The sequence below is a fragment of the Electrophorus electricus genome, chromosome 12 (assembly GCF_013358815.1).
Source record: "Electrophorus electricus isolate fEleEle1 chromosome 12, fEleEle1.pri, whole genome shotgun sequence".
In the NCBI taxonomy this organism is placed as follows: domain Eukaryota; kingdom Metazoa; phylum Chordata; class Actinopteri; order Gymnotiformes; family Gymnotidae; genus Electrophorus; species Electrophorus electricus.
The window spans coordinates 17,858,944-17,931,032 of NC_049546.1; the positions used below are offsets into that span (position 1 = coordinate 17,858,944).

A 72,089-nucleotide genomic window follows, 5' to 3' on the forward strand; every position below is an offset into this window, starting at 1 on the left:
TACCTGAAAAATTTAAAGAACTTTAAATACTATTTGCCATAATGCATTGCAAATATAGCCATTATTTTTTTAACACATGGAAGTTTGAAAGTGTTTGACGTGTTATGAAGTGTAAGTGTCATGTCCAACTGTGCATAATAAAAAAGAAAAATGTTAACGCTATGTTGCCAACAAATCAGACTTCCCTAACTAGATAACTGCAACATTAGGCTGGACTGCACTCATCTGTTCCGAGGAAGTGAACGGTTGCACTGCAAGGTGCAACTTAGCAAGCGAGCCAACCTACTGATCTATGCATCACGGTGAAGTTATTACAATAAACATTTAAGAGACGCACGTATGTGGAGACGCCCAGTGGTGTATATTCTCTAACGCACACATCGCCGAAAACGAATTGCAGCGGCATTTGAACGAGCTCGCGAGGACACTCCATGCACGTGACAGTGCTGGTTATTCTAAGGTAGCTCTGGTTAGCTATCTGTGCTATCTAATTAGCAGGCTTGACATCCAAGATTACTGAATCCTGGGCGAACATCCGAACGAAGTTAAAGATTACGGGACAAGGGGGAAAAACAAAACAAAACAAAACAAAAAAAAAAACAACCCAAAAAAAAAAAAATAAGACGCTGTTCTGAATTCAGTGCAAAGTCAACAAGAGACATCACACTAGCGGTCTGGCCTACAGGTATTTTGAAAAATGTACACTAGCATGGAGCTTCCAACAGCGAGTGTGACAAAGCCGCACACACGGCAGGGTCTGAAGCACGCGGACGCTTACACGGTAATGTGCCCAGCCCCTCGCATCGCCACGGGCTCGGGCCAGTATCTGGCGAGGTGCTGCTCTTCGCTCGCTACGCGCTCGTCTTCCTCCTCCAGCTCGTAGATGGTGTCAAAGTCCGCCATGTTGGGCAGTAGGACGCTCATGACGTTCCTGGGCAGCGCGTGGGTGACGTCGGAGCGCACGCGCCTCGCCCGGGGAGAACGAAAGCGCGCGCCCGCCGCGAAATGACAGCGGGGTGGCTGGGGTGGGGTGGGGTGGGGGGTGTAACCCAAGCTGCGGACCACCCGGGGGGCAAAATGTTCAAAAATGTTGATGCGTCCGTGGATTAGACGCTCAAACAAGAACGAAAAAAAAAAAATAGAATATGGTAGAATTCAAGAGGAAAAAAAATGTTTAGGTCTGAGGAGAAAAGCCGATTTATTTATTTATGTATTTATTTATTTATTATTATTATTATTATTATTATTATTAGTAGTAGTAGTAGTAGTCGTAGTCGTAGTCGTATCACGAATATTCAGTCCCTCAATATTCAATATTCAATCCCTCTACATCTACTGAATTGACAGTAGACAGCTATATTTAGCCTTATTGTAAAGTTGTGATTTCCAAAAGTCAGCCATATGAGAGCAGTGGGAGTAGAAGGTTTGATCTACAATTCTGAAAGGGGGTTTTTGGCTGCTGTAAGAAAATTGCTTTCTGATGGATTCTCAGTGATTTTGTAAAGCTATCAATTAGACTAGAAAAACTAATGAATACTTTTGCAAGCACAGCAAAACTACAGGCTATACCGAACATAAGACCAAAATACATCAACAATACATCAACACTGTTACACATGCATATAAGTGCCAACCACTTTAACATTAAGGGTTATGTTTAATTTTCAATTTACACAGTAAACTGTGGGTAGTATAGCTCATATTCATGAGCTTATGGTGTTATGTCTATTATCATTAGGGATGTCATATATAATGTATTGAGTTATACAATTTTATAGAAACAAAAATGGACCACCTGTTGTCCTTTCCACCACTTTTCAAGTCTTTCAAGGGTATGGAAAATCAAAGGACCAAAATTAGTCTACTATTTGATTTCTTTGAGCTACCTATAAAAGGGAGTTCTTGGAGATGAATGGGATAAGGTATGTTCACTTCTAAAAGTGCATAATGGTACTAAGGAAATCAATAGCCCCCTAATAACATTCCCTCCTTGCAAAATACTAACTCACATTTAGAGATTTAAAGAGAGTGCCTATAATACCGATAATAGTAATAATAATAATAATAATAATAATAATAATAATAATAATAATAAAATAATAATAATACAAAATCTTCGTATACCCGTCTGGAAGGTCTGTGTTCTAAACTAAACAACACAAAGTTCTCTTAGGCCTTTATATAAGCGCCACACTTTTGCTCCTCATTTCTCTCAGTCAGCTCGTCTGGTACTCAAGGCAGTGTGTTACCGTCAGAAATTATTTCAGTTAACACAGACGGGGAAGGGTATATATCCAAATCGAAGACCTTTTAATATCAACACCTAGAATTACTCATTATTTTAAATTACGTTTTGGTCTTACTGGCCTCTATGTTACTCTGGGAGGCTCGTTAGAAATGTTCGTTCCATTTTAAGATTAGTTTCACGTGTGACAGATATGGGTTTGAAGTGTTTAGCACAAACCTAGATACATAGGTTTACATTCATCTTTAATGTAACCTACATGTGAAATATATGTAACCTAATTGAGGGTTACTATTTTATTTCCAACTGTCGTATTTATGAATGTTAAAGCTTTTAAGCGCGCATTTAACATTAGTCGACGTTTTGACAGTCTTTGCAGCAGCAACCGATATCGCCCCTTTCTTCTTCTTATTGCAGATATTACATGATGCTGTAATATTAGATTTTCAAAAACATTTTATTTACACTTGGAACGTTGTGTTCAAACGTTCTACCCGTATTCCGATGTCTGTTGATTCATGCGCGAAACAAAATGTGCTAATGTCTGTGAGAAGAATCTGAAATGTTGCCGAAATAGTCCATGCACAATCTTCTGAACTGAAAATAAACATTTTAAGGGTCATCATGTGGCTGGAGAAACACTGTAGACCTGACTAATTTTATTTACATAAACGCACACACCACATACAACAAAAAAAAAAAAAAAAAAAAAAAAAAAGATATTTATATCTTAATCGATCAAACACAAACAAACTATTTAGAATATTTAGCTTTTGGACCAGACAAACAATACCTTTTTGTTAATTTTAAAAACTAATCTATTAAAACAATATGTGAAGAGGAAGAGTCTCCAGCATTCCATTGTAATTAAAACTTCGTTCTTCTGGGTTGTAATCCACAACACGCGCTTCGGGACATTTTATCTGGAGTTTATAATCCATATGACCGTTTAAGTCGTGCGGGTCTGTCCTTTCAGTGTGTTGGGAGTGCTCAATTTAAGTTGAATGTTCCAAGTTTGCGTTCACTGAGTAACAGTTACTTGCTGTATGTTCCTCATAGATGGTAAGGTGTTCAACCCTGGAGGTGGGTAAAGAGGACCGTGTATATCTGACGGGCTCAGTGAGCCAGGTACCGGGAGCGGACTGACAGAACCCGGGTCGCTGTGCACTGAGCCTCCGCTGCCATCGGACTGACCCATTTTCTTTTTGATTAATTTCCTTTCCTTAGCTCTGCGGTTTTGAAACCAGATTTTTACCTGTTAAAAAAGACGAAAAAAATATGTTTACAGACTGAATGTTTCTTAAATAATTTGAATAGGCCTACAGTCGTGTGACGTTAATTTAAACAGCCTGATTTAGACAACTGTCTTACCTGTCGCTCTGAAAGGCCTAGGTTCAGCGCCAGTTCAGACTTTCTTCTTATGGTGATGTAACGATTGAAGTGAAACTCTTTCTCCAGCTCAAGCCTTTGGTGGTCTGTGTATACCACTCGATATTTCTCCTTTGTTCTCGTTTTACCTAAACAAATGCACATCAAATGATATATTAGCAAATGATATATTATAAATAAATGACAACGAGAAAAAATGAGAATAAACGAACGAATAAATAAACAGCATTTATTTGTTTAAAAAAGTAAATAGCAGTCAAAAAGTCTATGCAGTCTTAAATGAGTATTATAGGTAACCCCACCTGTAAAAATGAAAGTAACTACATTTTTGCCAGTTGTTAACTTGAAATGTAAAATGATCTGGCTATCAAAATTTTCTCGAAGTTTCTGAAAATGTAACCCAGCAGAATATTTGTGTAATGTCTGTATCAGGATATGTATCAGGACCAGTAGCCCAGAGAAAGTTTGTATTATGTCGCTATCAGAATATGTAAATTGAGTCTCTGGTAGCCTTTGATGTCACTTCTGGAACAAACTGCAGAACAAAGAGTCTCAAAGATTTTACTTAAATGCCATTGATGTGTTAAGAGGCAATACAAGAGTTACAAAGAAGTCACAACGAGATTCTATGGAGAATCCTTTCCCTAGCTAAGAGCAGGCAGATCGTGTTCAGCCAAACTAGTTAGGCTATCAAAAAAAGAGGAAAAAAAGGCCTGTGATTTGTTGTTATTTCATATTGGATCTTGTCGGCTAAATTGAAAATACTAAACTAACCGGTTTATTCGTAAGCGTTGCAAAATATATACTGTGATATATTGACGTAATCCGATAAATCACAGGGGTCATGGCATGTAGCTATATTTCATACTCGGATAATCACAGGGGTAATAAATATCAGAGCATGATCAATTATCTCAGGATTTACGAGTATATTTGTCTCAAAGTTTTGTAAGTGATCACAGCTTACATTGTATGCAATAACATACAAAATAAATGTTGTTTTCCATAACCTTCAGAGTGTTGTGTTGTTTTAACATGTGCCGGAGATAGAAAACTTTTATTTGCTGTGAAATTCGTCAGTCCTTCCGGCAATATAACCCTTGAGTAAGGATAGAGGAAGACTCGTTGGTGCATATCAAAGTAAAAAAGGTGTTGAAAGGAGCCGCCGCCTCAATATGACAGATAACCCTCAAAACCCGAGACAATGTAACAGGAAAAAGTAGACCTCACATCTAGTTTACGGGAGTTGAAACATTAGCATTACAAGTGACCCTGGCGCCAGTTCCCAACACCTTAACCTGCTTCTTTGCCACAAGTACATTTGTTTTATTGAGCAAAACTTTAGAGCCGAGACTACTAAAATAGGCTTTTGTGCCAAAATGTTGTTCATTAGATTTCATGGCTTTCATTGTAAATATTTTTGCCAAAATAATTCGGCTAATTGACATTAATTTGATGATCTCCTCGCAAAAATGCACTCTGTGGGCAGTTCTGGCAAATTGTTTTTTTTTTTGTTTTTTGTTTGTTTTTTAAAGGGCACTTTAATAAAAATTGTGAAAATAGTAAGGAGATTAGTTAAATACACAAATGCATCTCTTTAGTCCAAGGCACATATATTTATTATTGATCAAACCGTTTATATTTGAAGTTAATGTTAAAGTTTTTCGGTCGTTGAATTGATAGTTTATCAAAACAAAACTAGGTCTATGTATGAAATTGGAAAAAAAATGATTACATTAATCATTTAAGATATTCAGTGATTCTACACAGAATAAATTTAAATAAAATTTCATTTTAGATCTCAGAATATTCATGACGCATTATAATAATAGCACGCCTGACTAAAGCAATCTGCTTTAATAAACTCACCGGTCGAAGAAGACTGGACGGTTTTGCTCATCCACTGATAAGAGTTGCGCCTTTCTCTATCCGGGGAAAGCTGAGCCATAGAAATGTTTTCAGGTGGCGGTGGCAGCACTGCAGATGCCGGATTATGCATAGAATTGTAATCAGGTGAGCAATAGGAAACTTGTCCCGGGGAAGAGTTGCTCATGGGTGCAGAAATAGTGTTTGGAGGTCCGAGACTGTACGCGCCCCAGTCTTCCCTCGGCGCGCTGTAAGGAGCACCCCATGCCCCCGCGGACTGTGCGTGCGTGTCCATATTGGGCACATGGTGATATCCAGTAAAATCGGAATATTGTGGCGTGGAAACAAAATTCTGTGGTGGAAGATTGATGCCGGATCGACGTACGGGTCCTTGGTGATACATACTTCCCTCTTTATCCAAAAGGTATCCCACATACATGATTCGCAAGAAACCCCCAAATCTGAATTTTAAGACGACATACTAGCCATGTACCATGCTAGATGTTGCCTAAAACCAGACCAGAGGACCAGGCCTTTACGGTTAGGGTGGTAGTCCGAAAAAAGATCCCTAAATTGGTCATGCGATGTAGTCCTTGACGTGCTTCAATCAAACATGACGCGACTGTGTTGACAAGGTGGTGGCGGTGTAGGTATAACAAGGCCTTCCTGACGTCAGCCAAGACTTCAAACCCTTTGGATTTGCATTCAAATGACGGGGCAATAACGCCGCCAACCCACTTCACAGATTCCCCTAGTGCCTGATTTACGCGTCATGGACCATAGGGACACTTCTTCTGCAAGACGCACAGCCTAAAACAGTTAGTGAGCCCTGACGAGGACTTTCACCAAACTACACAAATATGGCGTTTCGACTGGAAACGGGCCACACTTTTAAACGCAGTCTCTTATTAAACAAATGAAGCCTACAACGCCGAAACATGAAACTCCAATAAACAACGCAACAATCACAGCAGTAGTAGTAATAACAACAATCATTTTAAGCTTCAGCGAGCAACAGTGAAAGTAGGAAGTGTGATCTTGCAAGGCCTATAGTCATTAGGTGTACTGGAGAGCTCTGGCCCGTTGAACGAAACCTGTCGACATGGGAAAGCTACAGCTGGGTGCTACCCGTTGCCACTTCTGCCTTTTTGGCGTCTGCGCGTGTTTGTTGAAAAATATCCAAGTAAAAGAGGTGTGAAGCGTGGTGAGGGATCTCATGGGCGAACGTTTGATTTGCGGTACCCTTCACACACTTCGAAAGGTCACACTTCACAGCTAATTCCGGTTTGTGGGAACCCAGGGTGCTCGTGTCGGCATGTATTTGGAATAACGACTTGCTAACTTATTTTACTTCGTGGTTCGGGCTACATGCTGTTTCCACCACTTATGACAGATGCCCATTCTGTGGCAGCTGCCCATAAACTAAGGACTTATACACGAAGCTATTTCTCTCTTGTTGTGAATGGACACAGCTATGTCATGAGTAGACCTAAGTGCACAGCTATGAAAATCATATATAGCAAAGAAAACTTAGTGATCTACTCAAAACAGACAGACAGTTTAAATGCTTTACCTATACGCTTGTGTTCAGTCACTGTCTAAAAAGAAAGTGAAAAGTGGTAGAAATTAATCATTTTATCTGCCGTCTAAAGACAGACAAATTACCGCTAATTACTGGGAATTTATATATTTCGCAGTTCTTATGAGTTTTTACTTTTTAGTCTTTGTGATTTTAAGGTAACAACAGTGCAGGGGATCTATTAATAGTTGACTAGCATATGAGAGATTTTCTTTCTAAACTACTTCTGCGGCATACATTTAAGTAGCTATTAAGTAGTAGGTCTAGTAGTTTGTTGAACTAAGGCATTGTTTATACTTCTTTGGGAGCAGTAAATATGAACTTTTCTTGAACTAACTACTTTTTTTTCTTCTCTCGATGCTAACGCTTATTTCTGGTCGTTAGTCTTCCATAAATATCTTCAATATTCGAGCGATTGCTGGCTGTGGAAACCCTACTTGTTGAGTTCCTGTACTAAAGAGGTTGCAAATCCAAGGGGGACCTCTGGTGGCCATTAAAAAAAAAATTGTAAAAGTAATTTGTAATTTGTAAAAGTTTGACAGTTTCTTTTTTTATAGAGACCTAAGCGTCCCCCCCCCAAACAAACAAACAAACAAAAAAACAAACAAAAAACCGACTAGAAACTATAAGCTAAACTCAGAGTTCATAACTGGTATCAAGCGCAAATTAGACCAACATTATATACATTGTATAAACCGGCAGTAACAGCCACTGGCCTAAGGAGGGCGGGCTCATCCAGACAATGCCTCCACCAACCAAGGACGTTTGATTACATTAAATCTGAAGGGAAAAAACGGTTAACGTTTGTCGTCTCTTGTGCAGTAGCGCTAATAATATATATATTTTTCTGTTAAACACTTTAATTTAAACATTTAATTGTTTAGTGATTCATGCTGAAAAACGTCAGCATGAAAAAAAAAGAAGAAACCATGTGTAATAGCTAATGAAAAATTCGCTGAGATGTATTCAGAGTAAAAACGAAATTATTTCCCACTACTCTTTCAGCAGAAGTACAGAAATAATGTAGAGAATGTATGGAAAGATAAACCACTGTTCTACAGTAGAGGCGACATGATTCAAACCCAGCGTTTCTTTTTGATGCTTTTACGTGTTTTAGAAGTTTATGGATTCCAGTGAGCAAGTGATATGTTCATATGAGTATGAAGTGCTTTTAATTACTTATTTAAGAAGTGTTGTTTTGATTAACTGTATTTATATGGTACTGGATTAGAGTCACTTTTTTATTAATGGTAAAATCTCCCTTAATGCAATCTATATTTACTTAACTTGGAGATTTGTTAATTGGTTAATAATTGATGAATAATTAGTTTATTTTTAGTTTTATGTCCTCAGTCAGAATTTTATGAATTGTATGAATCAGGCACCATCTGCTCAGGAATGCTTCTAGTGACTGTCAGCCAGCACACACCCCCACACACACCCCCCCGCCACACACACACACACACACACACACACATATCGTACACTGTTATTCAAGGTTTATGGGTTTTTTGGTTTTTTTTTTTTTGCCACCAAAACATATTTATACACTCTGTAAGTACATTTAAAACATATGCTTCTGAAAATAAAGTCACTATCCTAGAAATCTTTAATGTGTGTATTACAAGTGCAGTACAACATGTGGAACAAAAGTGATCCTTTGTTGTGAGATTACCGTCCTAAATTTCCATACATATCCTTTTGCTAGTGCCTTGTTCTGGGAACAGGGAACAATGCAGAGACCATGGGAACAGAGCCACAGTACATTTGAAACTGTTAGTGTTGCTTATGAGCACAAACACATGTCGGTGATGAGCCGTGATGTTAATCCCAACCCATCGCTAGTGTGGTCCCATCCTGGGCTGAGGCTTCTAATAGGTCATGACTCCCTGTCCACCACCCGCCTTGTGTATGTCTGAGACTCTGTGGACAACTGAATCCTGCTGTCTGCGCCTCGCAGATAGCTTCAAATATCATGAAGCCGTTTCCTGTAGTCTACGACCGCAAGCCCCTTCCCCCACCCCATGGCCATCGACTTGTAAACAGAGACAGAGATTGAGCTTTCTCCAGCTGAGCTCTGTCCACCGGGGCTATTCTTCCATTCGTTTCTCATTGCAATCTGTAATTTATGATTGACTGGTAAAGCCCCTTTGAGAGAGGTAGAGTGATTACACGCAATGCCAAGTGCAAAGGGGGACCTAACATATAATATGCCTTAATCTTTGAGATTCATCTCTGATTTTTGTGCAGTTGTTGCTTGTTGCTTCTTCTTTACAATTATATTTACATTTATTGCATGTGGCAGGTGCTCTTGTCCAGAGTAACTTACAAAAGTGCTTTGTCATTTACTCATGGAATGTGTCCTAGCCAGTACAGGAGGTTAGAGTTCAAGATACCATTGAACTAGAATGCTGTTGAAATACAGGGATCAATGCTGATGCTGAGAAGTGCAAAACACACATAAGCTCTATCTTAGACAACAATAAATGCAGTAAACAATACCCTACAAAAAGTACTAGAGTTTCAGTTACTCAAAATAGGTTCAGGATCATTGGTCATTTAAATATTTCACAAATAGATGGGTCTTCAGGTCTGTGTTTGAAGACTGCAAGGGACTCTGCTGTCTAGACAGCCACCATCCGAGAGCCAGGAGAGAGAATAGTCTCGATACTTGTCCTCCATGAAACTTGAAGCATGGTGTTTCAAGCCAAGCCATACTTGAGGTTTGAAGTACTTGAGGTATGGAGCAGGCTTTGACCATTGACATCATGTATGGAAGGGCTGGTTCACTTTTGGCTCTGTAGACGAGGTTTTAAATCTGATACAGACAACTACTGGAAGCCAGTGAAGGGAATGCAGCAGTCGTGTGACGTGTGAACTTTGGAAGATTGAAGACCAGTCGTGCTGTTGCATTCTGGACAAGTTGTAGAGGTCTAATGGCTCTTAGAAAAAAAACTGTTAAGTAGCGAGTTGCTTTGAGATCACAAGAGACTGCACAAGCACCTGGTCAGCTTTCTGCTAGAGAAAGGGCCATTATAAAAGTTGCTTTTCTGTCCTCACTACATATATTCTATTTGATTAATTGTCAGATCAACATTGGCTTTTCAAAGTAAAGAAACACCAGATAGATTTGATATTGTCAGGATTAATAAAATTTCCAGAGAACAGAAACGGTTCAGTTTGGTCTGAGGTTTATCAAAATATGGTTTGATGGTCCTCACGTTTATATTTGGACATGGCTCTCTCTTCCAGCAACTCATCCAGACTTTTCTATGGTTGCTTTCAAATGAATTTGACCTCTGCTCTTGCTGGTTAAAGGTGGGGCAAATATGGCCAAGTCCCTACATCCGCGCCATTGTTCTAGCTCTGGGTGAGAGGTACGGGTGTGTGGCCGAACTCTGCATACCTTCACCAAGTGCACAGTCTGGAGATGGGAACATGAATCTAAGGGAACATAGTTCCATGAACCAGCCATTATAGAGATTGGGATGATGGTCTCTGGGGCTCTAGATTCAAGACATGTTATTTTGTCTCTGATTAAGGATATGGGTTTTGGAACATCTCCACACCCCCCACCCACACCCCACCCCCTGCTTATGTGATTAATAGAGCATCCTGCCCCTGGAGGCTGTTTTCCTTGGGAAGAGGCTGTGGAATTGGCTACATAGGGATTTATATACATTCAATTGTTGCACCAGAGAAACAACAACATATCCCAGTAGGTGAGAGGCTTTAATTAGATGCCCATGGGATGTTTTTCTTGTGGAACCCTTTTAAAGACTCCATTGTGTTATACATTTTTAAGTGAATGTCACCTCAAAGGCATTGTTACAATGTAACAATGTAACTGAGTGTAACAAACAGAAAATCCAATTAGTTGCTCATTAGTGGTTTTGCCTGATTAACTAAAACATTAAGTGACACATCTAGTATGACAAGAGACTGCACTAATTAGACTCTTTTTTGAAAACATAAGCATACATCATTTGAAAAATTCAGTAATACTTTTATGAAAATATAACTCCAATGTCTTGATTTATTTATTATAATATTTATACTAAATATGTCCTAGTTTATTTGCTTTGCACATTGTATTGAACTGGCCAGTAGATAGCTTTTAATGTTGCCACTCTAACTGTCTTTATGTTGCAAAACTGCAAACTTCTAAAAGAAATATACTCAACTATATATGACCACCCTTGGAATATTTCCCTGTTAAAGTCGAAGTCAAAGTTAATTATACAGCACTTTAGACAACATTCATCACTTAGCAGCTGCCCAAATGTTTGGGTTCAGAGCCCTAATGAGCAAGCCAGTTGAAACAGTAGCAAGGCAAAACTCCCTGTGTGGATTCAAGACTCGAGAGGCAAGCCAGCTTATAAACAGTTCATGTTATAGTACATTCTACAGTATATGTCCATGTACCCAGTTCAGCATGTGAATGAAAATATAAATTAAGGGAAGTCCAATTATCATTTAAATCTATTTATCCTTTTGCTCAACCAACACAAACACTTTTGTGATAAATTCGAGGTTTGATCTCTCATTATTAGTTTATTAAATTATTGCTTCTAATTGATTTTATTAAGAGCAACATTTCATGTCTCTAATTGTTCAGTTGCGCTAACAGCACTGCATCTGGATTGACAATATTAATCTTCGGTGAACTGTAATGCACATTAATTGACATGTACTTAGACTGAATGACTATTGCATGAAGTGCATATAAAACAGCCTTCATATATACTGCTGAATGGCATTCCTGTTGTGTGTGGCTTGCAGGAGCAATTCTCTTGGCAAGCACCGTGGCCTGGAAACTGTGTGTTCTTCCTATGTGTAGGGAAAATACTAGGTGCAATGTCCCAACTATGTTTATGGCCGAAATATGACCCATAACCTTGCCAACATCCTTCCCCTTTTTGTTTGCAATTCATTTTCCTGAATTAGTTTACGCTGTAGTCAACATGCGATGGGCTTTTAATACATTATGCCATTGATCTAAGAGGTACTGTGATGCTACATTTACTGTAAATGCACAAAAGCCACCCATGTGAGAAGGGGGGGGGGGGTCACTATGGGCCCAGAGAGAGCGCAGGGTGAGGACAGTCATGATTAAGAAAGCCTTCCTTTCACACTAACACAGGTATTGTCCTGGTGACAGACAGACTGCCGACACTTCGCCCCTCTCAGGAAGCATGTCTCCGTGGCCCAAAGAAAAAGAGGAAGGGCACACGATGACACATGACATGAACATTTCAGAACCTGGAGGAAATTCTCAGAATTTAGGTAATATTCTTCTTTAGCATGCACAGTGATACCACAGTGGAGACTAGGTTTGTGTAAAGTTTTTATCAGTACGTTGTCTGACATTGCTGATAATATAACTGGCCAAGTAAGAGTCAGTGAGTTTGTGGTACTTATCACAAAGCAAAAAACAACAGCAAACACACCAACACATTTGTCACATTTTGTTAAATAACATTTGGAGAACATGAGAGTAGATGCTATACACAAGGAAATGTTTGTTGGTTAAGTGCTTTTGTTGAATGTTCAGAACATATTTGAGACAGCCCTTTGTCACGTTTTAACAAATTACATTTTTGCATGGTAGTATGTGTAGGAGATGGTGTCCTTTGTGAAGGTTTACAAAGCACATTTTTACTCTACAATTAGCAGTTATTTATAAATATATCTCTTTATTTATGCTTGGTTATTATTAACATACATTTGTAATTTAAAAACAATACATGGAATATCTCAGTGCATAGATTTTACTTTTTCAATGGACACAAATCAGTCAACAATAGTACAAATATCTTGCAGTACATACTATATAGAAAGTGGCCTATCAATTGCTAAATACATTACTGGCAAATACAAAAAGTACATAAGAAATAAGCATGTAACGGCTTTCTCCTTCTCATAGCTGTCTGCAGTCTTCGCTTGACAGACATGTTTAGCTACATAAAATTGTCATACCATTAATTACAGTGTAATATACTGAGTAACAATGTTTAACAATGTATTAATATTTTGTACTTAATGGAAAACAGAGCATCAGTGCACAAAGAGTAAGTATTGAATGAGTACAGATAATCAAACTTGTTACATTAATACTCAGTATTACTCGATTATACTGTAATTATTTAGTATAGTTACACCTGTAACAGTTACTATGTGGAATGTGACTTTACCTACAGTTGTACACATATGTCTATTATATTTTATGTGGAACGTTAATATGTAGTAACCAACCTGTTGATATTACATGTACTTAGTATTCCTTCAGCCTGCCCTGCAAGCTTTAGTAATGTTATAGCTCATACATGGATCAACAGTACTCCTATTAAAATAAAATTAGTTAATAAGGTGGAAATGAATAGCTTTTAATACATTTTATGTATACAGTGTGAACAGACCAAAAGCTTGTCTTCAGACTGTGACCATGTATGAAAGAGGCAGGACAGAAGCAAATCTGTTGTTATGATAGCCCAGCATTTAAGAATTAAGTACGTTTGCTTTTCAGTGTACGTGTCCTTCTCAGAACTTTGCACATGTCACCATATGTCTGGAAGGTGTACTGGGAAGGTGTTCCCTATACTGGAAGAAGTGAGGGCATAATGACCTTCCACTCGGCCCCAACCCTTCAAACATCAAAGATTCATACAGGGCAGTGCATAGTGTTAATTCAGTTAATCGGGAAGCACAATAAGAAGAACACTTTGTGAATTTTCATAGTAAAAATGATCATAGAAATGCTAAAAAGAATGTTCATAAAACCTGTGACATACCGAACACATGATTAATTCTTGGTCAACGGGCAGAAAAAAAAGCAAAAGAAATTTCAAAATCGAAACTTTTGTGTATTTAATGGCACTCGAGCTGTTTTGCTTTTTCCTGAAGCCAGGGATCAAACTTTAGTACAAGAAACGAAAACTTTAGTACAAAAAAAGCAACAAAAAGGGAAAAAAAAATTCCAGTTTCAATTTATTAAAATAATCAAGATCAGGAAACTCCTTTCTCACTTTATCCTTACTACACAAAATGATTTAAACACTAGCCACCAACGGGATTAAGAGTTTAAGACTTCACTGAAGAAATCTACAATCATCTGCAACCCTATTAGAAACACCATTTTTTAGAGCAAATTTTAGATGGATAGTCAGTAGTAAATCCATTAGTTGTTAAAGAAGCTGTTAGCTAACCTCTAACCCTTCTTTTATGGTCACTTTCGGACTACAGGCTGTTGGTTGGATATGTTTGGGTGGTGGACAACTCTTAACCGCAGCAGTAACACCGACACATTTAATAAGCCAAGCCACCCTGCTGTACTTCATAAACCTGTACAAGTTCAACCATTTTACAGGGTTCCTGACAAATTGTGCATGCCATCACTGTGTCCCACTATCTGTAATTGCACCCCTATGAAAATGTGCCTCACGTGCAGATATGTGCACCTGACCAATTAGTCAGTGAGTGCAGGTACATGACATATTTGTAATGAAGTGGCTAGTAAATGTATTCTATAGTAATTCTATAGTAATGTTATGCTTCTTGTATTCACAGTAGGTGACAGAAATACCTGAGGTGGTCTGTAGTGTCTTTAGTGATCACAGTGGTGTGGAGTGATTCAGCAGCTTTTGGGAGGTAATTTGTAGCATGGCAGCACTGTGATTTGTATTACTGTACACCATTGGACCTTTCTCAGAACAGTGCCAAGATACATGTCAGCTAACAGAACCATTTTTTTTCCTTCGATGATCATATTGACTAACCTAATCGACATCTTTTTTCCTGGCCTTGTGAAAACATGAATGGAATGAAATAATAAAAAACAAAGTAAGAACAGCTAAACAGAATATAACCAGTTGGGGGAACAGTCTTGAGGACGCTGAGTCCTGGTGGTGTAGAGTTTGGCCTAACTCATACAGGCGGGGTGGAGTAACGGACAACATAGTTGTAGTCTGGTGGGGGACTGTGGCACTCCAGCTCTGGGTTCAGAGAGGAGTCGTCCAGACCGAAGTCTAGTGTAGAAAGCCCAGGGGGATACTTCTCCTTCTCCCCATCTGTGAGAACTGACTCCTTGCTCTTACTCTTCATCCTGGATCAGGAGAGAATAGACACAAACCCCTTTAAAACACCTTCTGTTGAATGTACGAATTTCTTGTTTATAATGGAGGTTATAGACTGCAGTCTGTCACAACTGTAGCTTGCCACATCACTGCAATTAGGAAGGGATTCAAACTGAATTGTCTCCTTGTTGCTATGGGTTTCCAAAAATCTCCCACAAGGCAGGTCAGACTAGGTCAAGCACCCTGGAGTAAATCAATAAGCGTGTACGGTGATTAGCCTGTAGGTTTGGCAAAAGCGGCCGCACAGAATAGACCGGTTTGTTTTGTTGAGGTTCTGTGCATTCTCGAACTTTTTAGTGCACGGCCAGCAGTGATGTGCTGCTGTCATCGCACGTGCGCACCCTGAATGGAGTAGCACCAGGTGGAATTTGCCCGCACGATGCGGAGTGGACGTTACAGCGGAGCTGAGGCAGGCCAGCAAAGCTCGAGAAGGTCAAGGTCTCTTGGCAGCGGCCACTTCCTTCCATATACACATCATTCTCCGCATGCCTGGAATGGCTCTGTGTTACCCCATGAGGGAGAGACCATGACAACGTGGGCAATGCCGCTGGGCTCTGGCCAGCTTTTGTGGCATGGCGGGTGTTGGTGAGGAGGGCATCGTGAATGCCAGGGGTTTGGATGGGGGCAGGAAGATGGTGGCTGTGGAGCGCAGAGTGGCAACAGGGGTTTAATGAAGCCCTGTCCCACTGCACCATTAGTCACACTGAGAAGACAGCAAAGATCATAAGCCCAGATTCAAACTCGGCAGGAGGCATGTCATGTCTGCTGCCTGTGTGAAATGGAAAACCGCAAATGTCTATAATACTGAATTAGCAGAGATGTTCTGCAGTGTTTTGAGTGTACACTATAACGAGCCGATACAAATGTGCATCATGCAGTCTGTTCCTAGAAGTTTCCTGAACATTTCTGCAAATTTAGAAAATAGTGTGTTCTCACAAGTAACGGTGGGACAGTAAAAGCCATTCCACTACCATGCAGCCACCTCCAGCAGAGCAAAGTCAGACACTGACCACGGGCACATGGACGACCACACAGTGAAATGGTTTACTGTTTTAATTCATGGTTGTAGACTTGCAGTCAATAACACGCCTGTCTCCATTTCTCAAGCTGAAAGTAATGGTGCCCCTCTGAACAACGACACCCCGAGAGAGTCTTATTTAGATAACCTAACTAAGAATATAAACAAGCTCTTAGTCCAGCAAAGACAAGGTTAATACAGACCTGTGACCAGCCATGAATTATTTAAACCGAGCCAATTTCTCATCACCTTTACTAACAGGGAATTATTTTAATTACCAAGTATTGTTGTCTTAAATTAAAAACACATGCCATAGTAGTCCGGAGTGGATCTGATAGCATCCATTAGGGGTTTCACTGCGGTGTGATTAACATAGGGACCACTCCAGGGCTTTTCTATGATCTTACATGTGCCGTCTATAGAGTAATGAGGGAAGCTTGCCAGGCTGAACGTTGACAGGAACTTGGCACCGCATTTGAAAGGCTAGCACCCGAGCCTCCTGTGCTGAACCGAACCGTTCTTGCATGCCTGCGTGTTTTTGCTTTACCCAACAAAAAAGCAGTGCCGTCCAGGCGGCGGAGACAAAGGCGTTAGTCAACCCTGTAGCCAGCTTTAATGAGCCACACTTTCAGGCCTGCGTTTGTTGTCCAGCTGCTGGGTTTGTCACCTTGGGCAATATCTCTCCACTGGGCCATTGTTTCTGAGAGTCTCGTGCCCAGCCACCTCTTAGAAGAATGGGAGGCAGTCACTGCAGCAGGGGCCACACGGGAGGGGGACAGAACTGTATGACAATTCTGACATTCCAGCCCAGCGGGAGGGTTGCCGTGGGTTGGGCGCTGGTCCTGCCACTTCCTGTAATTCTCGATACTGTGTGTAATGGGGGGCCAGAGGGATTTTGTGGGTGCGGCACTTACGCCAGGGCTATGAGGCTTAAGGGCCGAGTCAGGGACTGCAAATGCTTCAGCGTCTTGAGATCGTCAGCAGAGAGGCCCACACCACTGTCTGTCTGCCCGCCCTGCAAAAGACCAGAATGAGAACTGAGGTCACCTACAAGTTGACGTGGATGCTGAGGTTGCATGCATGTGCATTACTGAAAAAGAAAATCTGGTCTAGAGAAACACCAGTGCCACTGTAGCACTTCCATGCAGTCCTGCAACACTTTGAATTGTTATTGGAGGCCACTTGTTTATAAGATGGTCATGTGGGCATGTGTTTGTGAGTGCAGTGCGAGGACAAGCACCTCACCTCATGGATCTCATTTGTTCCATTCATCATGGTTATTTCGTCAAATGTTTTCATGCTATCTGGAAGGATCTTGATGTTCCTGAGAGAGTCAAATGATCAACATCAGTTTTTTAACTGACACAATAGTGTTGACATGACAGAATTTCATTATGTGGGCTGAATAACAATCCTAAAGAAAGGATCAAATATTACTTCTTTGCCCCACTGATTCTTTATAGACAGGTTCTCTTGCACAGTGAGCCTTTGTATTGCAGCAATGAATTATTCTTGTATCCAACAAGTACAAAAGAAAACCAATTTTAAACTTGATACACTCTGGATTTACTGTTAATGGACATCCAGATTTGCATAAACTACTAATGATTACTACCTATGAAAATTCTTGGATAATAGCTAGTATAATAATTTCATTGATATTACCAGCATGATAAAGCTACTTTAAAGATTCATGTCATAACAAAAGCGCAAAACATTCAAAGTGAAGAAAAATGAAATTGAAAAATTTTAACTGAATGTAATTAATTTAATAAGTAAAATAATCAAAGCAAAACATTTTGTATTTTGTTCCGTGGGAAACACATTTTTATGGTTTAAGACCATAAGCCCAGTCCATTATGATAGGCTTTTATCTTAACGTCAAAGTCATCAGATAGCTGCTTAATTCAGCTTAAGGGACTGTCACTGCGGCATTTCAACACCACTCTTAATAAATACACTTAGAGGACCTGTGAAAATACGAGAACTGAACAAATATTATCTTAAGTGGACATAAATCCTGTTGCAGCATTTGTAGCTGGGAAGGAAATTCCTTAAGGGGCCCATAGTGTAGTGAGCATTCTCACCATGACTCGAATGGTACCCGTCTTATCAGGAGCCAATCAGGGCTCTCATTGTCCTCAGCTACATCGTACTGAGCCCATGAAACCTGCACTGGCAGTAGATCTGTGGTGTAAGGTGTGGTGCAAATTTACTTTATTATTCTCTGGAGTGAGGAAGAGAGAATGGAGAAAAGGTCTTGTTGACATTATAAAAAATCTCCAAAAAAGGTGTGTTGTGTTAGCTTCACCAGCTGGCCAAATGGGTTAAATGTAGCCTGTTCTATTGCAATATTTTCCAGGCAGTTCCTAGTAGCAGAAGGTATCAAAAAGAAGGACTGAATTCATATGGTTCCACAAAGTACAATATAGGTGAATCTACAATGAACGGCAAGGTTCAGAATGATTCACAATCCCTCAGGATTTACAGAGTCCCAGCAAGTTGATCTCAGAATGCAGGTGCAAGCAGCCATCGAAAAATGAATCATGTGGTATGCGTTTAGATGCCAATTCGTTTCTCATGTGTGGATGTGTTGTAATGGCTTTCTTACCACGAGTTGCCCGAGTCTCGGTGAGAGGAAGGTCCCGTGGAGGTCTGCTCTATGGGGTCCGGGTTTGATGGATCCATTTCGGTCAGCAAGGCAGTGTTGACAGGGATGTAATGCTTTCCCTCCTGACAGAAACACACATTTAAATCACTCACAGAGGCCCCCTCAATAATAATGACATCATCATGCATGGGCTATTTTGTTATGAAGTAATTATGAGTTTGGGGAATCAGACGCTGGGTATGGACCATGGAGCCATTAGATATGCTCAAGGCAGAGGAAACGTAAGGCAAAGGAAAACATAACTTTTCATTAACCCTCTCTACAGTGCTTTAGTATATCTTCAAGTAGTGAGGTGTTAATTCTTATATATACAGTCGAGACTGCCCAAATCCTAAGTGAGTGATCCCACATGGATTATAGTGTGCATAATTACAGTTTGATCTGCCTCTGTACCAGTCTAATAAAAAATAACACAAAAACCTCCATCTTCTTATTAACACCTTATAGGTCATCTTCACTTTGCACTCTTCTCTGATTTTCTTTGAACTGCCCCTGATTAATGGCATGCCAAGACTCAACACCCAAGTCTCTTTCATCAGCATTTAAACTGAAATCTTGTGACAGCAACCTGTGGATTGCCACTTACATTTTTGGGTTTAAGATAATAGAAGTCCACAGCAGGAAGCAGCCATTTTGTCTGGGCTTTGAGACTACATGTCTATGTTATAATTTTTGGTGAAGCTAGGGTAAGAATGCAGGCTTTGTTTAACCAACCTCCAAACCAACTTAGATGGAGTTAAATACTTTTATTCGTTTTGTACTAGAGCCCCCTACTTTACTTTGGTCAGAGGGAAGAAAATGTGCTTGTTGATTGCAACATCTCTTCTCAGTTACTCCAAAAGACTCTTTAAGGCCACAGTTCCTCATCATATCCTCTGTGCACCTAGGTCCAATCAAAGCCACCTTCTTCTGAAAGCATTCTGAGCACAGTGACCCATTCACCAGATCAGTGACTAAAGTAATTGTTAGAAACCTTTTTTTTAACACTCCAGCAAAGACTAGCTTTCCTCCGCTTGATAAACTGTCAGTGTGTTGGCTATGGAACTGACCTTGTAGAGGTCAGGGTGTAGGGCTGGACTCCCTGTGAATGGATGCATAAAATAATGACAGGTCACTGAAGTGAGCACGTTGCTCACCTGCTGCACACTGGCCTGGAGCAGGTCTCCCAGTTTCTCCACCAGCTCTGTGAAAGTGGGTCTGTGCAATGCTTCTCCATGCCAGCAGTCCAGCATGGTCTGATATCTGCGGAGGACACAACCACAAAGCACTGTCAGAGGCGTCATGGGGCATCATGGCATTACGGTTCTGTCAGTTTATGGGTTCAAATGAAATCTAGGATGATCAAATTGTTTAGGAAATGTGCTAAGAAACAAACCAGCGAATTACATCTGTGCAGTTGAAATGGAATTCAACCAGCCCTGTCCCAGCAATATGTCATTTTTTCGACATGTTAGAACAAAGAAGCACACCATAAACATACTCGCATGACACTTTGGGAACTGGCGTGATAAATCTCTCCCCCTCTGCAGCCACCGGCATCTTCTTGAGTTACTACTCCCTAACACTATGGGCTAGTTGACCTGACCTTTCCGTTTCTGTCGGCTTATTCGCCCTCGTCTATTCATAGCCCATCATTACTAATGTTTTAGTGGGTCATGTGAGCAGTTTGGTTGTGTTCATTCTGAGCATTAGTGGTGAGAGGCTTGCTCTTTGCTTTTGACAAACTGTCAGCAATTTTGTCCATGTGGGATTGTTATTGGAGTTTAGATTACTGGGGCTTGTGAGTGTGTGCCAATGAGGGAGTTCTGCCATGGAACACTGAAATTGGGGCCTCAGTTGAAGTAGCAGTCCAGTGTGTCAGCATATGAGAGCAGGTGATGATTGAGACCCTTCTTGTTTTAAGTGCGGTGCCATACTAAGATGTCATTATACAAACACAGCCCCTTCTCCATTAATCTTCGTTTTGCCCACAGATTAACACCAGATTGGACCAATCTAGTCTCTAGGAGAATGAGTTTGAAAGCATGACTCCTTCTTGTAGCCTGGGGCGTGATTATCTGGAGGAAGCAGTCCTAACAGAATGTATTTTTTAATGAAGGATTCTCTTCTCCATGTACAGGGATTCTTGATTAACAGGAAGCCTGCGAAATAGAGTCTGCTATTTACCATCAAATCAACAAGGACATGTAAACATTATAGATCCTCACACTCTGAAGTCTAACTTACTATGTGACTTAGAATAGAGACAATTATTATTATTATTTTTTTGTCTCAGATGGAGCAAGGGATATTGTGGTTTTCTGTTGGTCGTGACTCATTTGTTATATCAAGACTTGTGAAAGCCAATTTCTTACAATTTTTACACTTTTGACCAATGGACTGGCTCTTTTGATATAGTGAATGGGGCTAAACAGATGACTTGGCAAGGTCACATTCCCAATGAGTTTGTGAAGAAACACTGCTGATTTACTGCCTGGTATCCCTTATCCATGTTATCACACATATAATGAGAGTTAGACAAGAGAATAGATCCGGGCCATGGTAGTTTACCAGGACTGAGGCTTTCGGGTGAGAATGATATCTCTGGAGGGTCAGCAGACATATGGAGGTAGGTCAGCCCATTCTCCAAAAGAGGGCACATTTGATGCTTCCTATTATATAAACCTTTGCTGGCAGGTTCTTTGAAGCTGATTGGAAAGACTCTGCCCTTTAGGGTATGCAAGAGCACCTTGGCACCAGTCTGGCGAAGTATACGAGAACAGCATTCACTATGGATAATTCACCTTTAAAATCTGAGGTCTGGACCACATTTTGCAAGTCATCTTTAATCATCATATCTCTCTCCCATGGCTTAATGCCTCCACTTGGCATGAACTGTTGCAAACATAAGACCTCTTAACATTACTAACTTGTAGTACATATTACACTGAATTTAGCCTTTCCAAATGAGTGAGGCAATGGAATTTGATGCAGTTACAGTTACATCATGACTCAAAGGAGAGTGACTTTCAAGAGCTCTAATTTCTGAAAGGGAGATTAGGCACAGTACTCCTGGGATACTGATTAAGAACAGGCTGTAATATTCTCCTGAATAAGCAAGCGCTTCAAGCCCATAAGTGAAGCCATTCACATTGGGGGCACCAGAACCCTCGTTTCCCTCACAAACGCACTGCTCTCTAGTCCACTTCCCTTCTAGACTTAGGACTGAATCCATGACTTTCCCTCCCATATCTTGTTACTTCTGGAACCAACCAGCTACCTTTGCACCCGCACCGGAAGTGTCTTTCCCGTGATCTGCCAACTTTAATGCCCAAAGGTTCTGCCACCTTGTATAGATACTCTCTCCTGCCTTGGTGGCCCCGATTCTCCAAGGCTCCCTTACACGTAATTAGTGTTAGTTCTAAATGGCTCTGGCAAGCATCCATCTGTCCACAGCGCTCTCCCTGGGCTACTTCCCAATTATTATCTCTCTGTATAAGTTCTTGTATTTAGAGGATATTAAGCTCTGAAGCCTCTGCAGAGTTCTCACTTTTCAAACGTATCGATATAGAGGTCCTTTCCTTGCTTAAGCGCACAGCTCATTGCTAATGACCCCGAGGACTTGTTCGGGGGTTGAGAGAGAGGTAGAGGGGGCAACTTCCTTTGTACTCATTCCAAGTTCACTTAAACCTCTCAAAGACTGTTCAGTGGCATTCCAGTGATGGAATCCCCAAAGAACCATTTGTATGTTACAGTGCCTCACATTATTGTACGCTGGCAGGTGAGTCAAGCCAGATGTCAGTTCAAACCAATCTGGAAACAAAATGCAAAGTCCTCTCTTTTTAAAATCCATTTAACAATACTAGTGCAAAACTAAATCATTTAGATTAATTATTTAAAAAGAGATATCCGGGGTGCAAACTTACGGAAGTTATCTTATAAACGAACCAACCAAAGTAAAAGCATTGAAAGTGACTCTTACATTTCAGATGATGCATACTCCGGGGCATGCATCCTGCTCCCTTCCTTCAGTCGGCAGCAGAATTCCTCATCAATCTGCAAGCCAGGGTAAGGGGAGGCACCTGGTGAGAAAAAAGACCACGGTGAGAGTTATCAAGACATCTCCCAGGCACACAGCGCTGGCCACTTCAAAGAAGCCCTACAAGAGGTCCAGTTAAATGTGATGCCAGTCTGGAGCACAGAGAGAGCAGTGGAGCTGGACCAGATGCAGCCCGTGACAATATGGGACTCTAGTGCGATTATGATGAAAATGGGACAAAAGTTGGATTTGATTTCTAAATGTATAATATTGTGGAGCTCTAGTGTAAACACCTTTGGAAAACGTCTATGTGGATTAGCAGCTGGTGAGAGTGAGGATTGAGACACATAACCTCATGGCTGCCCACACAACCTCATAGCTCATGAAACAATATTTTTCTGTCCTTGCTTTAAATACTTCATGCAATATTCAATAACACTCAAATATGTACAGCAAAACACTGAATGCTAAAAAAAAGTTTAATATTGGATTATACTTTGATCTAGTTCATGCCAATGTAGATAAATAGAAATTAAAAACAAACACATTAACAGAATAGTGGTAGTTTCCTGGAATACTGGAAACAAAATACAACATGACTAATGTTGCCCATAAAAATAGGCACAAGAAAACCAAAACCACAACACAAAGGTGGGCTGGTCATTTGCATGAGGATGTAATTTGGGTCTGATGCAAACATTTAGACCTTAAAACATCAGGCTGCACAACTGATTTTTAGATGCTTTCCCTAGTCTAGTTTGTCTAGTTTTGACCAATCAAGGTGAAATTAAACCAGCCACCATTTTTCTCTGGTATGCCCCAATCATGATTTCATCGTTTGAAACATGACATATGTATCTTTTTTTTTTTCTTTGTCTCACACAATTTGATGACATGCCACAGATTGTTAAAACTTAATCCAGGGAAGGACCTTCCTGGCTCACCTGGACAGATGAATGTTCTCATAAACATTGCACTCTTAAAGGCTGCAGTGGTTTTACAGTAAGAGGAAACTTTTACATTAAATGCCACATAGTAACATGGTTTGTATTTCCAGCTTGGAAGAAACTGAAGTGAATCGAAGGTATTCTTTTGTTTTATCACCTGAAGCTAGAAATCTCTGAATCCAGTTCTTTGTAAAGCACTTGTTTTCTCAAGTTGAAAGACAAAAGGAAGCATTTACGAGTGCCAGAGAGTTATTGCCAACAGATCTGGATAAGTGAGTCAGAGTTCGTGGAACGTCTCATTTCTACTGATTGTCTTAGACATCCTAAGATGTGATTCTTTTGATATCGATGGACACAGCGCATTGTGAAATCATTTTCCGTATGATTCTGGTTGGGATAGTAGAACACTGTGCTATCATAATCACTAATTCAAGATGTTCTGTTATAAACTGTGCTGTAAAAAACACCACATAAGAATAAGACTGAGTTAACATTTCCAGCAGTTCTTGAACTGCACAGTACAGTGTGGGCGTAGCATCGTTATATACTGTACTATGAATATACACCGAGCAAGACAAAGTAAAGGTCACTGTGATGTGCACCCACTATCGACAGCACTGGTAATTACCAAGAGAGAAGATCTCCCACATCAGCACACCAAAGGACCACACGTCACTCTGCGTGGTGTAGATCTTGTCGAATATGGCTTCTGGTGCCATCCACTTCAGGGGGAGTCTGGCCTGTGAGAAGAGATTCAGGTGAGTTCCAGCATTCCAGCAGTCTCTTCCTTCACCTGGGTAATATCCACCACCACATCCAATAGACACACAGGTTGTAAAACACTTTAAATTTGTTTGATTATAAACTCAGCATGGCGCCCCTGGATGCACTTCAGCGCAGACCAACACCCTCTGCATAGAACAATATTGTCAACTGATGAAAAATGATGGCATGCATGCCAGCAATCCTTGGAACGCAATAAAATGGACTTTGCTCCAGCCTGAGGCTGTTTTTGCAGTTGTCCATCACCTTGATTGAATTTTAATGATTATGTTTTTAAAGGGAGAACTGTACACAATGCACAAATGGTACCGAACAGTAAATTATCTTTCGCTTCAGAGAGTTATATATTATGCACTCACATCTCCTTTACGGACATAGTCTGGGTCCTTGTACACATCTCTGGCAAGTCCGAAATCGCATATCTTCACAACGTTGTTTTCGGACAAAAGGATATTCCGTGCTGCCAAATCACGATGAATGCACTGCGACAAAGAGAGACTATCCTGAGACTGGATGCTTGATGTAAAACACGTTTCAGATTCGAGCACTCCAGGCTGTTATAGATGCACATATTTCTCGTTTGTATGTGAACCATGTGGCGTGTCGTCATTGGAAACACATGGGGGCAAAGGTGAGAGAATGAGGAGCAGCCGACGCGACCATGTGGAACTGTCACATATGCTCTGAACCCCGCGCCAACACACACTTAAACTCCAACATTACACCTGTGCTAATGAGTCCCATCCATATGTGTGTGTGTGTGAGAGAGAATGCGTTTGTGCACGTTTCTGTGTGTGACAGAGAGAGTAAGAAAAAGAGAAATGTCTTTTATTGCGATTAAAAAATAACAAATGCGAGGAACAAGGAAAAAAAAAACAGAAAAAATGAACACCTACAGAGCTCACGTAGATCCAGCTGGATAGGGCTGAATGATGTAAGTGTTAATTCAATACTGGGGATGTGGTCGTGCAGTAAGAGCGGCATAAGAAAAAAATAAATGTGGCACAAAACACCAACCTAAACACCAACTAAACCGACTCACTTTTCGGGAAGCCAAGAATTCCATGCCTTTGGCCACTTGAAAGCTGTAGCAAATTAAGTCCTCCAGAGTGAGTATTCTCTTGTACAAGTCCTCCGACTCTGGACAAATAAATAAACAAGTAAAACACAATAAACAACAAAGGAAGATCAATCCCTGCAAATAAGACTCAGTCTCTTTTAAATCTTCAGAAGGCAATAGAGAATACTGAATCTTGCAAAAATAAAAATAATAATAATAATAAAATCTATCTATCTATCTATCTATCTATCTATCTATCTATCTATCTATCTATCTATCTATCTATCTATCTATCTATCTATCTATCTATCTATCTATCTATCTATCTATCTATCTATCTATCTATCTAAAATTATTATTATTATTTATTTATTTATTTATTCTTCTTATGGTGTAAATACACCTAAAAAAAAATTCTTTTTAGGTGTTGCCTGAAACGTGCAGATAAGGACTGATGCCCATGGAGAGGGGGCCCTGGGTGGAACCCCTCCAGAGTTCCACCTGAGTAAACAGTTTATCAAATGAGAAATAACAGGCAAAGGACAACACAACCCAGTGCACCAGAAGCACTCCAGCTCCCTGCTTGGACAGGAAATAAAAAAAAAACAAGACCCATGCACCATGGGTGACTTCGGCCTGTGCTAAATATTCATCGCACGTTACGGGCCGTGGAGGAAACGTCCTATCAGATCAAGGAGGAGAAAAACAAGCAGTGCAGCCTTGACAGCAGACAGGGTGGGGTGGAGGTGAGGCGGGGGAAGGGTGGTGTGTGTGTGTGTGTGTGTGTGTGTGTGTGTGTGGGGGGGGGGGGGGGGGGGTCCGGGGGAAGGAAGACGATCAGCCGCTACCTTCTTCCTCTTCCTCCGAGTCGCTGTAACTCTTGTCCTCGACAAAGCCCGAGCTGGCCGAGCTGCCTGTGCTGGCCACGCTCTCCAGCCTGCGCTTCAGGAGTTCGCTGAGGTCACAGCCGGGGCCCAAGAGCAGCGGCTTGCCCTCCTGAGACTGCGGGAGGAGAAGCAAGCACCTTGGTCACAGTCAGAACCCCAACCGATTCACATTACTTAGAACAATGGGATAAATATACCAAATCACAATGACCCAAATTGTGGTATGTATATAATTAGCATCAGCAAAAAATATACAAAGTGCAGGAGTACACAAGACATTTTACAAGATACACATTTTTATGAGTAAAATGAACAATTTCAGTGGTGTGGGCAGCACACGTGCGGTGGAGGTGGTCAACACTCCACGGTCACACCATACCACGTATGCCACCTACGTACTTTGTAAAGCACAAAGTCCCCACGCCTGCTCCTCAGGTAGTTCGAGAGGTTGCCATACTTGCAATACTCCACGATTATCATCAGTGGCCCTGAAATAAGCAACAGTAAGAGGAGAATGGGTCTTAAAGTGGCTCTGGCCAACAGGTGACATTAGGACCCTGGGGGAAAAACCTCCATCAGCCTTACCTCCTTGCTTAGTGCAGGCTCCCAGTAGATTAACAACATTCAGATGATGGCCAATATGAATCAGGATCTTCAGTTCAGACATAAGAGCTCTCCATTCATTATTTGTAGCTCCACCTATTGCACATAGGAATGAGGAGATAAAAGGATGAGTGAAGAAGACAAACCATATTAATTGGCTGGAAAGATGCCGTGGGAAGCTGCATCGTTAGTGCAAAGTCCTGAAAATGGAGGCTGAACATGTATAGTGCAGACACTAAAGGCAACTACGCAGTCATGGTGAACTTCCAAGCATCCCATTATCTGTCTTCTGAGTGGAAAGTGAATTTTCTGTAGACGGAGAGAAGCTGTGTCTTTCAGGTGTGGTAGGCATTAGATTTACATAATGTGGATGGATCGGCAGCATGCATGAAAGAGTTTTATGCCTGAAACTAGACTATAAAATAAACACTCTAATTTAGTTTTGTCTATATACCATCAATTTGTTTTTCCTATAAAACATTAAAGCGTGACCTTTTAGAAACAGTGGAACCAGGGAACCTGAGAACTTCAAACTGATACTGTGAGGTTTGGCTGTTTTATATCTGTCAAGAGGCCTGTTTTAAAAACCTCCAAACAGACAATGCAACACATGTTACACATTATGTAATAAACCTTGAAATCAACATCTGGACACAATAGGAATTTTCTATGAATGCATACAGAATGCATATATAAGATATTTCTTGGATTATAAGAAATTTCTTGTATGAACATTATTGTCAGAATTATACATATCATGAGAGTGGGAGATGAGGGTCAGTCATAGCACCCTGGTGACCCTTAGAGATCACAGAGTCAGGGAGGAAGGCTGTTTTTTTTAACATGTCAGCTTTCCTACAGCTTAACTCCATCAAACTGACACGCAAGACCTATGTCCAACATTCAGTACTAGTAATTCAAACACAAGTGAAGCCACATAACAGGTACTTCTGTTGATAGCATCGCTTGTATTCTCATTAAAACTGTTCATTAAGGCAGCTCTAGAAGTGAAAAGAGACACTTTTCTCTGTGGTTTCATCTTAATGTTTTTTCATTCTCTAACGGTTCTGATGAGGACTTTAATGCGCATCAGAAACTTCTTAACGTGCTGTGGAAACCAAAGCAGCACATACAGCAGATTTTTACACGATGGAATTCAGTCTGTGGATCTCAGACCTGTAGGTCTGAGAGAAGTGCGCTGTTTTTCATTAGGGACTGACCGAGGGCGTGTGAAACCACATCCGGCTAGCTGAGCTCTCTCTCCCGGTGATTAATGCCTAGGGAGGACTGATAATGTGACACGTGTGGAATTATGTATCTTGAGAGCTCCGATTTATCATCATCACATGGCACTACCAGCGGAGCAGTGCTCATCACGCTCATGGGCAGCCTATTGCTCTTTCTCTGACCAAGACACCTCAAGCAGATAAAGTCCCTGTCGAGAAAAAAAAAAAAAAAAAAAAAATTTCTTAAAAAAAAAAAAAATCCATTAGAATATGTGCTTCTAATTTAATCACATGTACATTTCTGGATGTGTACTCTTCCTGAGGCATGTGGGAAAGAAATTCTGAAATCTTTCCAAATGTTGAACTGCCTTAGTCTTTCATTTTAGACTCTTGTAATACAAATACAATATAAACAAATTCAAAGCACAGTTGTAAACCTATTGGACTGAGCTCAGCGTGATTTTAATAGTACATGAATAGCAAGACATTTAGACCATTACTACTTTTGAACCTGGGGTCATCTGCAAATCTTGGAGAGTCAAAGTTTCATATCTATAAACGATCAACCTTAAATGCACACCTAGGTCCTTAGTGCAATGACTATAACATGGTTCCTAATTATTCCTGCATTTATCTTGATTTGCTTTGTGAAAGAGCAGAACTTCCCAATAACATGTCTCCATTTTAAATCTAACATTAAACATTAGCATAGTAGTTTTTATTGCTGTCCAAGAATGATTTGCCCCCCAAAATAAGAATAAAATGAAAATAATTACATGTAAGCAACGTTAACTTACCCTTTAGCATTTTAACAGCAACTGTTTTGCATGTGGAGAACTTATCTATGCCAAAGGCCGAAGCCTCCACAACCTTCCCGAAAGCACCATGACCCAGAGTTTTACCTACAAGATAGAAGCAGGGGGAGTGAACCATGAGTGTAGCTTTAGTTTGCCCTTCCTTAATGCTCATAAATCAAGCTGGTGGCCCTGTCAGGGGAGATATGGGCCTGTAATGAAAACAGCCTGCTGAGTTTGGGACCAGTTGGCTGACTCTCCACAGGCAATTTATAGGGCACTTAAGACTGAACGACAGAGACAGGTTGCTGATAAAAAAAACAAAAAAAAAACATCCAATACTTTCATCTGAAAAGCCAAACAACCTTGACACATGACATATCCCATGTAGACACTGGGTATTTAGATGGTTTTGGTCATTAACATATTGTGATGTTTTTCATCTTACTATTGTAGAATATAGTGTTTTGGTGCTAGATGAATTTGAACGCACCCAATCTCAGCCGGTCTCTAGGGAATTCCCATTTGTTGCTGTCATAAGGCAAGCGGTCACACTGCTCATCGAGGGGAATCTGGTCTGGATCCATGATGATGGACAGGTACCCAGTCTTTAAATCAGCAGAACTTGGCTAGGTTGGGGTAAAAAGAAATTTTTTCGTTTCACATTTCTCATCATAATGTCAAAAGTTTAAAAATATATTGTGTCAGTGTGTGCATTTACTGTCATATGTATGTGCTGTGAATAGTCATGTGAGACACAGAATGGAAGCGATTGGCCAATCATCTGAAACCAGTTTGCTAAGTTCAAAGGAAGGTTGTTTTTACAGCTTGCAACACCATTCAAAGAACAGCCTGAGTTTCCATTCATAGTACGAACTGTTTCTATTTCTGCACCAGAGCAAAAAAAGTTGAGAAAGGTGAGAACAGTATGCAGCAAAAGTCTGTGGAGGTTTCCCAGTGGTTTTCTGAGGCACGAGCCCCATCTTCACCTTCCGGAGTTTGCGTATGAAGAGTATCAGCATGATCCACAGGAAGGTGGCGGCCGCCCCGGTGCACACTAGGATTATCACCTCAATATTTGCCTTTCCCTCCTCGCCTGGAGACAAGACACATACCAGGGGTCAAGCAGCCTCACCTCATAATATATATGTATATATATATGTATATGTATATGTCAGGACACATTTCTCATTAAGAGTGTGCTCAGAACTCAGTGATCCATTACATAAACTCCAGTCAGCACTAGACTAACTCATTAGTCATCTCAGTTTCCAAAGGATAGAAAAAAAAATGGATAAAGCATTCAGAGTCCGCTTTCTGTTATAATTGAATGAGACTCTGGTTGGGCTGAGGGAAGCACATATCTCAGATCGATTCACTTATTCAAGCCAGGCATTTAAAAGGGGCCGGGGCGGGTGTGGAGAGGAAGCTATGTCTTTGTGGTAAGGTCAAAATGAGCACCCGACCTGGACATCCCCCCCCTGAGCATGTTTCAAGTTTCAAGACCTCTGCTCCCTTAAGAAATCATCCCACCAGTTATTAGCGAAGCCGGCAGCACGGAGGTCAGCTCCCATGTGAGGGGACCCCCGTTGCAACCCCCAACACAAAAATTTGGCCTGGAATTTGCATGGCATTCTCAGCAACTTTAGCCTCTATCTCGAGGGATATCTTAACTGTTGAAGTTTGGCTAAAACTATTTGCCCTGTTGTCATGAACACATGGGAGTCTAGAGAAATGCATCCACCCATATGCCCAGTGAGAACATTTCTGGATGACAATAATTTGCGGTTTGCCATTTGCTCGTAAATAACTTTGAATATAGCAACATTGCTATAAATGGCAGGTTCCTACCACCGATGTGCCTTTCTGTGAGTGTACATTTTACTTAGAAAGAGGAAGGAAGGAACAGTCAGCTCCATGAGTCAAAGGATCCATGACTCACCCAATACAGTAATGACCGCAGTGGAGCTTGCCACACCATCTGAGTTAATGGCCTGACACTCATACATGCCCTCGTCTTCTTTCTTCACCCTCTGGATAATCAGAACCCCGTCATCTTTCACTGTAACTCCTAAAGTCATTTTGGAATGGTTACTTGCAGTTCAACATGCATGCCAGTTATTGCAGTATGCAAAAGCGCCACCATTTCATCAACTTGCATAATTCAGTGAGTATTTATACATTCTCTTTGTCATAAAATGAAATTCCGTTCCTCAGTCACCTCAGATATTCAAATAAATATGGACTGCTGCTCTTCACCTGGGCTTTCATAGACAGGGGCCTTGTCTTTGTACCATGTGATTAAGGGCCTTGGCACACCGTGGACGAAACAGGCCAGGGTCAGTGTGCTGCTGCTGTTCACGCTCTGGTCAGTCAGGTTCTGCTTTATCCATGGTGCTCTCCTCTCTGTGCAAATCAACGTGGAGTTACCCAACAAGCAAACCCCTCTGGGAGCTAGACACATGTCAAAGCTAATCGCTTCAAAATGTTCAGATGTTGCATGTGAAACGGAACGGGTCTTGGGCCAGAAAAGGGAACTGCTGTGTGATATGGAAAGTCATGAAGAAAGAGACTCACCGTCAATGATTATGGTGGCAGTGGTGTTGACCTCTTTGCTGGAGAGGAGGTTTAGTGCTCTGCACGTATAGCCCGTCGTGCTGCTTCTGGAGACGTTCTTCAGTCTGAGTGACAGGGACACAGAATACGGCCCGATCTGCCGATCAAAGGTGTCAGTGGCCACCGGTTGACTCTGCGGATCATACCAGCTCAGCCTGTCATAGAGGAATCTTGTCCCATGACATGTCAGCGTGACATCATCTCCTTCAATGGCTGTCAAGGGCTCAACATCAAAAGGCTTGGGGTGATCTGGGGGAAAAGAAAGGTTTACAGCTTTGGATGGGAAATAGATTAGAAATGAAGCCCAGAGAATATGGAGAACAATGTCATCTCCAGCCTTTTATTACCCCAAAATTATTATCCAGAAAACCAAAAAGAGGATGTTAACAGCATATGGCCTACTCTGGCCCAGACTACAGAACACAAGGATTCACATCACCAAGCCAGGAATGTCAAATTTGCAGTTATTTCCTGTTTCGTCACTACTAATTGGAAGCAGGCTGCTAGCGGATGGCGGTGGGGATGGCCGACCTAAAGCAGCTACAATAGGAACCAGGCCGAGGCCAGGCCCCGGGGGAGCTGGAACACGCTTGTTTACTCGCGGGGCTGAGGAGTGCTTCACGTTCCATAAAAGGAGACAGCTGTTATTACGATTCACGCACCTGCATTCCAGCACTCAGAGACATTCCCACCCACTGCATGGGTGTGTTTTCCGACAGTCCCCCAGACAAACCGCCGTTACCGATGCTGAACACTGTGAGATGCCCCTCCTTTTTTGCCTCCACTGCCTCAGGGTGGGGCAGTCAGACACTGGTACCCCACGTATTTCTCCCCATTTTCTCATCTGGGCTAGCGAAGGGCACAGAAACAGCTGACATGCTTCCTACTGAGTCACCCGCTAGCTGGGTTTTATAGTTCAGGAACATTTGAACCTGACCAGGTGTGTATAAAAATTATTCCCATTTGAACTGGAGCCAAGGGAAGGAGGCAGCGTCGTGCACTCGGGCGACGGAAATCCACGCTTTGCACCGCATGGCAGCAGACGTGTTTTGACTTTGCGCTCCTCCAGTCTGCCAAGCTGCCTTGTGACATGGTTTCAATAAATTCCCCCCACACACTCTCCTTACCACACAGTCCGACATGGCTAGTCACCGAATATTACACATGTTTTGGGGAATATAACTCACCTGACAAGGCTTTATATTGCTATAGCATGCCTTACTATAAGAAAGCGCCACTTACCATCTACATAGAAAGACCACTTCAAGGTCCGGTTCCCCTCACTGTTTCTGGCTAAGCAGGTATACACTCCTGACACCTTAACTGTCACCAACAGGGTGCTTATTGTCTGTGCAAATAGACAAGAAACACATGTCTGGAATTTAAATGTTTCAGCGCACCACTTAAATTAATTACAGCAAGCATTTACTGCCAGGAACATTACTATAGGACCTCATGCAGACAGAAGCAGAAGACCTTCAATATGAATTAGATAAATCATTAATCATTAATGTAAAAAATCTTGCAGATCATTAATTAGCCTCTAATACATGAGCGATAGGTCTCATTTGAACCTGGCTTTTTTAATTAGCCTGTAATACATGGGTGATAGGTGGAACCCGCACTTTGAGTGGAACCCATTTTAACAGACATAATAACAAGGCTGATTATTGGCAGAGGATCAGTCGTAGGAGTTGTTTTCTCCTCCAAATAGGATCTGTTTTAGCGCTTTCATGTCAAAGATTGTGCCATTACATCAACGGTAAGGTTCTTTTGAGCCTCACAGGCATAAATGTTAAACTTTCTGATACTCCCTGGTTAGTAGACTACTTTAAGGATTTTGTATATTTTGTCAGTTATTTCATCAAATGCACCGAGCAGTGAGGACTCCTGCAACATAGATTCTCTTCCAAGACAGACTGAAGAGGGTATAAACATTAGGCTACCTAACAGGTCTAAACATGATCATGTCTGGTATTGTACAGTATTATATGACATGATATTGTATTTGAGACTCTATGACTATATTAGCTGTCACTAAATTTACTCAATGTATGGGTGCCTGAGCCATGACCAAGTCAGACTCTGAGCCACACCCCTCATACCTCCCTCCTGTCTGGCCACTGTGATATGCCAAGACCCCCTTTTGTCTCTCTTTGTGCAGTTCCAGGCTACAGTCTGAACAGACACTCACAACTCTGTTGTTCACTGCACAGGAATTTATGGGAGGTGACAGAAAGGAATTCACTCTCAACAAATCCTAACCCTTTCAAAGTAGGCCTTGTTATCACTGACCTCCAGGTCTTAACAATAAAAGGTGCCAGCATTTTAGTTACAAGAGCTAGGAAACATTCAAATATATGTGCAGTACACGTTGTAAATTAAACACTTTCAAAATTAAGGACCATGTCACATTTGCTATATGATTAGGAAAATAATTCTAAATATTTATAATTTATTATGTATAAGCTAGCTAGCTAGCCAGTCAGAAGGGCTTGCGTTTCTTGTAAAACTGCTGATTTGCAATATAGTTCAAGTTTTCTAAAATGACTTGCTGACTGTCTGGGTTTACTGATTGTCGTTAGTGAACTATAGATCAAAGATAGAGGAATGCTGCATACAAAAGCATGTGCCTCATTAAGCTTAAGGTGAACAGCTTTGGTAACAAGATCCCCTGGGATGATGTAGTGGGCCTTGCCAATAACACCAGTGGAGCGAACATAGCACCTCATTACCTGAACTGTATTACACCTGAATGAGCTCTGAGGTGATATGGTCAGGAAAGTTAAAACAATGCTCATGGTTGTCTCATAACTTTGTGCGGCTTGGATGCATGAAAGACCACCTTGTTGCTAGGACTGTAAAGAAAACACAGAGTAATCCAGAACCACAATCCAGGAGTACCTGGAGAGGCAGTGCACAGCAGTCAGCTGGTCTGGTGTGGCTGCCGAGACAAGTGACTGGTGCCACATCTGCTAGTGTTCTAGCTTCTAATTCCCATTAAAGACTGACAGCTTTTATACGGTAAAGATAGATAAGCTGAGGCTATGAGTATCGATGTGTACTGAAACACACACACACACACACACACACACACACACACACACACACACACACACATACACACACACACACACACACACACACACCACACATACACACACATACATACACACACACACACACACACACACACACACACACACACACACACACATACACACACACACACACACACCTGTGCACACACATATTGTGAACTTTCTATGTTACCTAATAAACTCTGGTTTGTTGGGAAATTCAGTCCAAGAACAAAGTAACATCTTACATAATTAGTTCCAGTCTGCAAGGCATTCAAGGCAGACTAAAATTACTTTCTGTTTGCACTGAGTGGATTGCATTCTGTTCTTTAGAAATAGCAGTTAGCAATTTGTGTTTTTTGTCAGATCCAACCTTTTCAATTGATTTTTTTGGACAAAATGCCTTGCTGCTGTATTTTGGCATGTTGGGTTTCCTCATTCTGCGCTGTATGTGATATGCTGTGAGTTACATCTGATTTAGATTTGGCCCCTTTTTTGGGGCTCTGAGTTCAGCTCTTTGCTTTAGGGTGTTTTAGGATCAAGCCGCTATACATTTTGGCTGGTTTAAAAAACAATAACTGTGGAATCAAGTTTCAAAGTACACTGTAATCAACATACAGTATTATACATACCTTGTTTATGCCATTTATCACTTTAGTGGCAGTGGAGATTTTCTCAGTTTCATTAGATGGAAGGGTATGGTTGGAAGAGATTTCGTTTGGATAAGTGGTGTAAAATCTGCACCTATAAGATAAAGACAAAAGGAATGTCATTGTTTAGAAATCTGTCAGAAACAAAGGATGTGATTAAGTCAGACATGTTTTGTGCAGTTCTCGATCACACAGAGTTTTTGAAAGTCGATGTGCATAATCTGTGTGAAATATGCAAGATGTGCATGAAACATTCAATATGCAAGAAATATGTAGATTCTCTGTTTATGATTTGGCTGCAGAAACCTCTGACAAGAAGAGTACAAAGAGGAACCTATAGTCTTTGATCATCTTGGCAGGACATACACAAGGAAATACCAGAGCATATAGCATATTCTGAGGAGCTTTCACAAAATACAGCTTCCGTTGCATAAAACCTGAAGAAAGTTCGGGGAAAATCAGTTCTTTCCACAAGACTGAAGAATATATATATTTTTTCCCCTCTTCTGTCTCAGTGTGTTTGGCTGTAATATTGTGAGCAGGGGCCCACAGGACAACAAAATTGCCCTCCCTCTGCATCCTTCTGAGAAGAGCTCTATATGGATTAATGGGAGTAGAGACCAGAGAGGAAGTGTCAGCATGACAGGAAAGGCTGAGTCACACGTCACACTCAGAGGAAACACCCCCTACTCTCTGGCTGCCTGAGATAAGGCTGATCCCCAGGCCTCCCTGACCAACAAGGAATAGCTGTTAACTTCTCACCCATCTGATTACGAGCCACCCAGGAGAGCCTCCGCACCACTGACACCAGAACCACTGCCCTCACCTCCATTAACGCTCTACACTCCTGACCTTCCATCATCATTGACATCGCAACCCCGTCGGCAAACGGTCATGGCTTATGTATGATAGGCATTGCTCTTTTTTTGCTGACAGAAGTCAATTTTTGTTGTTGTTGTTGTTGCAATGTACAGAGGAACGTTTTGGAATTTTCTCCCAACCCAGGAAACTATTCTGATGGATGTACTTACTCGCCCCACCCGTAGATGCCGATAACAGGTCTCCCCAAACGTTACATTTTTGTGCATTTGTTTCTATTATCTTTTAAATGGCACCACAAGGGTGTGCTGGGCATTGCTCATTTACAATATTATTTTCGTGCCATAGCATTATTTGATCGACAATTACTCGTAATCAAAATTACTACTTGTCAAAGCACACCACCTGATGCGTAAGATCATTTAAGCTTTTACTCTGTGCTTTCTAAAAATGTTCCCATTTGCCAGTGCAGAAACCCAGTTCTATTGTTTGGCTGATCTTACAATCCCACACTCTCCTGATGACTGGCTCGGGCACTATGGGTGGATTCGTTGTGTTTTTTCAAATATTCACTAACAGACTCACATTCACACTGTGGCACAACACAAGCTCTGGCACCTCAGAGCTAACTGCTCCAGAGTGCAGAAGAATCTAGAGATGTAGCCTCTCTTTACCTCAGGTGGGTGTCAGTGTGACTCTTCTGGTTCAGTTCTGACTCAGTAGAGCAGGGGAGGTTAGCTGTTTTGCTCCAGCTTGCGAAACAATAACTCATTAGTCTCACTAGTCTATCTGGAGGAGATTTTAAACTTGATTGTTCTTTAAATGAGTCATATTCATTTTGTCTACTGAGGTCCTACCATGAAGGCATTAATAAGACATGGCAGATCCTCATGAAGAGTCATTGATTTATAAATATTCTTTCTAAGTAAAAAGCAAGGAGAACAGTGCAGCTATGGAGAGACAGAAAAAGCACAATGACCCCAGCAAGTCTTTTATGGTAAAGGCAATGGCTAAATATAGTGGTCTATAGGAGACCTTGGGGCAAGGCTGACTCACTCTGTGAGATTGGTGTCCAGGTCACATGGTTGCCACAGCCATCTGATGCTGGGCATGGGGTAACCAGAAGCAGTGCAGGTGAGCTGCTGACTCTGGCCGTATCTGTAGGTCTGAGGCCCTGTGGCTGCTACCTCCTCCTCAGAGATCTTGGGCTTCACTGTGGGCACATATGAAATCGTGGTTAGTGTTTCAGGGACATCTACTGCACCAAGCACACAGACCAAAAAAAAGGTCATTAGGTCATAGGTCATAGCAATAAGCACATAATACGCATTACCTTAGTAAACAAAAGAGATTGGCAAAAAAAAACAAACAACAAGGGAAGGGAGGGAAAGAGAGTGATAGTGAAAGAGAGAGAGAGAGTGAGAGAGAGTGAGAGAGAGAGAGAGAGAGAGTGAGAGAGCGAGAATGATAGCGAGAGAGCGAGAGAGAGAAAGAGAGAGTGAGAGAGAGTGAGAGAGCGAGAATGATAGCGAGAGTGAGAGAGAGAGAGAGAAAGAGAGAGTGAGGGAGAGAGAGAAAGAGTGAGAGAGAGAGTGAGAGAGAAAAAGAATGAAAGAGAGAGAGAGAAAACGCTTATATAATATAATTAATATAGAACCGACTTCAAGACTTCATGAATGTTGTTTAGCATAATACTCACAATCTTTCAATTCTACTTTCATTGTTGTTAATTTGGTTTTGGGCTATTATGAATAGTTTAAAGCTGGAGAAGTGTACGAAACACACCGCAGAGGAGGAGTTTGTGTGTAGGATACTATTAATACGGTTATTTTATGTTGTTAAAATAAAGGTTACTGACAATGCAATATGATTCGGTGGAAGTCTCTGTAAGGTTTTTGGCCCTGTCTGCAACTATGAATAAAATATTTTTGAGCTTTCAAACTGACGTTTTCCTTCAAGGAAGTTCATTACATCTGCACATGATTATAATCCAGTCTCTGCGTAGAGTCCAGCGTGAGGCTGAGTATGAGATCTGCCTGTAGTGCCAGAGATCCCTCCTCCGCGCTCCTTCGAAAGCCACTAATCAGCTCCTCCTGCGCTCGCTACATCAGCCAAGATGTGCACCGCAACACCTCCACCAGCAGCTGCCGTTGCCCCAGCGCTGGGCCAAGTGTGGCTGAGGCTGGAGGAGACTGGCAGACATGTCCATGACCCCTAATGTGTTTGGCTGCGCTGCTTTGAACCGCGCGTACCATTGACCTCCAGCGTGTAGCTGAGGCTGCTGTTAAGGCCCTTTTCCTGGTTCCGCAGAGAGACGGTGAAGACCCCAGCATCTGTCTGCTTCACCTCCTTGATGATGAGATTAAAGCCCACTTTCTCGTAGTATAAGAAGTCCGTGATGAGGACTCCATCCTTGTACCTATGAAGGTTTGCCACGGGAAAACACAGGGCTTCGTCAGTGTTGTTCACAGATCGAGTTCAGCATGCGCTAATCATCGGGATGTGTGAAACAGTTTTTACTACTCCTAGGACTATGGCCCCCAAAACGACTGCCATGTGATGAACTTACCAGGCTATTTTGTCTGGTGCAGGCACTGCATAGACTTGGGGCTCAAATGCAAACTTTTCACCTTCTCTAGAGTAACTTATCTTCTTGTTTCCTCCCTTGTAGGTCACATTGAGGAATGGATGCTCTGCAGAGAGCCAAAAATAAATAAATACAAAATTAAAGTCCCATTTCGCATTGTCCTGCTAAAACACCACGGTGAAAAAGTAATCCTTTCACATAATAATTATATTTATTACTAATTATTATTAATAATAACATAATAATAATAAAAGTTCTTTCACATGCTCACCATAGACGGTGACCATGACTGTGTCAGCCATTTCAGAATCAATGAGCTTCCCGGTACATTTGTAGGTGCCGTTGTGCTCCATTGTGATGTTAGGTATAATGAGATCTTTTTCCATTACTATTACTGAACCAGCTGCTGACCTTTTCTTATTTTGTTGAAAACTGGGATTTATCTGGTATACAGAACAAACATTTACTTAGTGATCACTGATCTGGACAATGGTACCTTTACAATTGTATACCTTACCAGGTACTCTGTATTGCAACGGTGTGATTTAAGATGTTTTGGTGTGTCAATTGATTCACCCCTGTGGATGTATTTAAATGAGCATTTTAGGTGTATCCTAAGAACTCACTGGGCTGTTTTGGAATTCCCAAACAAACTCGATCTTGCCATTGAATGTGGTTTTTCCAGAACAGCTGAGGACCAGAGTGTCTCCGACCGGGACTCTTCGATGCTTTGGAGTTATGCGCACATTCTCCAGATAGTCAGCTAAACACAATGCAGAAAATGCAACATGAACATACATGACTGAGTATGACAGATTACGCACAACCAGGTGGCTTTGCTAGCCCCTGCACTTGAGCACTGTGTGTTCAAGAAAGTCACTCACTTATGCGTATGGGGATGAAATCCACTGTGACTCGCTGGCCTTTCATGCTGGTGGCACATATAATCTGGCTGTACATGTCATACGGACCTATTGGAATCTGGAAGCCCTGTTTTGGGTCCCATGTAACTCCTTTCTTGATTTCAGGCAACATTGGGGGATTCTGAAACAAAGAAAGATAAAATAGAAGAGGTCTTCTACAACTTTATCTGTCTGTAGTTCTTTCTCTGATTATTACTTATTAGGAGAAAACAAGGATGAAGCATTTACAATCATGTCATTACCACAAATGAGCGTTTCTTTTGTATTAATTAGCATGTAATAACATGAAACAGCAAACAGGATTTCAAAATATTTATAGCCATAACCTAGCATCACTTTGCATCTTTTGTTTGCAGTGCTGTAGCGTGATGTTAGTAAAGTAGGAAGGAAATGGGTAGGACCAGTGCCACTGGTGTTGCAAACGCAGGAAAATCACAGCTATCAGTGCCATCACTGAGAAGTGTTTGTTCTTGGCAAGGCATTGAGTGCCACAGTTAGGGTAGTCCTAAAAATGCTGAACAAATGCAAGGGTATTTGCAAAAAGGCTGTCTGCTATTCCCAAATTCCTCAACTGGAACCCGCATTGACATTTTAAGTTAATCGAGCTCCTGGACCTCTCTCTCTGCCAGCTGCTGTTTCCTACCTGTACTTATCGTGCATAATGCACAAAACAGAGGTGGTATTTATAGTTCCGTTTCTATTCTGGGATGCGGGCTTTGGGAGTCTCCGACCATCTTCCTCTTCTTACAGGAAGCAGACAGGATGACTCTCTGGCCCGCCCCGAGCTTCCCTGCACCTCTGCCCCATGGCTGGGTGCATATGCATGCTTCAGGAGGGGGTGAGGAGTGTGAGGAACCGAGGGGAGCCCTGACTCTCGTGCCCTCGTGGAGCCACAGCGACTGCCTGACTCCGTTTAACGTCAGCAAGTTTACTGAAACTAGGCGAGGACACTTAAGATAGGCAGCTTCCTCGGCGGAGCCTTCTCATATCATGACAGAGAAAGAAATGTGTTTATAAGTCTTATCATATAAAGGGCATGAACAAGCAATCAAAGTAATCTAAAAATAAAACCATTGTTCCATAAAAAAGAAAAATGATAATGTGTGAAACAGCATGGTTGAAAAAAGTAAATAGTCAAGCATCACAATGCATGAAGTTACATGTTGGAAAAGAAAATTCTCACCGTTTCCAAAATGACACTTTGTTTAGGAAATGTTGTTCTGCAAGGGACTTCTAATGTTTTATCATTTCTGTACATATTCAGGACAGCATTTTCGAAGTTTTGTACAAATGGATGATGATGATCTGTGGACAAAATATGAATAATATATATGTAAAACTACTCACCACATCACCAACCACTGTTATTACTATTCAAATGTGTGGCTACATGTATTTTTCAGTTCCAAAGTAAGCTGTGTTGTTCCTTTGATGTTAATGAGCTCAAGGATTAATTTAGCAGACTTTGCACAATATTTTTCTTTGAACCATAAACCCAACAAAAACTCAAGGCAACAACTGGGCTTCCAACCCAGAAAAGTGATAAAATATCCCTGACTAAGTGAGACTGGTTTCTTCTCCAAACAGCACATTACCTCACACAGAGGTGCATAATCGGGCCATTAAATCGCCATTACTCACTTTCTTTCACAGTGCAGTCATACTGTGAGATTGGCACAGTACAACAAGCTCAAGCTTTACGGCGACGGCATCAATGAAAACGAAACCTTTAATAACAGTTTACATACACGTGCGCTCGTCAAGCAACAGTGACTCCCTGACTCACTTTAACGTCAACACGTTAACTGAAACAAGTTGAGGACATACATAGATATCTGAAGGTCCCGAGTCTAATGACGTGTTTGTCGCCATGTTGTCGTGGTTCAAGCCTGAGCTCAACCCGGCACAGGTTTGCCTCACACTAATGGAAAGGCCGAGGACAAACATGATGAAAGGCAGGCGTAATGTTTTATGTAACGTTTGGGGAGGCACGCGTTGTGGGTGGCTGTGAGGCTGGGAAAACCAGAAGCCTGAGCAGGAAATAATAGCCAACGACCAGGGTTTCCGTCAGGATCCGCTTCCGTCTCTCAGGAGAGACGTCTCTTTGTCGCTCTGTCCCCAGACAGCAGGGTTCCGTCTGCCGAACGCGCCGTATTTACATATTCCTTCTCTGAATGTAATCATAGGTGCAGAATTGCAAATTAGCTTCGGCATTGTGTCGCCTGATTTATGGCTTTGATGGAGTCTAGGTGAAGTGTGTGCCGGAGGCATTCATAAAGTTCTGCCTTTTTTTTGTTGTTGTGGGTTTGAGTTTTCAGTTTTGGAGCAGCTCCAGCCCCTGTGTTGCACCGCGGGGCATCAGGTCTCTCGCTGACCATATCTCTGGTCTGACAATTAACAGGAACTGCAATGGGATTTTTGAGCAATAATTTTTGAGTCCATTTAGACTGAAAGTCATCTACTTCTCCCATGAAAAGAGAAACAGTTGCATGCACATCAGAGAAGAACAGCAATCTTATCTGTGCGTGTAAATAACAACAGTCACTGATCAAATTCCAAAGAAACTACTGTCCCATCCACGGTTTGTCACGCAGTACTGTTTTGTCTGAGGGCTGACTATAATTGTGCATGGTAGTAGCATTCAAAGGGAAGGGTCCAAGACCCTCGAAACATTTTCTTCTTACCGAGCTGAAGATAACACTTCTAGATCTTCTAGTTTAAGCTGCATTTCAGTAAGGGTAATTCAAATGAGCCACTCGACCAACTTGCCCACGGTTGGTGACATACCTTTGACGAACACATAAGTGGAGCGCTTCTTTTCGCTGTTATTCCGGTAGCTGCAGGTGTAGTAGCCGGTGTCTAGGTGGCTAAGTTTGTGTATAATCAGCCTGCTGCAAGTTTTGTTGTTCATGTACTGTTCAACTTGAACCCCTTCAGATGTCAGATTCCTATTGGCCAGACTCCACTGCAGCTCGGCATGTCCCCTAACCAACACAATTTGATAGTACAGATTAAAATTCATAAGAATCACACTTGTACTTAAACACTGTATGATCAGTATAATGTCAAAATTACCATAAACAGAAAGGGAGTATTAAATGATGTTAATACTGTGAAATCTGTTTGTTTATTACAGAGCTATAGAGTAACTTATGCAGCTCATGGTACAGTATAATTCACATGGAAATGAAAGTTCATTCATATGTGGCAAAATTGAAATCTAAGAAACCAACACTCAACAGCAGAGATGCCGTGATCTCACACGTCTCCATCTATATTCCCAGGATGTTTGATGGTGTTTATTTTGAAGTGTTTGAAAGCTGCTATGGTAATGTTGTGTCATCTGATAAGTCAAACTTTCACATGGGAACATTGCTTTTTTGGAAAATGTGTTCTATAATGCATACTTCAAATAATATCCTTTAAAAAAAAGATCCCCATAAATATCCCCTAGGCACACCAAACATGTCTGACATACCAGTGGCTTTGTGGACTAAAGGGTCAAACTGCCTCTTTATCAAGGGCTGGACAAATCAGCTGTATCAGAGAGTCTTTTACTAGGCATGTCCTTGTAGGGAAGCGTCACAGTAGACAGGACCACAGAGGCGAGCATTCCCAGCGTGGTTGCAGCCTCCCTCGATATTGCAAAAATGTGTTTGTTTCAGCCTGGTGACCCTCCCCTACCTGACCTCTGTTTTTCCTGAAGAATCTGGGATGAAGGAATAAAATGGGACTACACGTCTTTTTTCCAGATCTACCACTAGTATCCGCTCTATTGCAAGTGCAGCGATAAGATAAAGTTGTGACAGTAAGAAAATCTAGAAAAAGACTGGTTCCAAGTATCCTTCTTCTTCAAAAACAGGATTGGCCATTCATCTGCTCTGAAGCAATGCAAGATATACCAGTGATGTGTTTTTGGAGGCATGGTTAGAAGGACTCATCCAGCATCTGTTATAAGATATGGAAAAAACTCCCACTTTGGAGACTGGAGCCTAAAAATTCTTTAGATTACAGTGCACTAGGCCAGCATTTAAGGTTCTCTGTGTGCGTGTGTGTGTGTGTGAGAGAGAGAGAGAGTATGTGGTGATAGTAGCAGTAGTAGAAGAAAGCACTATTTAATTTCATAAGATGTGTGTGGGGGAGGAGAGTACAGTACCTGCAGTGGAGGATGATAGATTGTCCAACATGCCGCACTTGTGTGTTTTGCATTGCACACCCCTGTGGACTTTGCGACTGAGGTCGCCCTGTCAGGCCTGCGGGAAACACAACACATCAAGGCCATCAGAAACAGGCCATGCTGCCGCCACTCTCTGGGCAGACGCGGTCTCGTTAATGCGCACGTGCGCGAGGGCTCGCTGCAAAGCTAGGGTGTCTACCAGAACACAAAGAGACTTCAAGTTTGTGTTGTTTCAAAGAAGGCAGTGTGCTTCTCCTGAAGCAGAACTGAATTTTGGGATCTGAAGTTCTTGAATGATGCTACTTTTTCAGAAATTGCCTCAAGTAGGGACAGTGTATTATCGTGCTCTTCAGTAATTTGTTTGTTTTGCTTTCTGTGCGTGCCTGTGCGGCTCTGCTCTGGTCCAGCATCTAAATCAGCATCTAATCTACACTCCCGTGTGTAGCACTAATAACTGGCTAAATGGAGTCCAGTGTGTTCCGAACAGCTGGCAGAACTCTGGAACAATGGGCCTCATTATTCAAGCATGCGCATGGTCATGTTATGATTGTAAAGTGAGCATGCTACATTTCCCATTCCAATTTCTGGATTTATCACCGTGATCCAGACCTTATAGCCCTCAGTCAAACATTTTTCATTCTTGTTCTTCTTCATTTCCTGTTGTGCGGGACTATCCCTCAATGCCTCTAAATGATAGCCACTAAACAGATGTTTTCCAGCTTGAATAATTAGCCATGACTGACCATGAGTGACACGACATGCCAAGCATAAGCTACAGCGAGGAGAGAGAGTACAGAGAAGTCCATCTGCAGTCACCAGACATGCACTCATCAAGGGTAAAGAAGAACATGAGAAAAATCATGGCTGACCCTCACACTCCAGCTGTCCTTCATCCGTCTACCCTCACTGAGGAAACTGAGGATAAGAGACCTGAAGTGCTGGACCAGTCAACACTTAATGGCTTCTTTCTTCAAGCTACGGCGTGACACTTCTCACAGCCCCCAAGACAAACGCCCTGTGCGCACCCTTTCAGAATGTTACTGCACATCCTCACTAGATTTGCATTGTTACTGGCAATTTAACTTACTGTAGTGTATGTAATGTACTGTATATATCCAGACCACTGTAAGGTTGAGCATGTGCGTGACACTAAGGAGGTTGGGCGGAAGAACAAGTGCGCAGCTATGTCCCCCTCCCAGAGGTGACCTCTCGCTCAGCCCATGTGTGCTGAAAACCAGAGAGAACCAGGCTGACCCAGATGGGTATGAACAGTATCCACAAGCACATCCCTCAGATCACTGAGTAATAATGGAGCTTCTTGCTGAACATTGACCTCTCTCTCTCTCTCTCTCTCTCTCTCTCTCGCTCTCGCTCTCTTTCTTTCCTGCATGCGATTATTACCTGCAGGTGGAAAAGGAGATGAAACATTATTGGACTGAAGAGTCACGCTTGCGAGGCCGTTCCAAGTTGCTGGAGACGGGGGGGGAGCAGTAGTCAGCAGAGCAAAGCACTGACTCACTCCTTGCTGCTATAAACGGGTGACTTGCACTTACGAGAGGATTCGTTCTTTCGCTTCCCTGCCGGCCCGTGTTTATGGTGCCGGCTTGCTGCTCGTGTTACCAATTACGGGACGCTTCTTTAAATGCGCAGCCTGTTTAGGGATGTTGCATCAAATGTGTTTGTAGAAAAAGGAAGTCAAGGGAATTGCAAAATACCCATCACCCTCTTTTGCAGTTCAAAATTATTCGCAGTGCTTGCACTGCAAAATTCACAGTGCTTTAACACAGCGTTGACACCCAGATGTATTTTTACAAACTCTCACTACTTCTCTATTTCTACCTTACGAACATGCACACACAAATGTTCCAGTCAAATGTTTCTCCTCCTCCTCCATCCTCAGTCCCGCACAAACCCACCTCCAAACGCGCATGCAGATACGCACGAGGAAAAGTAAAATAAATCTCTTCTTTGTATTAGTAAAGTATGGGAACATATGAAAGCACAGCTGTAGTCACAGAATGGACTTACTCCACCAATGCTGCTACTTAATATGCACTTCCTCCCAGTATGCCATAACATCATTGTTATCTTAGGGTCCAAGGTTAGTTAAGGGGAGAGGTTGTTTTTCGAGCTTTTCATGCGACGCCCACCCCTCTTTAAGCATGATACTGCTGCACTGCCCAGTCTGAGCCCTGGACCCCTGTCACATCACAGCCTACCTCAACCCTTCTCAGCTCATCAGAAAGCACTTTGCAACTCCTGGTCCTCGAAAATTGCAGGTGTAGTTTTTTTTTGTTTTCCATGCCAAATTAATAAGCAGAAATGGGTTTTTTTTTTAGGAAAGCAGAGGGAATTCCATGCGTTAATGTATGAAATTCACAAAAGCAATTTGTGAGCTGTGTTGTCTTTCATGATGGGTCAAGAAAACTTAAAATCAAATGAGTGACTCTGTCCATCAGTGTCCATCAAAGTGTCCATCAGTTCTCAGAAATATGAAGCTCATCGTTGCATTGTGAACAAAGAAATAGCTGGGATGGTTATTTATAGTCCCAGCAGTCAGCGTGAGACTACTTGATTTTGACACCTGCAAAGATGTACCAGTGTCATCTGGTAGCTTCAGTCTGCATAATGTCTTCTATGCTGGTGTCAGCCAGTAATCACGCACATGTGTACCCACATGCACGTTTCCTCTCCTTTGATCCCCCCCCTCGCAGATGTGGACCTGCACAAGACATGCTGGACAGGATCACGACACATGAAATTCACAGACTCTCTGTGCTATCTCGTCACACCTGCTCTGTTCAGTAGGAGGTCGTCCGCGGTGCTTAAGAAGAGCTCATCATCCCCGTCTCTGAGCCGACGTGCGCCCCCCCCACCTTACACCCCCACCTGCCCCCTGACTCTTGCGCAATGTTGACCTTGACAAGCAGCTTGCAGCCTACCCCCCCCCCCCACCCTCTGGCAGCTGCATTCCGCCACAGTGCCTGAAAAATGCCCAAAAGGGGACTTGCTGTAGCTTGTGGGTTGGGAAATAGCTTCCTTTAAAGCCGATTTAAACATTATTGGACAAGCATGAAAATATGGGGCATGTGGTGCTAGTGCTACATAGGTTGACATATTAAGTCATTTTTAACAAGCCTCATTTGCTCCCAGTTGTTAAACTGCAACTGATGTTAAGTGGCTTATTACTTGGGTACCTATTCATAATTCATGCATACGTGTGTGTGGAGTCAAGTGAAGAGCATGAATCTGAAGCAAACCATGATAAACTCCCAAGCATGTCTTTCACTGTGTTCCCCTGTTGTTCTTAACAACACCTTTTAATGCTACAGGCTTGGCTGTGATCAAACAGGAACCAATTTGTCAAGAGGAAGCATCGATACATGTGCAACTAAAGACTTCCCCCAATGCTGTGTTAAATAAAAAAAAAGTCCCTAGAAGATCGATGGTTTGTCTAGAATTAGTCTCCACACTGACTTGGGTTGCCAAACACTGGGTTATTCAATTGGATTTACAATAATTGATGCCAGAGTAAGCATGATCGAGAATGAATCAGACCTTATGCATGAGTCAGACTCCATAGAACTGCACATCATCAATGCCCTGAGGCTAAAGTTGCTGTGTTAGTCCTGTACAGTCTGTGTGATGAGGAAATCCCTCTCACAGCCCTGGCAGAGTTGGGAATAATGTGCGGAATTCCCTCCCTTGCAGCTGGCACAAGATTCCCTGTGCTTCTCTTCCGCTCACTGTGTGATGCACCGTGCCTGTAAAGCTGTCTCGGAGGAGAAATTATTTTTCTGGGTACAAACAACAATAGAATATGGAGGCTTGTTTAGCTTTGGTGCTATGGATACTGTGATCGTGACATTGAGAAGAAAAGACATAAAAATGTTAAATGAAAAAAGACATCCAGCAACGTATCCACCCATGGACATATGAGACAAACAGAAGGTAACAGCACCGAGCGACCACCACATTTAGTTTCCTGCCTCATTATTCAGCCATCTTATCATTGTTCTTTCCTTTCAGGGGAATCCTTAAAGGGAAAGAAAATATAAAGACTTTTATTTCCACACATGCACAGTTCTCTTCATTGGAAACATTTGTTTACTAGAAACACCTTGTAGGAGTATAGTCAAGTGACTATTTGTTGCTATGTGCAGGACCACTTTTGCGTGACAGATCACTCTTAACCCAACAGGCAGAGTGTCGCATGTAAACACTACAGCATGTAAACACTGTGTTTAGTGGTGTAGAGGCAGTGGCAGTGGGTTGTGTTTAGTGGTGTAGTGGGAGTGGCAGTGGGTGTGTTGAGTGGTGTAGAGGCAGTGGCAGTGGGTTGTGTTTAGTGGTGTAGTGGGAGTGGCAGTGGGTGTGTTGAGTGGTGTAGAGGCAGTGGCAGTGGGTTGTGTTTAGTGGTGTAGTGGGAGTGGCAGTGGGTGTGTTGAGTGGTGTAGAGGCAGTGGCAGTGGGTTGTGTTTAGTGGTGTAGTGGGAGTGGCAGTGGGTGTGTTGAGTGGTGTAGAGGCAGTGGCAGTGGGTTGTGTTTAGTGGTGTAGTGGGAGTGGCAGTGGGTGTGTTGAGTGGTGTAGAGGCAGTGGCAGTGGGTTGTGTTTAGTGGTGTAGTGGGAGTGGCAGTGGGTGTGTTGAGTGGTGTAGAGGCAGTGGCAGTGGGTTGTGTTTAGTGGTGTAGTGGGAGTGGCAGTGGGTGTGTTGAGTGGTGTAGAGGCAGTGGCAGTGGGTTGTGTTTAGTGGTGTAGTGGGAGTGGCAGTGGGTGTGTTGAGTGGTGTAGAGGCAGTGGCAGTGGGTTGTGTTTAGTGGTGTAGTGGGAGTGGCAGTGGGTGTGTTGAGTGGTGTAGAGGCAGTGGCAGTGGGTTGTGTTTAGTGGTGTAGTGGGAGTGGCAGTGGGTGTGGCAGTGGTGTAGAGGCAGTGGCAGTGGGTTGTGTTTAGTGGTGTAGTGGGAGTGGCAGTGGGTGTGTTGAGTGGTGTAGAGGCAGTGGCAGTGGGTTGTGTTTAGTGGTGTAGTGGGAGTGGCAGTGGGTGTGGCAGTGGTGTAGAGGCAGTGGCAGTGGGTGTGGCAGTGGTGTAGAGGCAGTGGCAGTGGGTTGTGTTTAGTGGTGTAGTGGGAGTGGCAGTGGGTGTGGCAGTGGTGTAGAGGCAGTGGCAGTGGCAGTGGGCATAATGAACATTGTAGATGAAGTGGCAGTGAGTGTGTTGAGCGGCATAGATGGAGTGGCAGTAGGCGTGACGAGCATTGCAGAGGGAGTGGCAGTGGGTGTGGTAGCAGTGTAGAGGGAGTGGCAGTGGGTGTGGTAGCAGTGTAGAGGGAGTGGCAGTGGGTGTGGCAGCAGTGGGAATTATGAATACTGTAAAGGGTGACTGACACTATGGTTGGAAATTACATACCTATAAAATGTAGCTATTAGACAGGTATACCTAACACAGTAGACATTGGATCCATTGTGCATGGGAGGCATTTATTTTAATTTTTGCTTTCACTGACAAGCATAATGTAGTCTGTTAATCTGACTGTTTTTCATTTTTAGGCTTGTATTTAATGTTCCGTGCCTTTGAATTCTTTCTTTCTTTCTTTAGTTATTTATTTACTTTTGCTGTTGCTGTGGCTACCAGTTATACTGAGGTGACATGAACATGCTTATTTCCGTGACCAGCTAGAGGGGATTTGTGGGTGTTCTGTTTTAGTATTTCATGGGGAATTATTCATGGTACCAGGCTTTCAGCCCACAAGTAGTACAAATTTTACGAGTAATACAATTATTTCAAGTACAGTTTTGGAGCTGATGGCAGATTTACAGGCACAAGTTTAATATGTTGAGGAGACTGGTGACCACCTGGCAAAACAGCAGGCTGCTACAGCATTTGTAAATGCGAGGCCTGCATCCCACATACACTGACATTCATATACCAGGTTATGCAAGGTTAAGACTACAGCAAAGGAGAACTGTTTTTATTAGTTTGTAGTTTGGTCTTCAGAGATTGGTGAGCTACTCCTCCCCAATTTGAATATGAATGTGTGTAATAAGGAAACAGAAAAACACATGGCCAAATTGGGTGACCACTTTATGCAGGGTTTTATTAGTTATAGAACAGTCAGCTAAGACTACTGTGTAGACTCTGAAGAGGGACAAACAGCACAGGTATCACCCATAAGTGGAGCAGAATCCCACGGTTCTCACCTGAATTTTTGAGCAGTTTGAACAGTGATGAAAGGGGATTCACTGGGAAATTACAATACAAACATTCATTCACATTCATTCACAGATGCATAGCTGGCTCACAAACTCACCTGTATATCACAGGAGAGGAGCGAAGCTATGATCCTGGCATCATCCCAAATAATGCAAGCAAACATAAATTTGCATCAAATGCAGTTTCTATTTCAGAGAATGTCAGTTTGTCAAGCCCTGATATGCTGGAGAGATAAATCAGCAGCCAACATTAACAGCATTGCTAATATTTCAGCGAGACAGCAGCCTACTGCGGTGTGGCTCGAGGGCGAGACTTGGCCTGTGTACAGACTCGCTGCTCACCTTCGCTCCTCCGCCAAGGGATGAGATCGCCTTGCACTTGGCTGACCCCTGCCTACTGTGTGCCTCCCAGCCTCCTCTAGTGTTGAATCACCACACACACACACACACACACACACACACACACACACAAAAGACTCGAACAAGTATGGAACAGCTTATAAAATCTATATGTTTGTAATGTTCTTCATTACAGTAAGAAATGAAGCCAGTAAGAAATATTTAAAAACTGGTCCTTGGGCAACATTTAGCACCCTCAGTCTACATTGGTGAATTACTGAATACAGCATAGACAATCTCTAGTGTTAATGGTTCACAATTCCACTGGACTGTAGTTTTCTGGTTAACCATTGTGTGCTGAATAAGTTCTTAGGGTGTGGCAAACCATTTAGATCACAAGTAGGCTAGGGTCAGTGCCAAGTCTGAGTCTTTCTGCCTCCATGGATCCCAACAAGGGCCTTTTCAGTTTGATGATTCAACCATGGGGAATTTGGTTCTTCCATGGGCTAATGGAAGGTAAATAGCAGTTTAGTTCCTCATACTGAACAGTGAGCGCGAAGTCAGAGCTAATACTTTTGTGGAAAGAAACCATGATACCAGTGGACTACAAACAATTCCCAGTGTCAGCCACGAACAAGCCTCACCTCCAAATGTAAACGCAAAAAGAGTTGAACAAATAATAAAAATATAAATAATAATAACACATTTTGAAAACCTTCCTCACAATACAAACCTATGAAAATGCAAATGTCACAAGAATATGATACTGAAAATTACTTCAGGATGTCCTGTCTTACATTTACAGATCTTGATGCATTTATAGTTAAAGGTAGCCTACGTGTAAACTGTTATTTTCTCTTCCTAGACAGGTGGAGAAAAAAACCACAAAAAACAGGCATAAGAGCAAAAGAAATATTGCCTGGCTCCTCTGATAAGGTAAAAGTCTGCTCTTCCCAAAGATCTAGTGCAGATGATGTATTCAACAGTGAATTGACAAAAAAATCAATCAATACTTGTACTGAGATCACAGTACAAGCACTGAGGGTCTAGCTGCCTTTCCAAAACACATCACTATCATGAAGATAACTTTGTCTCCACTGACCCTTTCAAACGTCCAAAAGTGTTTTATCTCGGTATCTTCCAGCCCAGCACTCTGCTTGTAGAGCACATCCACAAGACCACATGTGACTAAAGAAACTAAGGAACGAAACATGCTGCTTACATCCATGGCAGTATTTCACAAAGTACGATTTCTCAATAAGCCTGGTTAAGCCTAATCTTCTTCAAAAACTATTGACTATGTATAGTAAATACTTTTTTTAAAAAAAGACTGTTTTAACTTAAAACATTATTATGTTACATATTATGTCATATCATTGTTACATATTATGTTATCTGAACAACATTGCTCAACCTATGCTGACATGAAAAAAGGTAAGTTTTGATAACAAAAAGTAAATAAATAGATAGATAATTACAGTGTCTGGTTGAGAAATCTCAACATTCCCCAGTGGGTCTTTTTGTTTGTTTGTTAGGGAGACTAACACTTTTCACTGACTGGCCGTACAAGGAGCATGGAGAAGGAATCTTTACTCAGGTAGTTTGTCACGTTTCCCTGACCTCTGAAGCCAGAACAATTCCAGGGTGCCTCCTGTCTCTCCGTCCGCTTCCTCCGCGCGTCTTTCCCACGCTCAATATGTGGATAGTGGAGGAAATCTACTTGGAAACCTTGTAGACAAAGACAAAGCTTGACGACCCCCCCCCACCACCAGAAAAAGGCAACCAAAAATTGTGTCGGCAGGAGTATTTCCTCTGTTAGGATTAGAGCCGGAGGCTGCTGTTTATTTGGACACTAAGAGGACTACATGTATCAGCGTCTTTGGCACAAGGCAAAGCAACATCCACCTTTTCTGCTATTTTATTTGCGACGTGAGAACAGACAGATGACCGGCAAAGTATCAACAATGTACTTGCTCCTCTAAACAGACATTCTCTTTTCAAGACGGCGATCAACCTCCCACACTGTAAACTTGACAAATCCTACGAAATAAATGTTTTCACGCTGATAATGAAAACGGCGTTAACATATTCAGACCATATGTTTTATTTCTCTAGATGCAAAACATTTTTTTGCATAGGCCAATGCAGTCTATCATATTTGTTAAGTCACCAATGGCCAATCGTTTAACGATAATTAATTAATTGCACGAGAGCCAAATTACATTAGTCGGCGCGGGGGTGGGGAGCGCGCGATGACGTTCGGAGTCCGCGTGCAGGTACAGTGCACAGTGGGCTCAAGTGCCTCCTGCGCACTGAGAGGGAATTGCAATGACTGACTAGGGCACATTTTATTAGCAGCCAAATCAAAACAAATCCACACTACATTAGAGAACAGTTTGCCTTTTACAGCACAGAAAAAGCACGTATTTCAAATGCTCTCAAACACAGCTCCAGTGCCGACCAAACGTTAATATAGATTATTTGTTTTTTAAGAACTGCGACATCCATCACATTCAGTTTTGCATTATAGATGGGCTATACAAAAGTATCACGTATAATCACCGATTATATAAAACTATATAAAATAATCTTAAACCGAGTCAAAAGGTCCTAATTTTATCAGAATGAGACGTGACAGACAGGACAAATGTGAATGCACTGAAGGGTTACCACTTACCACTTGTTGAACAGTGCAGAAGCACGACTATCAATATCGCGCTTTGTTTAAGAGTCATTCCGGCGGTTCAGTGTCCCGGTAGCCTGCAGTATTCCAAACAACAAGGCGTCTTTAGCCAAAACCAACCGCAAATCAGATAAGGTACTCGGCAAGAGTGGTTTACACCTCCTTGTGCAAGGTTCCCTTAATCAAACCGCCTGTGCTATAAGTTCAAGATATTAGCATCAATGTATCAATGGTGAACAGAAACGCCTCAAACTCAGCTTCTGTCCCTGTCCCGGCCAAGTCAAGCAGCAAGAGGTTTAAAAACCAGCACTCCAGGGCAGGTGCGGTGCTCGCTCTCTCTCTCTCTCTCTCTCTCTCTCTCTCTCTCCCCCCCCCCCCCCCCACTCTCTCTCTCTCTCTCTCTCTCTCTCTCTCTCTCTCTCTCTCTGGATGGTTTTACGTTACATTAAAAATATCAAGCCTAGAAAAAAAAAACCCAAAAAAAACCAAAACAAAACAAAAAAAAACTGAATTCGGTCCGTGGTACTGCAACTCAAACAAAATGACTGAAACCCTTAAAGGTGCACCAGCGAAGAACCGAAGCGATTCCCATGCAGCTACTCTCCCGTTCACTCACTGCAGACTAAGACTTCAGACACCGCAAGGCGCGAGACGGACGCAACGTCATAGTCTGGTGAACTTGGACCGCGTGCTAAGTCTGTGCCCAGGCTGTTGGTCTCTAAAATTACATAATGGCATCTTCGAAGGACCGACTGTGAACGCAAGTTTCTAATCAGTCACATTACTGCGTTCATTTAATTTACTCTTAAGAGTTCCTCTACAGGTAACGGCGTAAAATATCCTGTAGATAATACCAGATTTCTTCCAATGTCCTCAAAATATCTTGCTGAAAAGGGAAATACATTGTCTTCTCTATGCTATCAAACCAAATATTTGCTCGTTTTATTTTTGACTTGGAAAATAGGACATCTACGTTACTCAAAAAAATTATTCTTCAAGTCCCTGTGGCTCTTTCAACGCCTAATGGTGTTTATGTTCCACAAATTGTTCACCTTAATGCTACAAATGGAAAGCTCTCTGTCAAATACCGCAGGGTATCTTCATGCCCACCTGTATGTGGTATTTGTTCCCCTCGAGCATAAAGTGGATCTTTTCTAGATTTCTAGTCCTTGGCATGAGTGAGACCGGCACAGCTTTCTGCACGTTGCTGCAAACAAGTTGATACGGAACAGTGGAAATCTAGAGTCCATTGTGCCACTTCCAATAATAACGTCCATAAGCAAACTTGTATAAAGAAGGAGAGCAAATCCTGGACACACAGCATGCGCCTTTCTTCCATGCGCAATGCCACAAAATGATACACTATTACAACGTAATTGTAGCGTCATGATACTAGTACAGCTCTGGGACGCGAGTCATTAACTGATTCTCCACAAAACAGCAACAGTGCTTATGACATTTGTCTGGGGATGTTTTGATGATTGATGAAATGATATCATGCAATACATGACTCCAGCACTTCATTTCGAGAGCAGCAGTCAGAAATGGGATGTTATATATTGTCCTACAATTATGTTTTAGCACACACATTGCCCCAAGGTTGCATTGACTAAAACTGTCAGTGTAGATAATTAGATATTATTCATGACTTCACAAAATCCTAAGCATACTTAGTGTATAAAAATTTTTCAAACCGAAGCAATCATCTGAGAACTAGAGATCCAAGCCCAACTATATTAGCAAATACAGAAATGCACTTGTGGGAAAGCAAATAAACAAATCAATCGATCAATCAATAAACAGCAGAAAGTTTGAATCCTGTTAAAATATTTTCACATCAGTAGTAAATATAAGGCTACATTTTAGTAGCTCTTACACACTAACTTTATGCCACAGATCATATACAGATGAAGGAGATTGGAGTGTTTCTTTATCCAATCAAGTCTTCAAAATAGTGCACATTCTCCATGGGCCAGGAGGACAGCGAGATAAGACGTGAGCTGGAACAATTGCTGGAAGCCGGGGTCTGACAGGAGCAGGCTTTGAGGACCTTTTTCTTTAATGCAGTGTGCAGATCACAAGGTCCCAGCGAGTTCTATGTATGCATCTGTTTCTACAATAACTGCTCTGTTAAAACTGGGGTCTGCTGTAGCGACAAAATTTACCTAGGAAGGATATGAATTAAAATTACAGACCTCTATTTGTATTATTAACGATGCTAATATATTCTCGTTTGCCAAATCAGGCAGTAAGGACTTTACTGTCACCTTTATTGCGATTTAAGAATTAAATCTAGAGCTTCATAATTCAAGGCACAGGATTAAAAATTGAATTGCCTAGATTATGCACAATAAGATAATAAATAGGGAGGTAGTTCTACAACAAATTTAAATTATTCGGTATTTTATTCCTACGAATAATTGTACGACACATCATATGCAAGACACCACCTTGTGGACATAAAGGGGCACTGCACCTTTTATTGCCCATTGCGTTAACAAGGCCGTTTCAGAGGATACAATCTTTTCTGTCTGAAGGCCTTCCTATGAGTACTACTCCTAATAGATTGTCGGTGTACTGGTCACAAATCTGTGACTTCCCTGATAGTTAATTTACATTAGTTTTCCCCAGCCAACATCTCATTGCACATTGCGTTCACAAGCCCGATTAAGAGGTTAAAGTCTTTTCGGTGTGACAATCTCCCTGCTCTTACTACTCCGTACTGATTGTCTGGCTACTGCTGAAAGTAGATCACAGTTCTGTGTCTTCGCCTGCAGTCAGTGTACATCAGTAATTAAAGCCAAACGTTTACATCAGAAGTGGCGCTTTTAAAGCGTTGACTCCCCCCCACCATTCATGTGTCTTTGCCGACGTTTTGGCAGAGGAAACTGTATGTAATTAATTATGTGCAAAAGTGTTCAACAAAGCTAGGTGCCAAGTTGAAAAGTACCCGTATCAAATACAATAATGACCATTAAGAACTTAAAGGAGAAGCCTCTGGTGCAGGGGGCTTTGTTTGGTAGTTGCTGTAATTTCTTTAGTCAGCAGTCTCCGCCGACCTCTGAATGCGGTTGGAGTTATTCTATCGCAACTGAGTGTTTTTGGTATTTTTAGACCTGGCGTTTCATGCTGTCAGTTTGAATCCGAACGTGATTCGATCAGCAAAAACAACTGTTAATAAACAGGCACTATATTTGCATTTTACCCGGATGTTGTCCACTATGAAATGTAGCTTATGGATAGTGGAGTTGTAAAGCTACCCATGCTTATGATTCGGCTCATAGCGGTTTCCTGGGTTCCAGTCGAGTGTGTTCACTGTCAAATATTTCTTTGGAACGAGCGCCCATGCGTTTACCACATTAGCTGAGAGGGAGTCTGATGCAGTTGACCACTACTTTGAAGCATTACTTGGCTCGCTACGTGATAAAAGATTGATGTAATTTTACGTCTAACGTAATTCCCTTCACATGTAATAAATCTTTCTATTTTAGATTATTTTATTTATTTTTTTTAATTTTTTTTTTGTCAACAGTACAAACATCTGTTGAGGTGCCTACCGGATTCCACCATGTTTTCTTTGCCAAGCAAACGGAGATTTTGGTGGTGTAGTGGGGCGTTAAAGAGACTCCCAGACACGGGAGTCTGGTGCGTGCTCTGGCCAAATCCCACTGCTATACCAAGAATGTTTCGAGTACTTGGGTAACAGGATCATCACATCCCAATTTTCCAAGTAGAATAACAGAGCGGAGGTGTGTTGGTGGATGTTGGATGGGTAGGTGGGATTATCCACGGAACATAATCTAGTGTAATGGTTGCCAACCGTTGCCTTCCTTCCCTAAAATAAGCACGGAACCAACAAAAGCCACTTTACTAACTCTCCATCTACACCAACAAATGTACAAAACCCACTACCACGGAACCAAACCTACACCTGGCGTGTTACTATCTACAACAATCCACAAAGGTGCGGTAGATGACAGGACTATACCCAATACAAACTCAGCAACGGCATAGTCTCACGAGTTATCGCAGGAACCACAAGGCGAAAAGCTAGCGAGCGCTAAACTGACTGAGCTGCACTATCAGGACTGTGAGTCCTGCACCTCCTTTTATTGTAGGTCCTTTTATTGTATAGGGGAAATGACGCGGATGACGGCAGGTGGCACGACCGGACTGGATCACGGATCGGATCCAGGGAAGTACGGCTAAAAGATGGACAGGATCACATAGATTCGGAGCTGCAGGGCCCAGACAAATTTGAAAAGACAAAAGAAACCCTCAGCACCCACAGCATGCACAGCGGATCGTACCGGTTTCTGATTGAAGGTCACAGATATATTGGCTAAAGCACGAAATGTCTCAGGATTTGACTATCTAAATCCAGCTAACCAGCCAAGCCTTTAGCTGTTATACTTTTGCGATAAGCTTTATTAACAATGTATTTATTTAATTGTACATTTATTTAACATGCTTTATCATTTACAATAACAAGTTTTACAAAACATATATTAAAGTTTACTATCTCAAGACATTTTACTCTTGATTGCTTAATGAGCCTCACTAATGCGAATCCTGATTGTCCGCACCTGGGGCCTTGGCTAGCTAGCGTTAACTAATTAGGCTACATTATGGTACATTTTGAGAAAGAAAAAAAATCTTCCTAGGGGGGCCTTGTCCCCTTTAGATACTTAAAAAGAAATTAGTCCCAAAGATGCCCTTTGTCATATATGTAGCGTTTTTAGAAATTTTTTGTCCTTCAGTTCTTAGGACAAACTTATTTAATGCCTGTTCTTTTAACTACTCTATGTGGGCAGCAGTGTAAGCCTGTTCTCTGTAAGGTTTGACGTTATTCGTTGTTCAGATGAGATGTTCGGTGTTCTGTGTGAAGACCGATGTTGCCTACAGCCATTGCTCAGTTTAGTGATTTGATTTGCTTAATGCCTTAATTACTGATTTGGTCATTAGTGTAATATTTGTGTGCGTGCGAATGTGCGTGTGCGTGTGTGTGTGTGTGTGTGTGTGTGTGTGTGTGTGTGTGTGCATAACAAGATAGTGAGGGATCAATGAAGTGAGAAGAGACAGGAAGAGAGGGAGAGAAGGAGTAAGGGAGGGATGAGAGAAGGAGTACGGAGGGATACGTAAGCAGTATCACATCCTCCACATCGAAAAGGGCCAGCATTGTTCAGACTTTATTGTGTTATGTGTGGTTTGATACAAAACCAATACTGAAGAATTAAGTATCAGTTACTGAAGGTTACTAAAATATATACATTGCAATATCAAAACCCAAAGCTAATAGAGCTGATTCAATGAAAACTGTAGCATTTTGTTTTGAGAGAGGTACAAGGAGATATAGACAGAGAAAGAGAGAGAGAGAGAGAGAGAGAGAGAGAGTGTAACAGAGCGAGAAGGATGTGGGCGAAGCTGCAACAGTTGTTCTGGCGGAATGTGTTGGAGATGTGTTGCTATGCAACAGTGATTTCAGGATGGTTGCCGAGACACCATGAGAGTATGTAGACAATGGAGGGGCGGGTAATAAAGGCCTCCCAGCACTGCCGCCCACTGCATGTACCTTCAGCTCAAATCGAAATGTCAAGTTTTCACGGGAGAACATATCACCATTGCATCAATGTTTTGTAGCCATTTTCAATACCTTTGTTGGTTTATGAAGAATAAGACGCACACTAAAGGGGACGGGGACATATTTGCTATCAAAAAGAAAATGAGAATTTCATCAGTCAACTACTTCCACTTGTGATTAGTATGTAGTCCGTTTTCGATCCCCTTAAAAGAAATATTACATTGTTTTCTGCTGCCGCTCTCTGCTTCTCTCTCTCACACACTCATTTAGATCATTCTGCTTCATTTACCACTGCAGATAGTCTCCCACTCTTCAGAACCGCCAGACAGCTTATGTGGTCATTAACCCTAAAAGTGCCTTAAAGAGCCGTGTTGAAGACGGCTCTATTCCTCATGCAGAACATGACCCTAGGTAATTTGGGAAAGCAGTAGCTGTCATAGGCTCCCATCACAGAGCACAGTGGCACTGGGGTGTTTTGCTGTAGTCCACATACAACAGGGACTGGGAGACTGGTGGAGTAGGATTTCTCACTCTGCTTCACAATTTATGCCACGTCAAGGCTACCCAACAGAAGAGGGAAATACTATTCATACTGGATGGTCTTCGTTTTTCGAAATAGCTAACCGGTCAGTTAAAGGGACGAGCCAATTAGCAGTTTCATTGTTATCCTCTAGGTGGCAGTATGTCCCAGTTTATATCTTATCTTGGTCCTGAGTTTGCAAGAACACATGGCAGGAATCTGTCGTTTCTAATGATTTCACCATATACGATTTTTTTCGATTCTTATTTTTCTTTCTTTTTAATAAAAAAAAAAAAATAAATCATTTTTCTGTTTTTAGTCATTTAGCTTTTTTGAAAAAATGCAGTTTTATTTGGAGCTTCAATCACTATTATAGCTCTACATCATAACTACACCAAGACTGGACATAGAATGCAGTAGAGATTGATTTGCACACACACACACACACACACACACACACACACACACACACACACACACACACCAACTAATATCTAAGACATCACAGATTCACATCAGACATTGCTGTGTTAAAGTCCCTGCACTGGTGTGCCCAAAACATAATGTCGAGCCACAGTATTGTTTCTGCTGACTGTTTCAAATAGGGTGGTAAAATGATTTTACAGTGGTTTATCCATCCAGTGCAATTATACATTATTTTGTGAGTGAACATCTGGCATTTTAATCTGACCGATACATCACCCAGTAGATGAGACAACGCTCTGCTGATACATCACAGAACCTGAAGGGAGAGGTGTATCTTTCTGACGAATGGTTTAAAAACATTCCAGGATCCTGCTCAGTTTGAGTACAAATATAATATTAGAGGAGCAGATCAATGCCTCAAAATATCATTCAATCAGGTGTTTTCATAAATTTTAGCTGACTGTCATTCAGCCACACACACTGAGACAGGAGGCAGAGAAGGTTGTGTTCTGAATAGGGTTCATCTCTGAATTGACTGTCCCTACCCAAACTAAGAGATTTCTGCTCTGAATTGACTGTCCCTAACCAAACTAGCAAAACTAAGCAGATGTTTGTTTTAAAGATGGGTGTGGATAGATGACATAGTGTCTTTAAATCCATCACCTTTACTCAGTTGATTTGTTCTTATTGGACCCAGATTAATTATTTGTTTGTATTTGTTCCATTTACTCAACTCTGAGGTCAAGTGATAACATTAAATATTAAATAACTAAATATTAAATCGAATATGTGTCTTATATAGTACATTCAGTAGTGCCTCATTGCGTTTTTTCAATGTACAAATCCAGTCTTTCCACTTCAATATCTCAGACCATATTAGACCTCCATGCACAGAAATTCAACAGAAGAAACAAACAATGGATACCTGGCGGTGTGATCTCCATCTACAGGCTGCCTGCGAGCGAAAACTCAGAGAAGGTGGAAAAACGCGGTTAGCTCTCCTCTCTTTTTCCCGTGACCATTTTCACCCCTAAGAAGTGGACTGATGGGATCTGAGATATCTCCCCAACCCCTGCAGAAGGTGAGCTGCCCCGTGTTGTTCTAGCAGTTTAGACACGCGTCAAAAGAAAAAAAAAAACAATCATTTGTGTCGGGAGACGGGCTAGCATGCAAAACCATTTAAATAAGCAATGTCAGGAGAAGACCATTCATGAGCGGATATACAGCGTGCTGCAGTGTCAATCGCTGCAGGAATCTCGCAGCACTTTAAAACACCACACAGGAAGAATCATCTGGTTCTGTTGTTCCCCCAAATTGACACTATTGCAAGTACTTACTTACTTTGAGTGCAATGTTCACATCAGAGTTGCTTGTGTTTCTAATAGGATGCAAAAGTGCAAATCTAGCGTTATGATGAGAATGCATCATGTCGAACACAAATATAAATTCAGATCTATAAGATGTAATGTAAAACCTGCCCAGAGGGAAAATATTGTGTTTAAAATCCAATAAAAATGATTCACCACAAATATTTTACTGTATTGCCAACAGCTGGTATTTCATTTAAGTACCTGCGTAAGTTAAGGGGGAGTTAAAAGGTAAGACAGACTAACACGCACGTACACACACACACACATACACACACATACGCACACACACGTTTCATCAACACACACACACACGCACACACACACACACTCACTACACACACACACACACACACACAAACGTTAATTTTTCATGGTCTGAGCCATGACTAGTTCCCCCATATTTAATCATTTGATCTGAGATCCATGATCTTTTCAGAGATGCCGTGTTCTACACTGCCTCAGGCTACATATGACTTTCATTATTTATCTCTTGTGGTAAAGGAGCCCCATCAGGGGAGAGGGAGAGAGGGAGAGAGAGAGAGAGAGGGAGGGAGAGAGAGGGAGAGAGAGAGAAAGAGAGAGGGAGAGAGAGAGAGAGAGAGAGAGAGAGAGAAAAGACAAATATGGCCTACCCGTTGCTACTCGACTTTACAAGCCTTTGATCCTCCTTTACAGGTCTTAAGCATTAACAAAGAAAATGAGAACATTCTGGAATCAGGCCTCTCACATAAACCTGTTTCCTCATGCAACAACTGCATGTCTAAATACTCGGCTATAAATCTGCTGCATTTTATGTGCATGTCTGTGTTCATGACAGTGGGGCAAAATAACTCACTTCTGGCATGACCAGGAAGTCTATGATACCTTGTTATAAGATTAAACAAAAAGGTTGAGTAATGGTAGAGTGATTTACTGCAGACGTTTGATTAAATATGTGGACACATTTATATTAGGGCCTGATTTGCAGGTCATTACAATGCATTTGTAAAATGTGTTTTTCTAAGGCATATTTGGTATGAACATGACTTTGCAGAGTATTCTGTGTGCCTTTGCCTACAAGGGCAGTTCCTTAATGAATGCAAAGATTGTTTCTCATTAGCTGATGTTAAGTTTTTTTTTCGTAGGCTGACTGGAACTCTCCCTCTCTTTCAGCTGGTGCTTGCCTACAGTGGACTGGTGAAAGGTCTCCGACTCTCCGTGTTTGGAGAGGCAAACAATAGGGAACACATCCAGAAAACAGATAAACTGAAGGAGAGAGAGGGAGAAGAAAGTGGAAGAGAGCAAAATGGTATAATGATGTAAGTGGCCACTAGTATTACTCCCTATGGAGATGGCCCACTTAACAGTTTGATCATCCAGGTGTGACCTGCATTGCCAAAGTGATCTGGGAGGACCGAAGCCCTTCATCATTGTACTCACTCCTCCTGGTCCCAGCGTGGCCATGTTCCCGCTTTAATCAGCACCCGGCTGTTCTAGAACACAGCGATACGAGACCCTTTTCCATGGCGCTCGCATGCTCCGGCCACTACTGTCGCTGGGATACTACCACACAGGACGGGATGGGTGCCTTTGATCTCCGATCTGTGCACAGCTGCACAATCACTGGAAAGGAGCCAAGGCCTAAAGTAGCCCCTGTTCCAGTAAGGAGGCTTTGAAAAATGAAGTTTAGTTGAAATTCGGCTATTAGCACAAGGTGTGTTCTTCACAGGGAAACATCAGAGGAAGTCCCAAGCACAACTGCTTTGCCCATAATATTCTTCATCATTCCTGGAAATGACAGAGGTGTTATCTGATAGGTTTTTAATGACAGCTGTTGCAGTTCACTGAACGGTCACATGGCCAGAGACAAACTGGCTTCGAGCCTTTAGAGGTACAGTGCGTGGTTCAAGAGTTCATCAGTTCATCATCCTCTACGCGGTAATTAAGCATAACACACAATGAGCCACTTGAATCCACTTGCAACAGCTAACCTCTGCCCTGATGAAGCTCTCCCTTTTTCTGCAGCTCTGTAATTTAGCTGGACTCAAGTGTCAAGGCTCGTCTGGAGCCTCAGCTCTTCTATCAAACAGCTGTATCTCAGGTGGATATAAGAAATGAGTGAGGTGACTTTATGATCATTATTTTGCAGTCTTTGTGATAGAAGGAGAGAGAGAAAGAGATAATGAGCAAGCTGATGCCATCTGCCATATCAGTAAGCCCAATACGTGTGCATTGTGTCTGCATCCATTGTGTCTATGTGCACTGTGTCTGGGTGCATTGTGTTTCTGTGCATTGTGTCTGTGTGCACTGTGTCTGTGCATTGCATCTGTATGCACTGTGCTTGTGAGCATTGTGTATGTGCACAATCCCAACTGAATCGAATGCGCTGTCAGACATTGTCAAGACACACTTTCATACTGCAAGCTAGCAGCAAAAGACACATTCAAACACCAAACACCACACTTTTAACTACCAAAACTGTGGCAGCTCCAACACGTTGCTTTTCTTATCAACCGACTTTTTTATTGATCCGTTCTATTTACAGTTAATGTAAAAACAACATCACGAATCAGAAAGACTCTGAGACCTGAATGTTTCTCTGTCTGCTCTTCAAAGCCTTTGGTGCTGATGCACTTTAATTCTAATTTCCTCTGGTTAGAGCAGTCTTGTGTGTATCGTCACTGAGGATTGTGTATCTTTACTGCCACTGAAACAGCTAGTAGCTGTAAAGCACGGCTGCCACACCGTTAGGCTGGGAAATGCCTTTGGCAGGAGGAAGGAAAATAAAAGCCTTTCATTTTAGGACTCTATTACCCCGACTGCCCAATCAATCTAATCTAAAACCAGGCATATGGACAGGAGGCTCAATCTATAAGGAGGCAGATATGGTGAAACAAAAGATATATTTATCACCTTTCGCAATCCCTTCTGCCTGTTCCCAAATGCTTATTGATAAATCTGTGAAGAAAGTGCATGGAGTGTAATGGGATTATGGTGAAGGGAGATAGATTCTAACATAGTCTGGTTTCTTTGTTCATTTATCTCAGTGATTTGTACCACTGCTTCATACAGTCTGATTGTCCCTAAATCTAAGTGGTCTTGTAGAACAGAAAAATATGCGAGGGCTCATTTAAACTCATTTGCATTTATGCGCATGTTTCTATGTTTATTTACATAGACGTCAATGGCTTTTGATTTCTAGCTACATCATGCCTCATTAATATGCATACAGACTTTGATAGTGACTGAATCATCTCTCCAGAGTGATACAGATTCATAAATTTACAGAATCACTTCAGCTAAAGGGGATATGGGGGAGGGGCCCGTGAGCGCACTGCTGCTTGTGGGCGGGGCCTGTGAGCACACTGCTGGACTTGTGGGCGGGGCCTGTGAGCACACTGCTGGACTTGTGGGCATGGTCTGTGAGTACACGGCTGCTTGTGGGCAGCGTCTGTGAGCACACTGTTGCTTGTGGGCGGGGTCTGTGAGCGCACTGCTGGACTTGTGGGCGGGGTCTGTGAGCACACTGCTGGACTTGTGGGCGGGGTCTGTGAGCACACTGCTGCTTGTGGGCGGGGTCTGTGAGCGCACTGCTGGACTTGTGGGCGGGGTCTGTGAGCACACTGCTGGTTGTGGGCGGGGTCTGTGAGCGCACTGCTGGACAAATCCCCCCCCCCCAATGTTCTTTAGCACCTCCCCAAATAAGCATGCAATAGCTACCTTATTCAACCGTGCCATTGTGTCATTTACAATATACTGAGAAAAAGGCACTCTAGGACCTGGGAGAAGTGCTGCTGCTGTACAAGAGCCATGAAAGCTGAACAACAATTTGTGTCTGAAAGATTTATTGTTTGTGTGATCCGTGGCAACTTTACCGATCGCACTGCAGTGCTTTGCTAAAATCTCAATCAGTTTATGTCATACTGTGTGTAAGACAGCATGTCTCTGTGTCAGATAATGTTCCTGAAGACTGTTTAACTTCAACATAAAAGTAAATAAAAAATGTAATCTGAATGTCAATTTCAAATGTGCGAAATGAAATTGGCAGAGGAACCCTGATGAACAAATGGTAAAGTGACATTACTTAAAAAGCAAACTAAAAACGACTTTTGTATTGAATAATGCAGCATTTTGGGCAGGTGTTAATGAATGGTTCTTTTTCATTTTTGCTACTCCCTGGGGGTCTTAGCCCACCATTCATACATTTCTATTGCTGCCCCTGCATGGTAGGGTCTGGGATGCTCCCTGCTAGGCTTGGGGAAGGGTGTGTTTCAGACTGCTGCTCTAATGAGAACCTGTTGCTGGGGAAGACGTGGTAGAATGGGCTTATGCCTACTGTAAGGGTTATTGTAGCCTGTGTCCTGGAAATGGAGACAGTATTGGGTTAATCAGAACACATCACTGATAACACTGAGACATAATAAAGGATTACTGAAAAAAATTCTGTATTTAATTTTGAAACATTTAAGATTGGACGATAACTGTCTTCCCTTCTTAATACATTAAGCAAATATAATAATAATATTAATAATAATAATAATAATAATAATAATAGCAACTGATTCATTTGCTTGTAAAATATTAAATGATTGGGTTTTTCTTCTTTCATCAGGATATTTCCAAAGGCTTGGCATCATTTCAAGAATTCACCCCCAAGGTAACTATCTGGGGAGGGTTGTCTCAGGTCCACTTAACCTAACGTAAACCTCCTCTCATCTGCAGAGTCCATTAACCTACACCAACACAGCGCAGGGCCACAACAGGGTGGGCTCCAGGCGAAGATCCTCAAAGATCAGCCGTTTTATTGTCCTGCTGAAATGCAGGCCGGCGTGATTTGTGTAGGACACTGGAGAAGCGCTAACTAGAGCTTCACAGCTCTTTTAGCTGCCAGAAAAGAACTGTGTGCTGTGTGCTGTGTTATCTTCTGGTGGGTGTAATTTGGCGGTGTGCTTATTTAGATATGACCTCAACAAGTCCCAGCAGAAGACCACGAGTGCCACTGGGATTCGGTAATTTTTTTTTTTGAACGGCGGGACTGAGGAGAGATTATACAAGAGATTCAGTTTGATACTTGTATTGTGCTTTTTACATGAGGCGTTGTTACAAAGCAGCTTTACGTATATCAGCTCTTTACAGGGACTCTGAATCCAGACTCTTAATGAGCAAGAGAGAAAGAAATCACAGAAAGCAAAAAGACCCCGAGAGCAAGAGAAAAAGGAACCACGAGAGGAGCCGGAGACAAGGCTTAGAAGAGGAACCCATCCCCCTTTGGTGGACAGCGGATGGCAAACTAATGTCAATGAAATTAAAGTTGCTTTTTTTTTTTTTTTTTTTTTACAAGAAAGTTATAAGACTAGTGAATTAAGAAATGACCAATGAAATTGGTATAACAAAGCTAACTGAAGGTAATCATTAGTTAGAAGCATCCAGGTTCATCAGTGAGAACCAGCGAGTAGTTCTAGTCTGAGTCTGCACAGGAAGCACATTTAGTGAAATGCTGATTGGCACTTCCCTAAAAATGACACTTAGACACAAGCTCAGCCCCCATCAGGAGGGTAAATGACACGTGCAGATGAGCCTATCAGGTACAGCTGGCGGCTCCATAGTGGTCACGGCGCTTCAGAGGGCAGACAAACAGGAGCTCTCCTTCAGGGTCGTGCTTGCATCAGCATCAGAACGGAAAGGAGGTGTACGGCTCCGTGAAGAAAAACACAAATATAGGGCTGATATATAAGATGAATAAAGTGCAGCAGAGATGCTGACAGAACTTGCTATAACACAACGAGGTCTCCCTGAAAGAACTGTGTCTTTTCTCTGCCATCAGCAAACCTGTGGGAATGTTTGCAGGTCGAGGGACAACAGAACTGGCATCTCAGTTTACTTCGATTCTTTATGTCCATGAAGCTCACAAGGATTGTTTTTCTAAACAAATTTCCAGAAGCTTGACTAAATAAGTAAGTTTTCAACATAGACTTCACTACTGAGACAGGGCCTCAAACACTGATTGGAAAGTTATTTCATAACCGTGGGAATGAAAGTGCTATTCTCCTGCTGTAACTTTCTAGGTGATAAACGGTAACCAGCACCTTGTGATCTCTGTAGCCATGACCATTCATAATAGGAAATAAGTTTACAGAGCAGTATGGCCACTTGACACTACAGAGAGGATAAAGATATATTATGGCTAGGGGAAGTTGAAATGAGATGAAGTAATGATTTGAGATTGCTGTAGTTTGAAGGAGAATAGCTATGTTGACACCAAAGCTCAAAATTCAGTCAAGAGTATGATTGCTGTCTAGGAAAGATAAGAACACTTTTCTGAGTGGGTCCTGTGCTATATCAAAATTAACTTTAAAATCTCGCAAAACTTTTATTTCAGATTATTAAATTTCATAGGAAGTCATTAAACACATCTCAGAGTAAGGCCCTGGTGGTCTGTAAACATGAGTTGTGAAAATGACTAAGAATATTTCTCACTGTAGATGAATTAGCTTCAAAAAAGTCAAAATAAGATAATTTGTAATCTGTTTTCTGATTAACAGCGAGTGCATTGTTATACATAGTTACTAGGCCATATTTTATGCTGTTTAAATGAAGGCTGTGCACATTACTGTATCCTATGGGTATAGCCTAGGCTCATGGAGAAGCCAAATATTCTTTCAGTCTAATACATGTTCGTGTAAGAGGTTTTGTCAACATTTTGCACTGGTATGGGGCCAGAGCATATTACTGAATACATCATCTGGGCTAATTTACACACCTCTTTAATAATTTACACATTTCTATAATATTGTTCTTCATAACCTCAGATTGTTGCAGGCAAATGTCATTAGCCCCTCAGTAAATAACTATGTTAGAAACTGTATTAGAAAACCGAACTAATAGTTGATATTGTCGAGATCCCTGTTATGTGTGGCTCCAGGGTCGTGGCTACACTATTAACCATTGCTGGTGCCCTAAAGGAGAAACTGTTCTCATATACTGTAAAAAAGACTCCCCCATTATGAGAGCACTTTGAACAGACTGCTCAGTGAGTGCCTCGCTGAGCAGGGCAAACCTGTTGAACACGGGAATTGGATCTGGAGGTGAGTAGCGGTCGCGTGGGAAAAACCTTCACGTTAGCTTCTGCTTTGAGACCACGCTGCTGACATTCACCCCATCGTGAGGGCTCTACCGCTGGAGCCGAGGTCGCTTTCTCTCTAGGGCGTCCGGAGTTTCTAATCACGAGCTGGACCGCTGCTTACCAGCCCCGATCCTCTCTAATGTCCAGATGCGCTGCTCTGACTCTACAGTCTTCTACATCAGACACTAATCTGCATTTCCTGCGGTTAACGTCACCACTGTCACTAGTGACAGAGAAGGAGGACGACGCACGTGGCTCTCAGAGCACAGGAGTAGCTCACAGTGTGTCATCACGAAACACTGACACTGTTATGCGTCATTGGCTGATTTGAGACTGTCCTCAAAACATATCTGATGAATATGGTGTCTGATGTTGGTGGCTATGACTGAAAATAAAACAATAAACAGCTAGAGACCTAGTAAAGATGAGCAAGCCAAAACAGAGCTCGCGCCAAGCAATACTGTAAACAGGAAGTAAATTACCGGGACAGTGGAACAGTGCTACAGATATGAGGACTCCACTACATCCACACTGTGTGTATTAAGAACAACGGCAGTAATCTCACTACGTATTTATGGTCAGCTGAATCAGTTTTCACCACAAATGCAATACTGATGTAAATGTCTTTTCAGTATGAGTTTGTATAAATTTTGAAATTAAAATGTAAAATAATGTACAGCAAGCGCACTCATTATGAGCCATATGTATATGATGATGTCTTGGATCACGTGCCTATAAATGTGGTCTTTTTCAGAATGCAGAAAAGGCTGTGTTTATGTAAATCCCTCAAAACAAATGGACTGAGGAGATGAACAGAAATACATATGCGTGTGTATGTGCATCTTTTTACCCATGAATTTTTTTCTTAGTAGATTGTATAAGTTCATATATAGGGCAACTGATAACTCTCAAATAAAACACAGATAGCATAGGTAGTTGCCATACCTAATACAGGCCAGAGATGAACAGATGTGCTACCATAAATTAGGCATCTCTCTATCTTTCTCTATATGTGTAAGTCTCTCCTTCTCTGTCTCACCCTTTCCTGTGTACCATTTCAACTGAAGTATTACCAAAAGTTCCCATAAAAGCACAAATTTTAGGGTTAGCTTATATGGACAGTGAATTGTAAATGAACCCAGTCACGCAAAACGTTCCTACTATATGCTCATAGCTTTCCATATGAGATGATTTGTGCCAACAGTGACATCAGTCTGTAGCTATGACATCGTACTTAATCAATACACCAGTACACAGTATCCGTGACCACTTTTTGCCCTGCTACTGTACTGGACATTATGGGGACTGACTGCACCTTGGAACACACACAACCCAAGAAGCTGGAGCCAGTGGAAGATATGGCTGAACACTCTCTCACACTGACTACTTTGGGAGGGCATAGTTGGTCAAGAAGCTGGACTCAATTAAATTTCTTACTTGCATGCAGTCTGGTCCCTTGGCGATGCTTTGTTGGGGCATGAGGTAAGCCAATGAGAGTTTGACGAACAACATATTCACAAAGTAAGCAGAAAAGGTCATTATATTATTTAACTACATCTGTACTTAATTTGATTATCAGATGACTTTCAGTAAGGCAATAAACCATTCAATGGAACGCACCATTTCACAGGAAAACCCTAATCTTCTGCGATTATTAGATAATTTCAAGAAAAAAAAAAAAGGTTTGAATAATTGTTGTTGAGACTCACATGATCCTCTAGAATTCAGAAACATATTTAAACACTAAAATGTTTAAAGGTAGAGAAAAAGCTATCGCACATGTGCCTGAAGATGCAGGAATGGCTTTTGCGAGAGATCAGTACTACAGCGATATGATGCTGAAAATATGGAAAGGTGTGGATAATGCAGAAAAGATGCCATCTCCCCAGTGTCACGGTATCTCTGGCCTTGAAGAGAAAGAAACGAGAACCAAGAAAGCCAGACTCACAAACCAGGACTCTAACAACACACCTGAGGCTTGTGTTGCCAAGTTAGGAGGGGAAAGACGCCGTTAAGAGGTTTTAATGACCCGCAGAGGATGATTATGGGTAATCAAAGTTTAGCAGCTTAGCGGCTCCGTGACTGCTTCTCTGACATTCTCTCAGGATGGCAAACAGCACTTAAAAAATGGAAAATAACAACGGTAAAACCCTAGTCAGCGAGTTCAGTCACAGTTTTATACCTCTGGGTTTTATGTCGGTGCGTTTTATGCGTGCATATGAAACTGCTGTGGCATGGAAAAATGACTGACCTGATGCTGCAAGACTACTCACAGCTCTCTTTGACGTAAAGCTGTCAGTGTGATGGACAGATAGACGGACATGTTCACGGACTGTGTGGATGACAGCAGGACTGTCATGTGCAGAGTTCAATGCTGACAAACAGACTTGTTAATCCAGTCTAATCTGTTTATCTGTAATATAATACAGTGGAAATATTTTCTAGACCTGGCACCAAATGCCAGAAAAGCAGAGTAATTCTGTGGCTAAAAAAAGACTTAATTTGCATAGCAGACACTTTCCTTGGCGACCCTTTGGCTATGTATTTCCCAGGATGCCTTATTTCCATAGCAACTGTATCTAAAAAGAGGGGTTTGGGGGTGGGGTGGTATTCACACAAGACTGACCATTTAATTTTTAACGAACGAGGCTATTAGATCAGCAAAAATATATATGCTGAACTCATCCATATAGTAAACATGGTGCAACAAACTACATTAACTATATATTATGAACTTTAGTAGGTTTGATGACATTATATATTTTACATATATAACTCATTGATATGTTGGAAATTGTAGTTCATGATTTTGTACATCACAGAAATAGCATTTTGTGTACAGTATATCCACCAATGTTTTTTTTTTTCCCAACGCCTCCTCACTTTGTCTGTGTTTTGACTGCTGCGCCCTCATAGTTCTGAAGTTATGTCAGCTTTCATCACATCTCCCGTCCAGGCGGTCAGATGTGTGGGTGGTCAGCACGGTCCACAGTGTTACACATTAATGCCTGCTGGTGTGGGTGGTGCATCAAGTCGAACTCATCCTCCTGCATCCCTCCTTTTAATTCTGAAGACATGATGGAAAATGCTTATCTAAACATGGACTTTGCAGGATCACGAACCCTGTTAGAGCAGTGGAGAGGGTTTTCCGGTAGTGCAGAGACTTCCCCCCTTTGCGCTCAGCTGGGAGGCATAGTTGCTGGGTGGGTGGGTGGCTGTTCCAAGCTGCTTGCCTGAATCCATGTTGAAAGTCCTCGCAGGAATCAGATTGGTATTTCAGAACAGATGTTTTATATGGTTTGGTTCCTTTGATTCTAAATTAAATTCACAAGTGGATGGAGTTCGCTGGAACACAAGTCCATTGTGTTGATTTCAAAGGGAATCAGCAGACATTCCTGCTCACACACACAGACACAGACACACACACACACACACACACACACACACACACACTGTACTCTCAGCAGTAGGTCCCAGTGGTGACCTGTGCTCTGGGGGCGCGTTCTCTTTGATCTGACAGGGCATTGGCAGCTGCCTACTCAGGCTGGCATGTCTGGTGGAAACCAGCCTCCAGCCAGCTGCAGCCCTCCTGCAGTCTGGCAGGCATGGTAGTCATGCCCAGCTGAGGGGGACACACCTGTCTGGAACACGCAGCCAGAGAACAAGAATGTCATACCACTTAGAAAGCATAAACGCACACAGAAATCTCAGTGGTCAGGGCCATCAGAGTTGTGCTGTGGCAGGGACAGTGTAGGAAAAAAAGCAAAAAAAAAGTAAACACAAAATAC

The 72,089-nt window shown here is 42.0% G+C and overlaps 3 protein-coding genes across 4 annotated transcripts in view; all 3 read right to left on the bottom strand.

Moving 5' to 3' along the window:
* Positions 1 to 940, bottom strand: part of chic1 (cysteine-rich hydrophobic domain 1) — a 5,245-nt gene extending 4,305 nt beyond the window's left edge. For both annotated transcript variants that reach the window (XM_027018204.2, XM_027018203.2), the window contains exon 1: positions 779 to 940. In XM_027018204.2, coding sequence (XP_026874005.1) covers positions 779 to 924 — 146 coding nt within the window. In that variant the 5' untranslated portion in view covers positions 925 to 940. The remainder of the gene's footprint in view (positions 1 to 778) is intronic.
* A 2,326-nt stretch (positions 941 to 3,266) lies between these two features.
* cdx4 (caudal type homeobox 4) lies at positions 3,267 to 5,939 on the bottom strand. Its single transcript, XM_027018202.1, has 3 exons — positions 5,504 to 5,939; positions 3,617 to 3,762; positions 3,267 to 3,500 (listed from the first exon to the last, which is right to left on the bottom strand). The coding sequence occupies exons 1-3, from the start codon at positions 5,937 to 5,939 to the stop codon at positions 3,267 to 3,269; spliced, it is 816 nt and encodes a 271-aa protein (XP_026874003.1).
* A 6,809-nt stretch (positions 5,940 to 12,748) lies between these two features.
* Positions 12,749 to 53,655, bottom strand: kdrl (kinase insert domain receptor like). The gene is made up of 30 exons (XM_027018188.2): positions 53,297 to 53,655; positions 44,050 to 44,146; positions 42,681 to 42,877; positions 41,077 to 41,198; positions 39,855 to 40,014; positions 39,597 to 39,733; positions 39,242 to 39,413; positions 38,953 to 39,076; positions 38,636 to 38,802; positions 37,440 to 37,596; positions 35,547 to 35,658; positions 33,077 to 33,182; positions 31,796 to 32,083; positions 31,478 to 31,624; positions 31,161 to 31,289; positions 30,208 to 30,314; positions 29,712 to 29,847; positions 29,222 to 29,326; positions 27,181 to 27,294; positions 26,995 to 27,083; positions 26,557 to 26,710; positions 25,691 to 25,788; positions 25,008 to 25,130; positions 24,494 to 24,605; positions 22,862 to 22,961; positions 20,037 to 20,142; positions 18,841 to 18,962; positions 17,475 to 17,553; positions 17,144 to 17,244; positions 12,749 to 15,180 (listed from the first exon to the last, which is right to left on the bottom strand). The coding sequence occupies exons 1-30, from the start codon at positions 53,352 to 53,354 to the stop codon at positions 15,003 to 15,005; spliced, it is 3,897 nt and encodes a 1,298-aa protein (XP_026873989.2). The 5' UTR covers positions 53,355 to 53,655; the 3' UTR covers positions 12,749 to 15,002.
* Positions 53,656 to 72,089: the final 18,434 nt, after the last annotated feature.

Bases quoted from the DNA above. Each gene is read 5' to 3' on its own strand.
- cdx4 (XM_027018202.1), bottom strand. From the start codon at position 5,939: ATGTATGTGGGATACCTTTTGGATAAAGAGGGAAGTATGTATCACCAA. The intron at 3,763-5,503 runs GTGAGTTTATTA...GCATTTGTTTAG, and splicing joins CGTCCAGTCTTCTTCGACCG to GTAAAACGAGAACAAAGGAG. The intron at 3,501-3,616 runs GTAAGACAGTTG...CTTTTTTAACAG, and splicing joins TAGGCCTTTCAGAGCGACAG to GTAAAAATCTGGTTTCAAAA.
- kdrl (XM_027018188.2), bottom strand. From the start codon at position 53,354: ATGACTCTTAAACAAAGCGCGATATTGATAGTCGTGCTTCTGCACTGT. The intron at 30,315-31,160 runs GTGAGTCATGGA...TCTTGTCTCCAG, and splicing joins TGCGGTCATTACTGTATTGG to GCGAGGAGGGAAAGGCAAAT. The intron at 29,327-29,711 runs GTGCGTTCAAAT...TCTATCTTGTAG, and splicing joins TAGAGACCGGCTGAGATTGG to GTAAAACTCTGGGTCATGGT.